This window comes from Setaria viridis, chromosome 9 (assembly GCF_005286985.2).
Source record: "Setaria viridis chromosome 9, Setaria_viridis_v4.0, whole genome shotgun sequence".
Taxonomy (NCBI): domain Eukaryota; kingdom Viridiplantae; phylum Streptophyta; class Magnoliopsida; order Poales; family Poaceae; genus Setaria; species Setaria viridis.
In genome coordinates this window covers 31,809,794-31,881,587 of record NC_048271.2, presented here as the reverse complement: position 1 = coordinate 31,881,587, position 71,794 = coordinate 31,809,794, and the positions used below count along the sequence as shown (strand labels likewise).

At 45.5% G+C, this 71,794-nt stretch overlaps 3 protein-coding genes across 3 annotated transcripts; all 3 read left to right on the top strand.

The window, feature by feature from the left end:
- Positions 1–35,481: 35,481 nt before the first annotated feature.
- LOC117840541 (mitochondrial import inner membrane translocase subunit TIM17-1) lies at positions 35,482–37,713 on the top strand. Its single transcript, XM_034721055.2, has 2 exons — positions 35,482–36,230; positions 37,498–37,713. Exon 1 carries the CDS (start codon positions 35,595–35,597, stop codon positions 36,216–36,218), a length of 624 nt encoding a protein of 207 aa, XP_034576946.1. The 5' UTR covers positions 35,482–35,594; the 3' UTR covers positions 36,219–36,230; positions 37,498–37,713.
- A 7,961-nt stretch (positions 37,714–45,674) lies between these two features.
- Positions 45,675–55,734, top strand: LOC117839519 (caffeoylshikimate esterase). Its single transcript, XM_034719862.2, has 12 exons — positions 45,675–45,769; positions 45,882–46,089; positions 46,558–46,587; positions 47,412–47,538; positions 47,630–47,776; positions 47,920–48,050; positions 48,125–48,262; positions 48,670–48,768; positions 49,449–53,312; positions 54,710–54,869; positions 54,953–55,088; positions 55,174–55,734. Exons 1-9 carry the CDS (start codon positions 45,690–45,692, stop codon positions 49,680–49,682), a joined length of 1,194 nt encoding a protein of 397 aa, XP_034575753.1. The 5' UTR covers positions 45,675–45,689; the 3' UTR covers positions 49,683–53,312; positions 54,710–54,869; positions 54,953–55,088; positions 55,174–55,734.
- Positions 55,735–56,388: 654 nt separating this feature from the next.
- Positions 56,389–65,330, top strand: LOC117839518 (vacuolar protein sorting-associated protein 45 homolog). The gene is made up of 13 exons (XM_034719861.2): positions 56,389–56,784; positions 56,859–57,060; positions 57,151–57,230; positions 57,335–57,562; positions 58,407–58,532; positions 58,612–58,692; positions 58,784–58,925; positions 59,035–59,213; positions 60,481–60,636; positions 64,204–64,311; positions 64,382–64,503; positions 64,731–64,862; positions 64,976–65,330. Exons 1-13 carry the CDS (start codon positions 56,695–56,697, stop codon positions 65,031–65,033), a joined length of 1,704 nt encoding a protein of 567 aa, XP_034575752.1. The 5' UTR covers positions 56,389–56,694; the 3' UTR covers positions 65,034–65,330.
- Positions 65,331–71,794: the final 6,464 nt, after the last annotated feature.

Genomic DNA, 71,794 nt, shown 5'->3' with positions numbered 1-71,794 from the left:
GGTGAAGAAGAGTTTGCAGAAGATGGCCTTATTAATGAACTTGGTCAGGTGCTACGGGATGCACAGAGAGATTGTGAAATTGAGAAGGAATCAGAAAACTTGCAGCGCATGATAGATGATCACGAAAACTTCTTGTACCTAGATTGCAAGCAGGGGCATAAAAAATAAGGTACCACACAGGAAATGCTACAATGGAAGGCAAAAAATGGTGTGTCCAATAAGGCATTTTAGGGGATATTGAAAATTGCAAAGAACATTCTTCCCGAGAATAATGAATTGTCGTCCACAACATACGAAGCTAAATAGGTTGTTTGCCCTCTGCGACTGGAGGTTCAGAAGATACATGCATGCCCAAATGACTGTATCCTCTATCATGATGATGAATACGAGAAATTGGATGCTTGTCCTGTGTGCGGAGCGCTACAGTATAAGATCAAGTGAGATGATCATGGCGATGTTGAGAGGCAGCCTCCCAAGAAGAGAGTTCCCGCGAAGGTGATGTTGTATTTCCCTATAATACCATGTTTGAAGTATTTGTTCACAAACAAGATGAATGCTAAGAGTATGCGATGGCACAAAGAAGAACGTAAGAAAGATGATATGCTGAGACACCCCGCAGATAAGATCCAGTGGAGATAAATTGATATAATATTCGCAGACTTTGAAAGTGATGCCAGGAACATAAGGTTTGATTTAAGTACTGATGGATTCAATCCATTCGATAAGTTGAGTAGTGGTCATAGTACTTGTCATTTGACCCTATGTGTGTTCAATCTTCCTCCTTGGCTGTGCATGAAGCGGAAGTTCATTATGATGCCGGTGCATATCCAAGGCCCAAAACAACCCAGCAACGACATTGGCATGTACCTAAGACCATTGGTTGATGAATTTTTACTGCTATGGAAGGAAGAAGGTGTATGTGTGTGGGATAAGGATAGACAAGAGAGCTTTGACTTACGAGCATTGTTGTTCATGACTGTCAATGATTGGCCTGCGCTGAGTAACCTTTCAGGATAGACAAATAAGGGATATTGGGCCTGCACCTATAGTTTAGATGACACAGACAACATGTATTTGAAACACTATAGGAAGGTCATGTATATGGGCCATCGTCAATTTCTTCCTGCTAACCACCCGTTAAGAAAGAAAGGGATGTATTTCAAAGGGGCATCAGACCATTGTAAAAAACCTGTACACTGTAATGGAAAGCGTGTATTCGACATGATAAAGGATGTAAGGGTAGTCTTTGAAAAGGGTTTTTGGTAGCGAATCTATTCCAAACAATGATAACAGACATTCACCCATGTGGAAGAAGAAGTCTATATTTTGGGAGCTACCTTATTGGAAAATCCTAGATGTTCGCAACGCAATAGACGTGATGCACCTAACGAAGAATCTTTGCGTGAACGTGCTAGGTTTCCTAGGTTGTTATAGGAACTCAAAAGATACATTGGAAGCACGATAGGACCTAAAACGTATGAAGCAACGAGATGACTTACATCCAAAAAGGGGAGATAAATGACAGCACTACTTACGTCCTGCCAGTTACACTCTCAGCAAGGAAGAGATAGCATGTTTGACTACATGAATAGTATCAAGGTCCCATCTGGGTACTCCTCGAATATAAAGGGCATACTAAATATGAAAGAAAAGAAATTCACAAAATCTAAAGGCCCATGACTGCCGCATGTTGATGACCCAGTTGCTTCTGGTTGCAATGAGGGGTATTCTACTAGAGAATGTACGATTGGCACTCGTAAAGCTGTGCGCATTTCTCAATGCGATTTCCTAGAAGGCAATCGATCCAACCAAGCTACAAAATGATGTGGTACAATATCTTGTTAGCTTTGTGTTGCTATTTTCACCATCCTTCTTCCATATTATGATGCACCTCCTGGTTCACCCAGTCAAAGAGATTACTATTCTCAGTCCAGTATTCCTGCACAATATATGGCCTTTTGAGAGATTCATGTTAGTCTAAAAAACTATGTTCTTAATCATGCCCATCCAAAAGGGAGCATTGCCAAGAGATATGGAACAGAGGAGGTCATTGAGTTTTGTGTTGATTTTAGTGACTCAATTAATTCGATTGGGGTTCCAACATCACGCCACGAGGGGAGGCTATGGGGAAAGGGCACCCTTGGAAGGAAATCAAGTTTGAGCAATGATAGTGATTTGCAACAATCATCTTTTGTGGCTTTGTATATCGAGGAACACAAGCAGATTCTATTTTCCCAATACCCAACGAAATCCGATGCCTAGATTATACATCATCACATGGATACTTTTCCCTCTTAGTTGCGTCAACACCTTATGGGTAACTCCACAATTCATGAACAACTCGCTTGGTTAGCTAGGGAACCTTCTAGCACAATCATGAAATTCCAAGGTTACGAGATAAATGGTTATACATTTTACACGAGAGCCTAAGAACAAAAAAGCACCAACCAAAATAGTGGTGTCCATATAGATACCATAGATAGCAACAGGAGCAAGGACTTTTATTATGGTTTAGTGGAGGAGATTTAGGAACTCGAATATGGACCGCTGAACATCTCTCTATTTCGTTGCCAATGGGTGAAGCTGACTGCAGATGGCATAATGAAAGATCAATATGGAATGACAATAGTGGACCTGACCAAGACCGAATACAATGATGAACCATTTGTTCTTGCCAATGATGTGCATCAGGTTTTCTATGTGAAGGACATGTCTAGTAAACCCAAGAAAAAACCATGGGAGCCAAAGCGCCACATAGTTCTTAAAATCGTGAGAGTCAAGGACAAATAATCGTGAGAGTCAAGGACAAATCAGACAAGTCAGGTTATTATGATTAGTTTGATGGCATGCCTCCATTCGCTGTCAAAGTTGACCCAAGCATCATGCTAGCCAAAGAAGAGGCTCCATGCTTATGCCGCGATCATCACTAAGGAACTTTCGTCAAGAAGTTTTTTAACGTTACATTGTAATGCACTAAATATGGTGCACCTTTATATAAAGCTCTATGGCCATCAAAATCTTTAAATTATATTGTAATGCTCTATGGTGAACCATTATTCAATCAATATAAACAATGTTAACTTAACCACACACATCAATTGCATTTTTGAGCATTAAAATTATATAATTGAAGAGTTTGTTGATCAATTGATGCATTAAAATAATTATTTTAGAAACTTAATGAACTAGTGTAGAATTAATGACTCATTCAAACTTATTTTAAATATACTTGCTAATTTAATATATTTTTGCATGTTCAAAATATGTAAATTTTTTATTTTTCTTTAACAACACCACTACAAAACAACTTAAAACATATATAAATTAAAACTACAAAACCAATTGCAGCACCAGTGGGAAACGAAAAGGAAGGACCTTTAGTCCCGGTTGGTAATACCAACCGGAGTAAAATGGTCTTTTTCATCTACCGCGCTTAAAGCCCCCTTTAGTCCCGGTTGGTATTACCAATCGGGACTAAAGGCCCCCATAGTCCCGGGTGGTAATACCAACCGGGACTAAAGGACATTTAGTCCCGGTTGGCAACTCCACCTGGACTAAACGGGGGTATAAATATCTCTGCTCCGCTCCCTTCTTCCTCCTCACTTCACTCTCCCGATCCGTCACCTCTCGTCTGCTCCACCCCGACCATCGCATCTACGCTGGCTCCCATCGACATGCCGCGCCTCCCTGTCCTCCTCCACCACCACCACTCCCTGCGCCTCTCTATCGTCTTTGGCCCCGGCCGCGCTTCTTCTTCGTCCTCCTCCTGGCCCGGCCGCGCCACCCCTGCGCCACCATCACCGGCGCGACCCTAGCCCGACACCCCAGCGCGACCCCTCCACTGCCAGCACCACCACCCTCGACACCGCCCCTCTCTGCAGCGCCGCCGGCCTCTTCCCCGACCGTCGCGCCCGCGGCTCCTTGCCGTCCTCCTCATCGTCACCACATGCCTCTCAGCCGCCGCCGCCTCACGAAGGGGTACGCGCGTGCGGTAGCGCAGGCGCAAGCCCTCAGCTTGTTGACGCAAACCGGGTTTTTTCAATTTAGGAAATAAATTAGCAAATTCAATACAAAATTAGTAGAAATCAGTAGAAATTAGTAGAAATTAGTATTACGTAGTAGAAATTTTTGTAATTTAGAAGATTAGTGGAAATGCTTTGAAAATTATTATACTTTAGTAGAAATTAGTATAATTTAGGATAAATACTTTGTAAATTAGTATAATTTAGTAGAAATTAGTACAATTTAGTAGATTAGTGAAAATGCTTAGGAAATTAGTATAATTTAGTATGTTAGTGGAAATACTTAGGAAATTAGTATAAATGCTTAGGAAATTATAGAAAATTAGTACAATGTATAGTTTCATGTGTATTTATTTCATGTAAAAAATTTTAATTTTTAATTTCATGTAAGTTTCATGTAATAAATTTTACGAGTTTAATTGTATGGTTTTATGTGTATATTTTAAATCATGTGTCAATGAATATATATGATTCTATATATCATAAGTTTTATATGATTTCATGGTTGTTGTATGATTTCATGTATATACATTTACTGTACTACTTGAGACAATCTTTAATTTAATGTATGTATCTATGACTACATGTGTGTATAACTAATGTCATTATTAGTTGAGATGGGAGACTTCGAGGATGAAAGGTATATAATGGAGCAGATTATTGCTGGCGGTAGTGACTCAAACGTTCCAAGAACCTACACCGAGTATGAGGGTAGCCAGGTGGACATATTCCTTAACATGTCTGATGATGGCAATGATGAGCCCGAGCACGGCGTTGATGACAACTATATCAAGAAGGGCCGAACTCAAGATTTTATTGACTGGGCAAAGTTAGGAGATCACTGGAACTCATTTCTGAAATACAAGAGGAGTGAAGGTAGTGCAAACAAGGTTCATGTCAACTCAGGCAATGCCCAGAAAAAGAAGAACCATCATCATCTTGGGCAAGGTGGTTACAGGAGTGCAATTCCCAAAAGGAGGATGATGGAACAAGACCTAATCGATCGAGATATCGTACCAGCGACTATTGACTAGCCTGATCGATCAAAAAATTGGTATTACGCTCATGGAGGCACCCTTAGCCTTGAGGATGGGACGCTTATTTTCAATGAAACAATACATCAGAAAGCCCTCAAGCTTATCAAAAACATTGAAGATTTTAAAGTGGGAAAGTTCAAGCCTGATAGAGAGAACGATGAGCTGACTTTGGTGCTCGGGAATCCCGAACAACTAGGACGTTGTGGAGGCCTCAGGATGGTTTCGTGGAAGTTTGCTTTCTATAGGGACATTGACATGTACAGAAACCGGAAGAAAAGAAAGGAACAAAAAGACGAGAGGTGGTGGTGCATGTTAGAAGCTAAAGTGCATGAACAAGATGTAAGAATGCAGAAAGAAATTAATCATCGAGTGGCCCTGGTAGTTACTGAGATGGCCCAATCTGGAGCACTGCCGGACCCCAATGTCATCATCAGCCCTTCTAAATGCCGAATCAGCTATGCTTCCATAGGGCCCCTGATGAGAACATGCCAAGCTTACCCGTGGTTGCGCAGGACATCCAACGATACCCTGTGGATGACATCACTCAGTGCACCTCATGTGAGCTGTACAGACCATTTGGCAACCTCACTATTAAGGTATACATATATATAATTTATACAATTATCTCAATTGATCCACGCCTCAGAAGTTTAATAACTTTTTTATTTCTCCTATACATGCAGGTGGCGTATAGAAGTGCTTTACCAATCCTGCTAGAGCAGACAAGCCATGGCATGGAGATTCCACCTGGCTACTCCAGCATTGTGGTGGAGCAGATTTGTGATAGTAAATATGAAGGCCTAGAGCTCGACCTCCTAGGAGGTGATGAGGAAAGGACACTACGAGATGCACTTCACAGTATCATTCTATGGTGCAAATGCTACGTCATCATCCCTGGCCCAAGAGGCATCATTTCTTACCATTGATCCCTTGCAGCCACCATCTCCTCAAAACTCAAGACCGTCGTCTCCAGCACATCCACCTCCAGGAATGTCGTCAGCACCAAGACCGTCGCATCCTGCTCGATCACCATCTCCAGCACCATCGAATCCTGGAGGTGCAAGTGACGACGACCAAAATACCCCTCCCCGATCAACGTTTGCAGTGCCGAGACTAAAGTCTAGTGTGAGTAAGGAACCTGCAACACCTCTCAACAAGTCACGACCATCGCCTTCGAAGCCAAAGCAACCAAAGGCGAAAGAACCGAGGAAGAAAACAAAGAAGTCTAAACTTATTAAGAAGCTAGTAGGTGATATGACTCCTGGGGAATTGGAGGAGGCATCACAAGCATATGTAAGGGAGTGGATTGAAAAAAATGCTACAGAAAGAAAAGTGAAGGAGATGGAGCCCAAGCTAGCAGATCCAGCCAAATTAAAGTTTTTTATTGGCATGAAAAAAGGAAGTCAAGAAGATGTTATTATCAAACTACGGTTGTTCGTTAGTTAAGTCTTATCGGAGTAAAAAATAAGGAGAGTCGTCATCTAGTCGTACTGTCCCCCAGCTCAGGCAGCAAGATCAGCAAGCAGATAAAGATGCTCTAGCTATAAAAGTTATGCCTTACAACAACAAATCAAGGTAATTAATTTTATGGAAGACACAGGTCTCTTGCTTGCTGAAGTTCTAGGGCGAGCCAACCCACCACCTCCAGAAAAGACTGTACCTAAATGGCCCTTTGAGTTAGGCAAGCCTCTAGTCAGGTCTGAATCAGTACGGAAGATGTATGAATTCCATTAGTGTTACATGGAGCAGTCGACTAAGGAAAGGGTCATGTTCGCTCTTCTTGTTAAACCGATTGATATTTTCGGTGAAGGTGAGAAACTGTTGTGGTTGGAATTCAAGGATATTTATGAAGTGTACCATCAAGATGCCCTTGATGTCTCTCTCATCAGCGCCTAGGTTCTATAAGTCTGTGTTTATTAGATGTAAATTTTGGCTTAGATCATTATTTTGTGTGTGTGTCTCCCTACTAACTTTGTCTTTCATTTTACGTAGGATGCAAATTTAGAGGTGCTGCCGAGAATCCTACTTCAACGTTGGCTTCATGGATCCAGTGCTTATTAACCAATATCAGATTCGGAATAAACCAAAGGATACATTGCACCGAGTATACAAATTCTTGGAGCAACAGAACTACAAGCAATACATACTACTGCCTTACAACTTTAAGTGTGGGTACCGCCTATTTTTGTTTTCGTTTTTCGTACCTAATGAATGTTAGTTAGTTCTAATATGAACATTTATGTATGCAGTTTTTACTGGATTCTCCTTATAATTATGATTGATCAAAGCAATGTTGTTGTGCTTGATTCGTTGAGGAAACCAAAGGACGAGTACCAAGACATTCAAGACATGCTTAACTTGTAATAATTCTGGACCTTTATCTCTATGCAAAAGTTTGTTTCCTAAATTTTCACCAAACACTGTATCATTCATTATTTTAATTTGCAGTGCATGAAAACAATTCCATAAGCATCACTGTGGTTATTTCAAAGAAAAACTTACATTCAGTATAATATTCCCGGTATGTATATAGTTTGCACATTTTGTACATTCTATAACACGGATATTTCATAACTTATTTTTTTCCACTAAAGTTCTTGAGATAGGAACAAGGGAATAATTTATGTGGATACTACATCTGTGAGCACATGTACCAATTCGTGATGGGCAAGGTGATATCGAACCTTATAACTCTACATAAAATAAACCTATTAATAATTAATCGTTTTTTATTCCTTATATTTGATTTTTGGTGAAACATTCACATATTTCCAAATTATAGATGATGCATATTAGAGAAAAAATCTTAGAGAAGAAGATGCTTTTAGCAATCCAAGAAGCTCTCATAGGATTTCTGGTGGACGAGGTGATAAATCCCAATGGAGAATTTTATTACGATGGACATTTAATAGCCGAACCGAGCAATACCACAACGGGAGGATCCTGAGAATTACGAGGACAAATTATTTTATATATAGTAATTGTATAAATACTAGTTTGATGGGTATATATAAACTACTAAGAATTGTATATATATTAGTTAAAATTAATTTTATGCATATACTATCATGAAATATCTATATGACATGCACACAATACGAGCGTATACGTGTAAGTAGTGTACGCTAAGGATGTATACATATAGGTGTATAAATATAACTGAAGCAACAATTAGCACTAATATGGAAAAGAATTCAAGGTAAAAAGAAAAATACCAACCGGGACTAAGGGCGCCATGTGCATGCGTCTAGATCGCGGCCCTTACAAACCGGGACTAAAGGAGGTCTTTAGTCCCAGGTGAATTACCCGAAACTAAAGAGGTGGACCTTCAGTCCTAGATAGTTAATCCCAGTTGGATATTCGAGAGATATGACTCTCTCCAACCGGGACTACTACTCGGTTTTCCACCAGTGACCAGCTTACCGCCGGCGTGGCAACATAGAGAGAGGAACGATGGCTGGCATCATGGTGGGCTGTGGCAATAGCAGCTCGGGGCCATCCAAGCCGACGAGGTGGGACGCGAGGTCGGCTGAGGTGGAGCTACGGCATCGATGAGAGTGAGGCTGCAACACCACCAAAGGCACTCCTCCCATATTCAAGCTTGAAGTGAGGCTGGAAGAGAGATCGGTGCTGCCACCATCACCATGTGCCGGGCAAACAGAGAGCTGGGCCACTATATACGTGAGCACATGCCAATGTTGGGAGGAGCTGCCGCCAGCGAGCGCGGAGAAGGGGGAGATGCATCCGCCACTAAAGAACCCAGCTGCGCAGGGGCCAACGTGGCTGAATGGCCGGCCTTGCAGCAGGGGGCTCCCATGGGGGCTAGAGATTGGGATGAGGACCAAGATGGGGGACCATGGAGAGGATTAGGATTGGGTCGTGGTCCAACACAAATAAAAATTTGTATTTGTGTGACGACTGACCCCAATTCTCTCGTGTCAATCTTAATCCGAGCCCCTGATCACCTGCCTTAGTTTTCCAAGCCTAAGTGTTCAACCTCCCGACCGGTCCCGACCCCTGAGACCCGACCCCTCTCCGCTGGCCTCCAGTTCCGACCCCGCCGACCCTAACTCACCCGCCGGATCTTTCTGAGTCATCCCCCAACACCTCCCTTCAGTCTGACCGGTGGACCCGCGAGATCTTTTCCCCCGATCTTCCGCGACAGGCGCACTCGAGTTGCATGCCCGCTTCAGAGTTTCCCCGCCGCATGGCTCAACTCCTCTGACATCCGCTGCTCCGCCTCGTTCTTGGCCCGCGACCAAATTATCGTGTCCTTCTCCCCAATCATAGCGGAAGCCCCTCTGCAACCTTTCTGCAGCACCTCGCCGCCCGCGCCCATCATCACATTGCCAGATCCCGGCCGCAGAGCCCGATGTCGCCCGTCTTTTCCGTCACCTCGCCACAGTCACGCCGCCTGGTCTTCGCCACCCGACGATTCCTCCTCCGCCAACCCCGACCACGGCAGCGACAGCTCCTTTTCCCGTCGTGTCAGAAGCCGCCCGACAATCTGTTGCTCCGCGCTCGCCCGCGCGCCCGCAGCCGCTTGTCTTCTCACCTGTGCACCCTCGTTCCTAGCGCCGTTATCTCGGTCACTTCCATCAGCTTCACCGCACGACGATGCTCGCCTCTGCCAAATCTCAACCACCGGCAAACCCGCGCCTGCGCCGCCCTGACGCCAGAGCCCAATGACCGCCGGTGTCATCCCCGAAGTCCTGCTCCACCGCCCTCGTCGCTCAATCGCCGCCCGGGAAGAGCACTCCATTGCTTCTTCCCCCGGCCTTCGCGCCGCTCCCCTTCTCACTCCTGCGCCGCTATAAAAGGGAATGCGCAAGCCCCGCTGGAGTTCCCCTTGCCCTAGCTGCCATTTCTCTTGCTCCCTGTTCGAGCTCACAGCGCCACCACACTAAGTCCCTGAGGAACTCTCCTCTTCGCTCCACACCGCCTTCCCCAATCCACCCAGCCGCTTGCTCCTCCGTACTGCGTAAGAGCTTACTTGTGATCCACAAGAAGCACCACCGCCGCCGGAGCACTGCCGGACCTCGCCGATGTTCAAAGCCTTAGTCCCTCCGCCCAAGTCTGCTTCTTCCTGACCCCAAGCTTTCCTTGTGAGATGAAGGTAAGCTGCCGACCCCTTTTCCACCTCGTTCGACCCTTCTGCTCGTCCGACCCCTTTTTCCGCCTCGCCTGACCCTATCTGTTCTGCCGACCCTTGTCCGCTTCGCTCGACCCCTCTTATCCGCCCGACCCCGGTTCCGTCTCGCCCGACCCTGTCTGATTCCGCCGACCCTTCTCCTCCTCGCCCGAGGACTCGGCTGTATCTTTTTCTTCGAACCGAGGGTGTATGAGTAAAACTCGAGGACCTTTCAGCATTGAGTCTGAGGACCCCTAGCACACCAAATCCTCTAGATTAAGGGTCAGATCATAAGTTCCTTTCCTCCGACCCTTACCTCTTGATCCCCATCAACTCCATTGAACTTTCCCACCCTCCTATATCTTGTCGCAAGTTTCTAGGCTCAGACTTGCAAGTGTTGCTGTTGAAATAAACATCTATGCTAACTCTGGCATTGCATTCGTGTAGAGCTGTGTCTCGCCGACGGCTACTACGAGCTGCACCCAGCGCCAGAAGATGACGGTGTAGCTGAGCTCCTGCCCCCTGAAGCCGAAGCTGCCCCAGAAGTCGAGCAGTTTCCTTCCTTTTTGCTTGAAGGCAAGCCCTAGATGCATGAATTCCCTATGTTTTGCCAACTTGCGCATGCCTTCTTTAAACATGCTTGTGCATTTACGTATAGGAGTTGTTTGGAACCATAGATGCATAACCTAGCTCCCTTGATCTGAACACTAGCTGTTGGACCGAGTAGATGCTTTGCTCAAGTAGGAAGCGGTAAAAGCCGAGTGATTTCCTGTCACTCGCAAGTTTATAGGAGTTGGTTGAGTTCTCTTCTGTTACAACTGTAAGGACGATGGACGGGGCAGGGTTTTTGGGTAACTCTTTGGTGGTCGGTTGATTGCCCCGTCTGTTTATGAAACTTGCTAAGGCCCGACAGTGGTGGTGTTCGTGATCAAGTGTTTGAAGGTACTAATCTCATACCTAGTATGGGATGGGGAAGCCTAGTACCTGATTGAACTAGGGCGTGGCTTATACCCCTGCTGTCTCTGGAACGAGGTTCCCATGGTGCATCATGTGGGTGCAAGTGCGGTCACAGTACGGTAGAGGCCGGGACTGTGGAGCATTGCATGTCAAGGGAAGTTTGGACCTGACACGCGCCTGGGAATTGATGGGGACGGCCGACACAGGAAGCGGCCCTTGTGGTGCGCGGATGTCGTGAGATTAGGTTCGCCATGCATGGTTAAGAAACTCAAATTGATTCGTCTACCTCTCACAGTTTGAGACTGCTTGATCGCTATGTCACCCTGAGTAAATAAGGAATCTGATGATGACATGGTTTTGTTGATGATATATATATTCCTTTGGTTGGTTCTATGATTGCTTAGAATAGGTTGCAAACTTAGACCGGATAATGAACTTAGAACCGGAGCTAAAACTTGAAAGTAGGGTTACACCTAGCGCTTTTGGCAAACAAACCCCTCAGCCAAAAGCCTTGCATGTCTAGAAGAGGTAGTTTAGCGCGCTCCCTGTCGATTAAGTCTTGTTGAGCTTAGTAGCTCAGCCTTGTTGTGGTTTTTCTTTCTCAGGTGAAGTTGCTGCTCCCGAGCCTTCTTCCGCTGGCACTTGGCCGCCCCAGCTCCCTCCGGGTTGGACGGTCGAGTGGGATCCCTCCTCGGACGGCGAGGAGAGGGATCAGTGATGTCCGGTTGGCCTCACCAGGGATGTCCGACCCCGACGTTTTGCTTCCGCTAGTGGTTTTACCTTCTGTTGTTTTTCTTTTGAAACCTTGTAAAACTCTAATGATTTGTTTTTCTGGTCCAACTAAATGGTTAAGTTGTTCCACTCGGTGGACTTGTTGTATTCTCTGGAACCACTCACCTTCGTGTGAGTTTGCTAACTTGATCCTGTTCACGTGGTTAATCGGATGAAATCCGACGGCACTTCGTGTTAACTTGGCTTAGGCATGGGTGTCGCATGTTAGGCGACTTAACCCTGTTTAATCAAGTCAATCCGAAGTGGATCTGCCACAGCTGGTACCAGAGCAGGTTTAGCAATACAGAGAACACAACAAGCCCTAACACTTCTTTGAAAAGATAAAAGTTGCAAGAAACTCTTTGAAAAATCTCGTACAATCGTTAAGGATGACTTTAGTACGAGAGGCCCTAGGGGATTTTGGGGTTGTTTTAGGTGGCTAATATTTTATCTGGTTATCTTGCTAACCCTTCCAGCACTTCGCCACGTTTATCATACGTGTGCCGAGTTTCGCATCACGAGTATGCGAGGGTTGATAGGGAGTTCTATTCAAAGGACCCTATCATCGCGGTTGTTTCGCCCACGTCTATCATACGTGCGCAGGTTCCGTATGTATTCCATACGAAGGTTGGTACGGTTCGATTCCAACGAGCCTATCAACATGGTTGCTCGCCATGTCTATTATACGTGCGCTGATTCCGCATCGCGAGTATGCGAAAGGTTATACGGTTCCATTCAAAGGGAACCTATTTCCATGGTTGAGAGCTGTCCATGCAGCCTTAAACGCATGGGTGCCGTTCCTATAGTGAGCGGTAATGTTTGGGAATGCTTTCGTGGGTGCTTTCATGAAAGGTTCGTGTGGTGGTGTTTTCTGCAGGTACACTAACCGTGTTTGCTTAGGAGACATTGCTAGAATCGACTAGCTATTATAGGGAGAGACGTACTTGTTGCCTTGCCACCGGCACTAACTGCGTAAGACCAAGTTTTGGCAGTTGTTTTGGTTAAGAGCGACGTAGGCCGTGCATGCGACATAAGCTAAAAATCTGTAAAGTCACCCTCCTCAAAAGCAACCTGGCTTGGAGAGCTCTTCTTCGGTTCTAAGGATTTCTAGTTCCTCCAGCTTGTTTTCAGTTAAAAATTTGGATGCTTCTCTGTCCGACCCCTGACCTTTGGAGTCCATCTCACATGGTTTTGGTTTCTTGGTTCCAGATGGCCGCCCCCGGACACGTTCTGTTTGGAACGGATGGCACCTTCCACTCAACGTGTCTACACTTCAAGGGCTTCCCCGCGATTTTGTGGGATACCTTGAAATGGTTCGGGTACCAGTCCCCACCGTTGTATGCGGGACGACTGTAGCTGGAGCAAGGCGTCCAGACGTGCAACGTACAGGTGGTAGTACCTCCTCCTCCTGTGCGGCCCGACTGGCCCTCGTTCGGGATATCAGCCTACGGTCTTGCCCCGGAAGATACCTGGGAGTCCACCGCTCTTCAGCTCCTTACTCGTTTCTGTCAGTTGCACCCACTGGAGGTCACCCTGGACCCCATCGTCCTATTCCCTGCCAGGAACCAGTTGGATCCGGCGTGGCTCAACCGCGTCGGAAATATCGAGGTGCTGGCCACCACCTACTCCATGGTCACCATCTCCACCAACATCAGGTGTATGTCAGCCCTCTATCGGCTGATTGAGCTCCAGGGACGAGCCATGACCATTCTTGCTCGGACCGTCGTGGATGCTCAAGGACACCTCCAGGCAGCCAGAAGAGACCTGGTAGGCCAAACCTATCAGCTTATCCAACGAGGCGTTCAGGTCCATGACATGCAAGACAGAATCTCTGAGCTCGAAGGAGAGGTAGCCGACCTGGTGGACGACATGATCGAGCTATCGGAAGAGAAGATGGAAGTGGAAATGGAGCTGGCGGTTGCCAATGCTCATCTGGACGAGCATCACGCCGAGCTCGATGATATGCACGCCCTCCAGATGCAACTAGAAGCTCAAGAGGACCCCGAGGAGGTTGAGGGAGCGTCCAGTATGGACATTGAAGAAGACGGCGCCCCTTCTCCTACTCATAGTGTTCATTTGTAGATGAAGAGTTGCAAGGAACTCCTTCTTTTGTTGTACTCCTCGGCAGCCTAAATTTTGGAAAGATTTGTAATAGGTTAGCCTTGAGTCGAGTACTCCCTATGTTTGGAACACCTCTGTAAAAAAAGGATCCCAATGAAATCAATTCTTGAGTCTGACCTTTAACACTTTGCAAAGTGTTGGAATGTTAGACTAAGTGAGTTGTGCCGCGACCACACACCTGTTGTCAGTGGGTCTGTTCAAGTTTGGCCGACCCCGGTTCACGAGATCGGATGCGCCCGACCCCTCGAGGCAGTTCTCTGCCTCGCCCGACCTTTCGAGGCAGTCTCCGCCTCGCCCGACCCCTTTTTAGTGTGGATCGTTGCCGACCCCTTTTTCTCGGAAAGATCACCTAGCCCGACCCCGTGGCTTAAGTTCGGCTGTAAGGAAATTCCAGGAGTCTGGGTATGGTATGGTTCGCCCGAAGTCGAGTACACAGCTAAGATAGATACTAACTAACATGATAATGAGAAGAGTGCATCTCCCTTATGAGGACGTGTGTTGCATTATCAGCAAGAGTTGTATCGGAGAATTTAACTTATGCGTTCCATCTGTTGGAGTACTTCTAAGATTATGAATTTAATGGAACGTTAACTCTTGCAGATGGCGCATCGCACTAGATCTGGTTCTGTGCCCGGCAGCAGCGAGCAGAGGTAGGATCTTCCCCCACCCCCGCCCTCATCTCCACTAGAGGCAATTTTAGCGGCTCAGACCGAGCTGCTGAGACACCTGGTATAGGGACAACAACAACAACAGCCACCCCATGGCGGAAGAGCTCAGCAGCAACCTCATGTTGCTCGGTATGAAGACTTTTTGGGGACGCATCCCCCTTTGTTCCAGAAGACACAAGACCCGCTCGACGCCGACGCCTAGGTTCGTACGATTGAATCCAAGTTCGAGCTCCTCACCGCCCCATGCCCCGACCATAACAAGGCCCGATTTGCAGCTCAACAGTTGCGTGGTTCCGCCCGGCTCTGGTGGGACCACCACCATGCTATGTTGCCGACCGGCCATGTGGTCAGCTGGAACGAGTTCAAGACCGCGTTCAGAGCGCATCACATTCCGGAAGGTCTCCTGGAGCGCAAGCTCAACGAGTTCCTGGCTCTTACCCAAGGAACTCGAGATGTCCTGCACTACGCCCAAGCTTTCAACGATCTGTGCCGTTATGCCCGCTATCATGCGGACACAGACGAGAAGAAGCGGGACAGATTCCGCCGAGGACTGAGCTTGGATCTCAGAGAGAGGTTGAACCCCATCAAGGTGGATACCTACAACGAGTTGGTCAATCTGGCCATCTCTCAAGAGGATTGCATGCAGGCTCTCAAAGCCGACCAGAAGAGGAAGGCCTCCGTGGCATTTCCGAGCCAGCCAACTCGAAGGTTCAGGATGGTTCCTCCACAAGCGCCCAGCCGACCCCAGCAGTCGGGAAGGTGGATTGCCCGACCCCCACCAACAGCAGCGCCCCGTTTTCTCGGCTTCCAACCACAGGCGCCCCGGCCGACCCCACCCGCACCACCCTGCCCTGCAACTGGTAACCGCTGCTTCACCTGCGGCAATGAAGGACATTTCACCAAGGACTGCCCCAGAAATCAGAGCCCGCGCCCATGGCAGAGCAATGCAGCGCCCAACCAAGGGAAGAGGCCCAAGGTGCAAGTTCGCCAAGGATGACTGAACTTTACCCACGCAGCAGAGCTTCCCGAAGGTGCGCCGATAATGACGGGTACCTTTCTGATTCACAGCTTTTCAGCTTTGGTTTTGTTTGACTCGGGAGCTTCACATAGTTTTATCGGGAGAAAGACCCGTAACAAGTGTGGGTTACAAGGATGCCAAACCAGAGGGTCCTTTAGAATATCCACCCCGGGTGGAATGATCACATCTGATAGGATAAGTGTCAATGTGCCTATTCAGCTAGGCCAAAACCTTTTTAAGGAGAATCTTATCATCCTTGACCTGGATGGAATAGATATCATTCTTGGAATGGATTGGATGACCCGGCACCAAGTGGTTCTAGACCCAGCCTCCCGAACCCTCCACATCAACTCGCCCTTTTATGGCAGTTCTACCCTGCTGTTGAACCCTCCTAAATCCGCACTTCCTTGTGCGTACCCTCTATCGGAAGCCCGGCTAGAAAGCCTCCCTGTTGTCTGTGAGTACCCGGATGTGTTCCCAGAGGACTTGCCCAGCATGCCGCCCAATAGAGATGTGGAGTTCTCCATAGAGTTGATCCCCGGCACCGCTCCGATATCCAAAAGACCCTATCGGATGCCGCCTGCAGAGTTGGCCGAGTTGAAGACCCAGTTGCATGATCTGTTGGAAAAAGGCTTCATCCGACCCAGCACATCACCTTGGGGTTGCCCCGCCCTGTTTGTGAAGAAGAAGGATGGGAGTCTCCGCATGTGTGTGGACTACCGACCCCTCAATGCGGTGACCGTCAAGAACAAGTACCCACTGCCACGCATCGATGTCTTGTTTGATCAGTTAGCGGGAGCAAAAGTGTTCTCCAAGATCGATCTTCGTTCGGGTTATCACCAAATCAAGATTCGACCATGCGACATCCCCAAAACAGCCTTCTCCACAAGATATGGACTCTACGAGTACCTGGTCATGTCTTTTGGACTCACCAATGCACCCGCCTATTTCATGTATCTCATGAACTCGGTGTTCATGCCCGAGCTGGACAAGTTTGTTGTGGTGTTCATTGATGATATCCTCGTGTACTCGAAGAGCGAAGAAGAACATGCCAACCATCTTCGCGTAGTTCTCCAACGGCTGAGAGATCATCAACTCTATGCCAAGTTCTCCAAGTGTGAGTTCTGGTTAGATAGTGTCAAATTTTTGGGACACACTATCTCCAAGGATGGCATAGCCGTTGACCCCAGCAAGGTACAGGAAGTCATGGACTGGAAGCCTCCCGCCTCAGTGCACCAGATCCGAAGTTTCCTTGGACTGGCAGGCTACTATCGGCGTTTCATACCGGATTTCTCCAAGATAGCTAAGCTGATGACTGAGCTACTGAAGAAAGAGGTCAGATTCATGTGGGACGACAAATGTGAAGAAGCCTTCAAAACCTTAAAGCGCTTGCTGACCACAGCCCCAGTTTTGGCTCAACCCGACCCCTCTAGGCCGTTTGACGTGTACTGTGACGCCTCTAGCACTGGACTTGGGTGTGTTCTTATGCAAGACAACAGAGTCATTGCCTATGCCTCACGGGCGTTACGACCTCATGAGCTGAACTACCCGACCCATGATCTTGAGTTGGAAGCAGTAATTCATGCCTTAAAGATATGGAGACACTATCCGATGGGCACCCACTACAACATCTACACCGACCACAAGAGCCTCAAGTACCTCTTCACTCAAGCTGACCTCAACATGCGCCAAAGGAGATGGTTAGAGTTGATAAAAGACTATGATTTGGAAGTTCACTATCATCCCGGCAAGGCCAATGTGGTGGCCGATGCTCTTAGTCGCAAGACCTTTTGCAACTGCTTGTCGGCAACAACCTTCACCGAGACTTTGTGTCACGAGATGGGAAAACTTAGTCTGGAAATTGTTCCCCATGGAACCCTCGGCCACATAGCTCTTGAGTCTGTTTTGAAGGACTAGATAAGGTCAGCACAGCTAGAGGATGCGGAAGTGAGACGAATCAAACTGAAGATTTCATTGAAGGATGAAGGGTATAAGCAATTCCGACAGGATGAGACTGGGAAGGTATATTATGGAAACCGGCTTGTTGTACCATCCGACCCCAACCTTAAGAAGCAGATCCTAGATGAAGCTCATCTCTCCAAGTTCTCAATCCATCCTGGCAGCAATAAGATGTACCATGATCTCCGTCAAACCTTTTGGTGGAGTGGAATGAAGCCGGAAATTGTCCGATATGTTTCAGAATGCGACACCTGTCAACGTATCAAAGCCAGCCATCTAAAAGTAGCGGGTACCCTGCAGCCCCTACCTATTCCCTCTTGGAAATGGGAAGACATCAGCATGGACTTCATAGTTGGACTGCCCCTTACATCACAGCGACATGACTCCATCTGGGTTATAGTGGACCGCCTGACCAAGTCTGCCCACTTCCTTCTTGTCCGTACCACCCACACGGTCAAGCAGTATGCAGAGCTGTACCTCGACCGCATAGTTTCCCTACACGGTGTGCCTAAGACCATCATCTCTGATCGAGGAATTCAGTTCGTAGCACACTTTTGGGAACAGCTACAAGCATCCATGGGCACCAAACTCATCCGTAGCTCAACCTATCATCCTCAAACCGATGGTCAAACCGAAAGAGTCAATCAGATCCTTGAAGACATGTTGAGAGCTTGTGTCATCCATTATGACAAAAATTGGGACAAGTGCTTGCCCTTGGCAGAATTCTCCTACAACAACAGCTACAAGGCCAGTTTGAAGATGGCACCGTTTGAAGCCTTATATGGCTGGAGATGTCGGACACCATTGAACTGATCCCAAGTAGGAGAAAGACAGATCTATGGCCCTGACTTAGTGGTAGAAGCCGAAGAACAAGTAAAGGTGATTCAAGCAAATCTCAAGGCTGCCCAATCTCGACAAAAGAGTTATTCCGACAGGCGAATAAGGCCCCTGCAGTTTGATATTGGTGATCATGTGTATCTTCGAGTCTCCCCGACCAAAGGAGTGCAACGGTTTGGAGTTAAAGGAAAGTTGGCTCCCCGCTACATTGGCCCTTATGAGATTGTGGAGATCTATGGACCCGTTGCTTACCGGATCCAACTTTCAGAACAGCTATCAGCCATACACGATGTCTTCCATGTGTCTCAACTGAAGAAATGTGTCCAAGTCCCAACCGAGATCTTAGAGCAAGAGCAGCTTCAGATAGAGCCTGACCTAACCTACGCCGAGTACCCAGACAGAGTTCTTGACCAGAAAGAGAGGCATACCCAGCGCCAAATGGTCAGAATGTACAAAATCCTCTGGAGTAACCACACGGAGGATGAAGCAACATGGGAAACAGACGAGTATTTGAACAAGTACTTTCCAGGTTTTCTGTCTCGTGAAGGAGGTAAGGACTGTACACCCTACTCTTACACCTGAATCTCGGGACGAGATTCTTTTTAAGAGGGGTAGGCTGTGACGACTGACCCCAATTCTCTCGCGTCAATCTTAATCCGAGCCCCTGATCACCTGCCTTAGTTTTCCAAGCCTAAGTGTTCAACCTCCTGACCGGTCCCGACCCCTGAGACCCGACCCCTCTCCGCTGGCCTCCAGTTCCGACCCCGCCGACCCCAACTCACCCGCCAGATCTTTCTGAGTCATCCCCCAACACCTCCCTTCAGTCTGACCGGTGGACCCACGAGATCTTTTCCCCCGATCTTCCGCGACAGGCGCACTCGAGTTGCATGCCCGCTTCAGAGTTTCCCCGCCGCGTGGCTCAACTCCTCCGACATCCGCCACTCCACCTCGTTCTTGGCCCGCAACCAAATGGATTCTCGCGCCCTTCTCCCCAATCGCAGCGGAAGCCCCTCTGCAACCTTTCTGCAGCACCTCGCCGCCCACGCCCATCATCACATTACTAGATCCCAGCCGCAGAGCCCGATGTCGCCCGTCTTTTCTATCACCTCGCCACAGTCGCGCCGCCTGGTCTTCGCTACCCGACGATTCCTCCTCCGCCAACCCCGACCACGGCAGCGACAGCTCCTTTTCCCGCCCTGTCAGAAACCGCCCGACAATCTGTTGCTCCGCGCTCGCCCGCGCACCCGCAGCTGCCTGTCTTCTCACCTATGCGCCCTCGTTCCTAGTGTCGTTATCCCAGTCACTTCCATCAGCTTCACCGCACGACGACGCCCGCCTCCGCCAAATCTCAACCACCGGCAAACCCGCGCCTGCGCCGCCTTGACGCCAGAGCCCAATGACCGCCGGCGTCATCCCCGAAGTCCTGCTCCACCGCCCTCGTCGCTCAATCGCCGCCCGGGCAGAGCACTCCATTGCTTCTTCCCCCGGCCTTCGCGTCGCTCCCCTTCTCACTCCCGCGCCGCTATAAAAGGGAATGCGCAAGCCCCGCCAGAGTTCCCCTTGCCCTAGCTGCCATTTCTCTTGCTCCCTGTTCGAGCTCACAGCGCCACCACACTAAGTCCCTGAGGAACTCTCCTCTTCGCTCCACACCGCCTTCCCCAATCCACCCAGCTGCTTGCTCCTCCGTGCTGCGTAAGAGCTTACTTGTGATCCACAAGAAGCACCACCGCCGCCGGAGCACTGCCGGACCTCACCGCTGTTCAAAGCCTTAGTCCCTCCGCCTAACTCTGCTTCTTCCTGACCCCAAGCTTTCCTTGTGAGACGAAGGTAAGCTGCCGACCCCTTTTCCGCCTCGTCCGACCCTTCTGCTCGTCCGACCCCTTTTTCCACCTCGCCCGACCCTGGCTGTTCTGCCGACCCTTGTCCGCTTCGCCCGACCCCTCTTATCCGCCCGACCCCGGTTCCGTCTCGCCCGACCCTGTCTGATTCCGCCGACCCTTCTCTGCCTCGCCCGAGGACTCGGCTATATCTTTTTCTTCGAACCGAGAGTGTATGTGTAAAACTCGGGGACCTTTCGGCATTGAGTCTGAGGACCCCTAGCACACCAAATCCTCTAGATTAAGGGTCAGATCATAAGTTCCTTTCCTCCGACCCTTACCTCTTGATCCCTATCAACTCCATTGAACTTTCCCACCCTCCTGTATCTTGTCGCAAGTTTCTGGGCTCAGACTTGCAAGTGTTGCTGTTGAAATAACCGTCTATGCTAACTTTGGCATTGCATTCGTGTAGAGCTGCGTCTCGCTGACGGCTACTGCGAGCTGCACCCGGCGCCATAAGATGACGGTGTAGCTGAGCTTCTGCCCCCTGAAGCCGAAGCTGCCCCAGAAGTCGAGCAGTTTCCTTCCTTTTCGCTTGAAGGCAAGCCCCGAATGCATGAATTCCCTATGTTTTGCCAACTTGCGCATGCCTTCTTTAAACATGCTTGTGCATTTACGTATAGGAGTTGTTTGGAACCATAGATGCATAACCTAGCTCCCTTGATCTGAACACTAGCTGTTGGACCGAGTAGATGCTTTGCTCAAGTAGGAAGCGGTAAAAGCCGAGTGATTTCCTGTCACTCGCGAGTTTATAGGAGTTGGTTGAGTTCTCTTCTGTTACAACTGTAAGGACGATGGACGGGGCAGGGTTTTTGGTTAACTCTTTGGTGATCGGTTGATCGTCCCGTCTGTTTATAAAATTTGCTAAGGCCCGACAGTGGTGGTGTTCGTGATCAAGTGTTTGAAGGTACTAATCTCATACCTAGTATGGGATGGGGAAGCCTAGTACCTGATTGAACTAGGGCGTGGCTTATACCCTTGCTGTCCCTGGAACGAGGTTCCCATGGTGCATCATGTGGGTGCAAGTGCGGTCACAGTACGGTAGAGGCCGGGACTGTGGAGCATTGCATGCCAAGGGAAGTTTGGACCTGACACGCGCCTGGGAATTGATGGGGACGGTCGACACAGGAAGCGGCCCTTGTAGTGCGCGGATGTCGTGAGATTAGGTTCGCCATGCATGGTTAAGAAACTCGAATCACAGTTTGAGACTGCTTGATCGCTATGTCACCCTGAGTAAATAAGGAATCTGATGATGACATGGTTTTGTTGATGATATATATATACCTTTGGTTGGTTCTATGATTGCTTAGAATAGGTTGCAAACTTAAACCGGATAATGAACTTAGAACCGGAGCTAAAACTTGAAAGTAGGGTTACACCTAGCGCTTTTGGCAAACAAACCCCTCAGCCAAAAGCCTTGCATGTCTAGAAGAGGTAGTTTAGCGCGCTCCCTGTCGGTTAAGTCTTGTTGAGCTTAGTAGCTCAGCCTTGTTGTGGCTTTTCTTTTTCAGGTGAAGTTGCTGCTCCCGAGCCTTCTTCCGCTGGCACTTAGCCGCCCCAGCTCCCTCCGGGTTGGACGTTCGAGTGGGATCCCTCCTCGGACGGTGAGGAGAGGGATTAGTGATGTCCCGGTTGGCCTCACCAGGGATGTCCAACCCCGACGTTTTGCTTCCGCTAGTGGTTTTACCTTCTGTTGTTTTTCTTTTGAAACCTTGTAAAACTCTGATGATTTGTTTTTCTGGTCCAACTAAATGGTTAAGTTGTTCCACTTGGTGGACTTATTGTATTCTCTGAAACCACTCACCTTCGTGTGAGTTTGCTAACTCGATCCTGTTCACGTGGTTAATCGGATGAAATCCGACGGGACTTCGTGTTAACTTGGCTTAGGCATGGGTGTCGCATGTTAGGCGACTTAACCCTGTTTAATCAAGTCAATCCGAAGTGGATCCGCCACAATTTGGAGAGAGAAAAGAGACTACTCTATCCTTGCTTATTTGTGAGGTGGCTTGTCTTGTAAATAAGGGGGGTGTTTGGTTTCCATGGACTAAAACCTTTTGGACTAAAATTTGCACTTTTTAGTCCCTAAACATCCAAACAGGTGGACTAAAATTTGGACTAAAGGCTTTAGTCCTCTAGTTCACAAAACTAGACTAAATTGGACTAAAGTGTCTTGGGGACACCCCTACCCCTCATTACTCCCCGCCGCATCCTCCCACCCACCCGGCGCTGCCCTCCCGCCCGGCTCCCTCCCGCCGCCTCCCCCCACCAGCCTCCCTCCTGTCCGCCGCCATTGCCGCCCGCCCGCCTCCCTCCCTCACACCGCAGCCCTCCCTCCCCCAGTTGCAGTGGCCAGTAATCACATCACTGGCCCTTGGGGACCAAACAGCAGCGATGAGGAAGGGTGCCATGGTTGGCGCCACCCTGGGTCCTGAGCGGCGGCCCTCCTCGTATCCACGCCTCCCCGGGGCCACCCCTCTCCCTGGTCCATCGCGTCACCCTTGGGCGAGCACCGGTGCTACGGCGGCGGGTAGGTTGTGGTTGGGGACGGGGTCTGCGGCGTGTCCCGGTGGCGGTGGTGGCAGGGGCTGGGAACTGTGCTCTACTGTGAATCTATGATCTGCTGACTGCTCTGCTTTGCTCTTCTTGCTGAGTCTAGCGCTAGCAGGAGCTAGAAATGCTAAAACAGGGGAAAAAGGGTACCATGGGTAGGGAAGAAGGGTAAATGGGTCTTTGTTCAACAACATTTATGGAACCAAACAGAGGTGGGACTAAAGTTTAGTCCATGGACTAAAGGAATCAAACAGGGCTAAGCTTATTGGCCTTGCTCTTATATTGTTAGGCCAGTTTTGACGTGTGTTCCAAGCGGGTGCTTCGAGGAGAGAGAAGACAAATAGACAATTGCACCGGTGCCAAACGATTAGAGCAGTGGTGTTAAGCTAGAAATCCATAGCACCTGTTGCTCAAGTTAGGACCCATATGCTAAGGTTAAAAAATATTTACTTCATCACATGAAGACCACTCAGGAGCTCAACTGATGTCCATAGAATTAATTAGGCTGCCACATAAGAAAAAAATCTGATGTGGCAAGAGCATTAAAGAGGAGAGAGAAGGAAAAACGAAGCATGGAGGATCAGCTCTTTCTATGAATGTGGAGCTTTTATTGTTCTATCTTTTCCTTGCAGCTGATCGGGTTAGGCTAATCCTAGTGGGAGTTTCATAGAGGTTTCATGCACATTAAATACGGTGACACATCAGCATATGTGATGACATGGCATGGTAGTTATGAAGTGAGAGAGGGAAGGAGTTTCATCAGGATGAAACTATGTATACATTGTTTCCAAGACTATAAAACCTACTGAAACTTTCATTAGGGGCTATAGAGTTTCATTTCATCTAACCATAGCCAATCACATGCCTCACAATTAAATGTTATGGGCATCCTATGAAATCGTGAAATGAAACTGTGCACTGGGACTCCCTGTTTCATTCATGAGAATACACCTCATGGGATGATGTGGCATCCTTGGAAATAGTGCAATGAAACCTAGCACTGGGACTAGCCTTAGTAGTCATGCCATTTGGTTGTTGTGCTCTGGCGTTGTTAATTGCTAGATCAACTGCTAACAAAATTAGTACATAAAGTTTACGTTGTAATGAGTTTGAGCATATTTTTCTATGCATTCCAAATGGACGGTCATCTGCATTGCAATTCCATATTAGACATAGTCCTGTTTACGTGTATACCGTGTATTGTTGTCAACATGTATATTGTGTAGTGATGGCTACACAATAAATTTGCCATACCCGATCCATGTTCATGCATAAAACACCACGGGAAACAGAGAAGATGCCAGGGGCACTCGGCGAAGGCCTAAAAACACTCGGCAAAGAGTTTGTTGAGTGTAACACTCGGCATCTGACACTCGGCAAAGATTTTAACGGCAAACAGAACTTTGCCAAGTGTCAAATGTCGGGCACTCGGCAAACGACTCTGCCGAGTGTCAGTCGACACTCGGTAAAAAAAAACATCGGCGAAGACAGAGTAACGGCGCGGCACGGTGACAGGGGCTTTGCCGAGTGCTTCATACAAAAGAACTCAGTAAAGGCCAGCAAATTTGCTGAGTGCCGCGTTCAAACACTCGGCGAACTCCAGCAAGTTTGCCGAGTGCCACGTCAAAACACTCGGCAAAGTCTAGCAAGTTTGCCGAGTGCCGCCTGGACACACTCGGCAAAGTGTCGCGTACAGACCTGGTTTTATTGCCTCTTTGCCGAGTGTATAAGCTGAAACACTCGGCAAAACTATGACACTTGGCGAAACAGTAACAGAAAATGACAGAAATAGCCGCTTTGCCGAGTGTATAAACCAAAACCCTCGGCAAAGGGGCCCTTTGCCGAGTGTAACACTCGGCAAAGTGGCAAAACCCCCCGTTTTTACTACTTTCTTACGTATAAAGGACCCCTCTCAAACAAAAATCATAGGCATGTATATTACATCACAGGCATATAATAAGCATCACAGACATATATTTTAGGTCACATGCACACAAATCACTAAGTACATGTTCTAGTTTCAACAAACCACAATTCCACAAGTATATGTTCGAGATTAAACAAGTAGTTCACAAACAATGCACAAGTCAGTGAGGTGGCGTCCCTGCGAACCGCTACGACAAATCTGGGTCTTGAGCTTGGGAATTGGAAGCCATCGATTGATTCTGCACATAAAAGAAGACGTGTGAGACAAGATTGATATCATTTGAGCTAAATAAGTCATCTTTGAGCTAACTAAGTCATTTGAGGTAACTAAGTCATGTTTGAGCTAACTAAGTCAAGTATTGAAACTAAAGTTCAAGTGACTCACAGGAGTATGTGTGGGTGGCTGAGGTGGAGGGAATATAATCGGTGGCTATGGTAGTGCTGTACCCATACTCGTAGCAGTAGCAATATTTTGCATGTATTGAAACATTTGTTCCATCCTCAACCGATTTTCTTCGTCCATCCTCTGCTGCTCAGCCTCCATCCTCTGCCAAACCATCTGCTCCACCCTCACCTCCATCTCCTGTTGTTGCTTCTCCACTTGGGCCTTCAATTTTTCATCGCAATATTACAATGCAAAGGTAAAGTACGTAACAACTAACGAACGATGAATGAAATAGAAAGAACGTGAAGAGCCTCCATCTAAAACTGTGCAGTGGTTGGCCGTAGGCGTATCGCTGGGCTCGAGTCCGTGCTCCTTGCTCAGATTGGAAGAGAGTAGGAGTAGAGGCCGTGTCGATTACGCTATCGCCAATCCAATACCGGCCATGCGTCTTCCCTCCACCCACCCTCATCACCACTTCTCCATCTAGATCCTGGGTGCTCGGATCGTAATCTAGCCCATGAATCTCCCTTGCCATCGCTGTGTAGGAGGTGATGCGGCTGTGGATGCTAGGATTGTTGTATGCCTCGGGTGGGTCATCCAGGTTCACATCGATGTTGGCCGTTGCCTTGCCCTTTTTGGACAGAATCCATCCCTTGAACTGGGAGCAAGGCTGGCCATCATGTGAGGACGACTGCGGCAAAAATACAAAATCATTAGAAATTTTGCTGAATTGAGTGTTAGACAAAAGAAATGAATTCGCGTATCCATTTTTCCCTATACTCATCAAGGCTCAAGCTGCCCTGATGGTGTGATGCACCTCGCATCATCAAACACTGACGGCAACCAAGGTGGTTCTCCAACCACCCGGGCTCCACCCACACATCCACTATCCTTTCCTAGCACTGCATGTGCGCCCGGCACCACCACGCAAGCACCTACATCATCAAGTGTGACATGTGAAAAAAGAAATTAAGCCTCATTATTGTCAGATAAAGTAAGTATCAACGTTCTATATTTACCATCATGAATTGGTCCTTGGTCAGGTTCATTGTCCTTGCCTCATCTTTTTTGACCTTCATATTTCTGTGTTGAGCGTAGAATTCGATGATGGCCTGGATGCGCGACTCGTAGTGCATATCCTTCACAAGCTTCTTGGCGACCTCATCACAGACAGCGTTCGCCCGGGTTTCGAAACCCTCCTGGCATCTGTAGAAGTCTTGCATATATATATATATATATATATAGAGAGAGAGAGAGAGAGGTGTATATAGTTGTTATTTCAAGATTGTACAATACAGGTGATGTATTGAGCAATACTTACCCACAGCTTGCCCTTTACCCGCAACGCCTTGTTTGGGAATGACCTATTTTCACGGTCAGCAAAGTCATCGGCAGTGATGTAGTGGTCCCACGTGTAGGCCGGCTCCACCCGTCCACCGCGCTCGACCAAGCCAAGGAAGTGTATCCTGCACAACAGGCCAAGGATGTCGTTGACCTTGCGGTTGTGATCACCCCCACTGAGCTTAATCCAACTCCTGCACAAGTGATCAATTATTAGTTTACATTATAATTTTCAACACATCAAACGAAAAATTATTGAGAACATCTAAAGTCACGTACCGCTTCCCACTGGGTTGAATCAGCAGGTGTCTATGGAAAGGTATTGGTCGAGTTGGGAGGGACGACGGACCTCGCAACCAGATCTGGGTCTGCGAACCCCCTGCCTCCCCCTCCTCCCCCTCCTGCTCCTCCTTCTCCTGCTCCTCCTGCTCCTCTTCCTCGTCACCAGAGCCGTGCGTGGAAGGTATCTCCTCCTCAGATGGCGACTCTATTTCAGGCGATGGGTGCCTCGGCCCTTTACCCTTCCCTCGACCCCTGCCTCGAGTCTGGACCTCTTCCTTAACCTCTGCCCCACCCCTGCCTCAACCCCTGCGTCCACCCTTCCCTCGACCTCTTCCTGAAGAAAACCCTGAAGAAGACCCTAAAGCTTTACCTGTAACTTTTTGATACAAAGCCGCGACCTTCCTCATACCGCCCACCATTGCTCAATCACCTGCAATTAAAAGGAGTAAATCAATCAGCATAATATAAACAAAACATATTTAGAAACATATGCAAAATAAACTAAACATTTTTGAAACAATAACATGGTATGACAAATAAAAAATTGTGCATGTATTAGAAGTAATCATCATGATCGGGATTAGCTGGATCATAAGTCTCACCATCACTATCACATGTGCCGATATAATCATGCCCGTGCTCCGAAGGAGGAATGTCGTCATCACTATCATAGCCTAACTGTAATCGCTGAAGTAAAATCTAAGTCCTTCGCATTTTGAACCTCGTCTCCAGCATCCTCGTCAGCAACCCTTTCATTATCTACTTCCATTCCAATCCCTTCGGTTAACTCTATCACAAAACTCCCTTCGAGCCCATCTTCTTGGAAGAACTCTCCGTCATACGTGTTGAGGTCTATGTTGTAATCTTCATTATTTGATACAGGTAATTTACTATGTGGTGATACGTTGTACACAACATCCCAACCCTTAAGACGGTCCTCAGTTTGACACGGGTATGACAGGTAATAAACTTGCATGGCCTATTGAGCCACAATATACACATCATCTCCTGGTAAGACAGATGATTGTCGGATTTCGACTAGCCCAAGATTAGGGGTCCATCTCACAACTGATATATCAAACCAATGACATTTGAATATGACTGGCTTAAAAGGTTTGCAACCATGAAACTTGAGTTCGTATATTTCTTCAATTATTCCGTAGTACTAAACACCATCCAAGCCTAACGTGAAAACTCTAGTATTTGTGGTTCTCCGATTGGGCCGACTTTGCTCGTGTCTTGTTGTGTGAAAGCGATATCCATTCACGTCATAATCGGTAAACAACCTGACCCTATAGTCACAACCATCAGCAACATGTCTCAACTCGACACTCATAGACGCATCAGTTTGGCCCTGCAAGTTCAAGCAGGGTCATTCGTTATATTATTCGCATGTACGAGCAAATTGTAATATCATACTAAGTACGAGCTAAAATGGATTGTACCTTCTGTTTGAACCAAAAAATAAAATCGGGTCTTCCATTTCCCGCACCCTCTCTGAGAAGAGTATCAGTTTGTTGCGGGGTAGGTTGCCTTGATTTACGCCAAAATTGACGATGAAATTCCCTAAACCAACGAGAAAAACATGAACAGTTGCACACAGAATAGTGACTACTTGAGAATAATGTTGTTGAGAACTTACAGCATATACGGCTCCACTTCGGATAGATTGCTCAACACGTACAACATGATAATGCGCCACTCTTCATGTTTCAAGGTCTTGGGGGTCGCACCACTTGCACTTCCGAGTTGCCCTCGAAAAATGCTAAGGCTCGATTCATTTTCGCCAACATTGTAACGCGGGGGTGGATTGTGCACGCTAGGAAGGTTGTTAGCATAATATTTTGTTGTGAAGTTTGAGACCTCCTCCAAAATATATGCCTCTGCAATGGATGTTTCAATTTTGCATTTATTTTTACATTTAGTTCGCAGAACCTTTTGATATCTCTCAATTGAATAGCACCAACGGCCCTGCACAGGCCCCTCCCCATTCTTGCTTCATACGGGAGGTGAAGAATCATATGCTGCATCGGATTGAAGAATCCGGGTGGAAAGATTTTCTCCAACTTACAGAGTAGCACAGGCGCCGTTCTTTCCATTTCTGCAACCATTGTATGAGATAACCCTTTGGCACAAAGCTGGCGGAAGAAATTGCTCAACTCCGCTAGCACCTGCCAGACATGCTCAGGTACATATCCTCGAACCATCACCGGAAATAGGCGCTCAAGCCACATGTGGTAATCATGACTCTTCATGTCATTGATTCGCATAGTAGTTAAGTTCACTCCCCTCTTCAAATTCACTGCATACCCATCAGGGAACATTAATGTTTGGAACCATTCTAGTACCTCCCTCCTCTGAGCTCTCGTCAGAACGAAATCAGCCTTAGGCTTCCTCCACGACTTGCCGGATCTAGGAGGCGCCATGTCTAACTTTCTTCTGTTGCATATCCTTGCTTTATCTACTCTAGCCTTAACATTATCTTTTGTCTTGTCAGGAATGTCCATAATTGTCCAAAAAATTGCCTCGGCGATATTCTTTTTAGTGTGCATTACATCTATGTTATGCGGAAGAAGAAGGTCATGAAAATAGGGGAGATTCCACAAGCATGACTTCTGAGTCCAAGCATGTTGCTCGCCATATCCCACAAAACCACCTTCATTGTTATTAACCTCGAGAGCGTCTAACTGAGCATGAATCGCGGCTCTATCATCATCTGCGGTGTGAGATATTCAACTATGACATCTCTCGTAAAGTTTTTAATGTCTTGTCTGAATGGATGGTCAGGAGGGAGGAATTGTCCATGTTTGCGAATGAAGAATATTTGCCACCCTTCGTCAACCAAATGAACTTCAGAGAAGCCTTGCAAACTGGGCATGGGAACCTCCCGTGAATACACCACCCGTAGAAAATCTCATATGCCAGCAAGTCATGCAGGGAGTACTGGTACCAAACATGCATCTTAAAGTTTGTCTTTGTAGCTCGGTCGTAAGTCCATACCCCTTCCTCCCAAGCACGGACCAAATCATCAATCAGAGGCTCCATGTACACACTTATATTATTCCCCGGGTGCTCTGGAATTATCAACGATAAAAATATATTCTGTCGTTGAAAAAGGACTCCAGGGGGAGATTCAGGGGGATAACGAATATGGGCCAACAGGTATACGTGGCAGCCGCCATTCCATATGGATTGAACCCATCAGTTGCTAGTGTAACACGTACATTACAAGCCTCTAGATATTTCTCACGATAAATCACATCAAATTTTGTCCAGGCTCCACCATCGGATGGGTTTACCAGCTTCTCAGGATTGTATCGACGTCCATTTTTGTGTCATGTCATCTATTTCGCGGATTCCTCTATCATGTAAAGCCGTTGGATCCTTGGTATGAAAGGAAGGTACCGTAGGATCTTCACGGGGATTGCGAGCTACCTCTTCTGACCATCACCAGAGTCTACTCCAGAAACCTAGACGACTCGCACTTCACACAGTACTTAGCTTCTGCATACTCTTTCTGAAATAAGATGCATCCCTTTGGGCAAGCATGTATCTACTCGTATGGCATCTTAAGCGTACGAAGGATTTTATGTGCCTCATACATGCTCTTTGGCAACATGTGATCATCCGGGAGCAGGCTGCCAAAAACAGTCAGCATAACATCGAAGGCGTCTCGACTCAAGCTAAACTGGGACTTCACGGCCATTAGGCGTGCAATGGCATCCAGTTGAGAAACCTTGGTATGATTGTGCAGGGGTTGTTGTGCCACAGACAACATGTTGTAATATGCCTTTGCGGTAGCCTCTGGCTCCTCCTCCCTACGTGTCTCATCGAACTGTGCTTCATCATAGTCATTTAACATGTCTCCCATCCCGGCATCATCATCATATTCCTCGATGCGTTGTTTTAACACTTCGTCTCTCCCACGATTGGCTTCACCATGGTACATCCACCTGGTGTAGTATGACGTAAATCCGTTCTTCACAAGATGTTTGCCCATTTCTAGCTTGGTTTTTCGACGCATGTTTGCACATCTACTGCACGGACACCAAGTGACACTAGCTCCTTTGACCCTAGCAAACGCCCATTCCAAGAATGCACGGTCTTTTCAATCCATTCATCGGTCAATGAATCCTGACTAGAGCGGCCCGTGTACATCCACTCACGGTCATCCATCCTCTAGCATAACAGCGAGTAATATAAAAAAATCACGTTGTACCTACATGTTCCTATACTGTCTAATAGGTAAAGATAGGTCCTAATCCCACCCGAGGATGTGTAGGTGTGGTTAGTTTCCATAGCCTACTCTGATCCAAGACAGAATTTCGGCAGCACCTCCTCGCTGTTCTCCAAATACACATCCAGGATCGGAGATTGTGTATCCGGAGAACAATAGGAAGGTGCTGCCAAAACTCTGTCACGGATCGGAGTAGAGCATGGAAACTAACTGCACCTACACATCCTCGGGCTGTCCAAAAAATGTGGACAATTCAAACCAGATACTGTTGGGGTGAAATATTAACGACCTCCTAATGCCCATTAAAGCAACAAATCATGAAGGCCCAGGCCCACCTATGGTAACAAAGACTGCCGTCGGCCCAACATGGGAGGGGAGCGCCCCGCTCCGCCTCACCCGACCTAGTGCCCCGGGGTCGGACGCTCCTGACCCCTTGATGGCCAGACTCCGCCTCGCCCAACCCGCGATCCCAGGGTCGGGAGCGCCCAACCCCTCGCCGCAAGACTCCGCCTCACCCGACCCAGGGCGTAGGGGGTCGGACTCATCCGGGCCCACAAGACAAGTATCCACCTCGGGCGCACACTGGAAGGTAAGAGTGCAAATCTCGTGGGCCCCCTACCGATCTCGCCATAAATGTGTCGCGGCTCTGGCATGCAGAAAGGCGCCCGCGCCCCCGACGTGACCCACCACAAGTACCCGAGCACAACTACACAGCACAGGCTACAGTGGCCGCAGCTCTCCCTGATTCGCTACAGGGCACTCATGACCTGCGCCGCCTGGCACAGGAACAAGCCCCGACCGTTCTCGCGCCCCGCGCATCCGGCGATGGGGACGCGACGTCCGTGTCCCGCGGGCCATCAGCAAGATAACAGGATCAGCCATCTCCCCCCGACGTGCACATCACCATGACCGAACACCATCATCATGTTTAGCGGCAACGGTCACTGGGGAGATCGTCGACAGGATCCGGGGGCAGCCACCCTCCCTCGGTGGACGCGCTGATAGGACCTGAGGGCCGGAGCAGGAGGCGGCGACCCTGGGACTTGATGCTTCTCCTTGTATTTTACTTTGCTTAGCTTATCTCTTTTACTTCTCCTCACACCCGATCTCACCTGTAACCCCGATGTCCTCCTTGTACTATAAAAGGAGAACCAGGGGCCTGAGATAGGGGGACTCTCAAGCCAACAGAACACACACATTCACCATTAGAGCATTAGTGCACACCCAAGAGACTTGGGACCGGTTCCCTCTCTCGCCCGTTTGTAGCCCCTACTACAGACCCCGCGTGGGCAACACGAACAGCTCCTCATACTGGACGTAGAGCTTTCCCTTGCCTGAACCAGTCTAAACCCTGTATCTCCCATGCCACCATTTGAAGCTTTACGTGCATAAAAGAAATTTACTAGTCTAAGTCTTGATCTGCTAATCTTGACAACGACAGATACGGTTATAGATATGCAAATATTTGCATATTTGCAACCGTATCTCTTTCGAACGGGAGACACCTAACTAGGTTACGTGACGACCGACAACCACATCCTCATTTCTGAAAAAAAAATCCTACCACCTCGCTAGACATCCTACCACCTCTCTATTTTCTAATTTTCTAATTTCATGCCTCTAATCTCTGAAAAAAAATCCTACCACATCCTACCACCTCTCTATTCTTTTCAACATTTTCTAATTTCTAATATCAATCACCTACTGTAATTTTTTCTAATTTCAACATTTTCCTACCTTGGAGGCCGCCGGCCGCGAGCAGGGAGGGGCGGGAACCAGCAGAGGGCGGGCGCTGGCCGTGGGTCGGGACAGTGGAGCAGGGGCGGCCGGGGAGGCCGCCGGCCGCGAGCAGGGGAGGGGTTGCCGGGCCGGGGCAGGAACCGGTAGGGGACGGGCGCCGGCCACAGGCCAGGGTAGTAGAGCAGGGGCGGCCGGGGAGCCGGCCGGGGAGGCCGCCGGTCGCAGGCAGGGGAGGGGCGGCCGGGCCGGGGCACGAATTGGCAGGGGGTGGGCACCGGCCGCGGGCCGGCACAGCGGAGCAGGGGCGACTGGGGAGCCGGGCGGGAGCTGGCCGAGGAGGCCGCCGGCCGCGGGCAGGGGAGGGGCGGCCGGGCCGGCGCTGGTGGCGGGCCGCAGGGGCAGCCAGGCGGGCGGTCGCAGGGAGCAGGGCGGCGGCCGAGGGGAGCCGGGGGCAGGCCGCTGGAGGCGCGGGCGGCGGGTACAGGGCAGGGCGATGGCCGGTGCTGCAGCAGCGGGTACGGGGTAGGGCGGCGGCGAGTGAAGGGAGCCGGAGGTGTGCAAACTGCTCTGAGGGAGTGAGGTGAGTGCTCTGAGGGAGTGAGGTGAGTGTGCAGTGCGCTGTGGATAGGATTCAGAGTTTGCCGAGTGCCCGGATCAAGTACACTCAGCAAACACTTTTTTTATATATTTTTTTAACCAATTCAAAACTATATATGCGCTGTTGTGGGCCCATACACTAAGTTTGCCGAGTGTAGTCTTCGAAACACTCGGCAAACCGTAAAACACCCAGCACAGTTCTTTCATATTTCATGTACAAATACCTTCCCTTACGTGCTTTACTAAATTTTTTTCGATGTACTTCGAAAAATATGGTCAAATTCACTTAACAATACATATTTGATTTATCTAGGAATATTGTTCCATTATTTTAGGCAGTTATAGTTCAAATTTAATTTATCTCAATTTAAATTCTATAATTGAAGTTAATACATTAAAATTATCAAAAGGATACGAAAAATTCGCAAAATTTGAAAGGAACCAATCTATGTTGTCCATTGCCTATACAAAAAGTTTTGAAGTCCAACTCTAATCCGACCATTACTTTGACTCCAAATCTTAACAGATCATTCTGAACTTCTAGACTCTTCTCTCGAGATGCTCCGGTTTGTAAGAGTCGTACGTGACAAAAGGTGTGAAATCTTCTCAATTTTTTTTCCAAAGTCTGCATGTATGACATCATGAGATCTCGACAAATCTCGTGATTTTCAGAGTTCGTTTGTTTTTTCTAGAATTTAAAAACCATTGGACCACACGTTCGTGGTCGTATTTTCTGACTAAGATGTTTGAAATTTCTTTTCATTTTCTAGGTAAGGTCCCAGAGTGGACTCAGTAACATGAATAGGATTTTTCCACTGAACTTATTCCATTATTTCAAACACTTGCAGTTCAAATTTGCCCGTAACCGAAAAAAATCCTATTTGTGCTATAAATTTATTAAATATAGCAAACTGATCCACAAATATACCAAATTTGAACATGTAGTATCACATGTTGTGTGTGGAGAGTGGAAAAAGTTTGGAGAGCAGGGAAGAAAAAAATATTATTTTGGCGAGTGTCTACAGAAAACACTCGGCAAACATAAACTTTGCCGAATGCCTTAGTTCCAACACTCGGCAAAGTACAAACGTCCGGCACGCGGCTACCGCACGCGCTAGACACGTGTCAGAGATTTGCCGAGTGCGGCTTACTGACACCCGGCAACACTGTACTTTGCCGAGTGCCAAGGGACGGACACTCGGCAAACCTATAATTTGCCGAGTGCCGCTAACAGGCACTCAACAAACTGCAAACGTCCGGCACGCTTTGTAACAGCTGTCGCGCGTGGTCACGTGTTAGAGATTTGCCGAGTGTGTTCTGTTTGCCGAGTGTTGTTGTCATTTTTGCCGAGTGTTTCATTCATGACACTCGGCAAACAAGTCGTTTGCCGAGTGTATTTTGAATGCCGAGTGTATATATGGATACACTCGGCAAACATGTCCTTTGCCGAGTGCCCGATAGATTGCACTTGGCAAAGATAAAAAACACTCGGCATTTTCACGGTTTCCGGTAGTGAAGGTAATTAATCTTTTTCTTCATGGAAACTAGACACTATGCATTGGGGAGGTAGTGTCTACATGTACATTTATTTCTCTCTCCTCTAGACATCACCTATAAACATCATGGGTTGGGACTGCCCTTGTAGTTTCCAGTTCAGGTCATCTCCAAACTACAGGTGTAACATCGTGGGTTGGGACTGCCCTTGTAGTTTCTAGTTCAGGTGGTCTCCAAACTACAGGTGTTTCATAATTTCTTTGTTCCAAGCGACATGAAGACCGACAAACTGCCGGAGACGAAGACCGTTTCGGACGTTTCTTTCTGTATAAATAGGGTTGTACTATGCTGTTATATTGTTATAATTGAAATACTCAAATACAGTTCCATTAGGTAGAGGCTTGACAAACGTGATCAAGCCTAACTATGTATGCTTCTCTGTTTCAAATCAACAATGAAAAGAAAAGGAAAGAGCTGTGGGCCCGGCCCAACACCGATCGCTACAAGAGCAGACCACCGACCGACCCGGCCGTCTTCGTCTTCCCATCGCCTTCGTCAACTTGTCTTCCAAGCCGCGCCGGCCTTGGTCGATTCCCCCCTCGCGCGCCGGCGGATACGACGGCCTACTCGCCGATCGACACACGATGAGCTACGGCACCGTCGACCACCACCGGAACCCATGCCCTGACCGCATCCTGGAAGATGTCGGCATAGGCTTCGGGATGGGCGCGCTAGGCGGCTCCGCGTACCACTTCGTCAGGGGCCTCTACAACTCCCCCGGCGGCCACCGCCTCGCGGGCGGCGCCACGGCCATCCGCATGAATGCCCCGCGCGTGGGGGGAAGCTTCGCCGTCTGGGGCGGCCTCTTCAACACCTTCGACTGCGCCATGGTCTGCGCGCGCGGGAAGGAGGACCCGTGGAACTCCATCGCCGCCGGCGCCTGCACGGGAGGCCTGCTCGCGCTGCGCCGGGGCCTCCGAGCCTCCGCGAGGTCCGCGGCAGGCGGCGCCGCGTTGCTCGCGCTCATCGAGGGCGCCGGCATCATGTTGAACCGCCCGTTGGCCCTTCAGCCGCCGCAGCCTGAGTACTTGCCGCCGCCGGAAATCCCTGTTGATGGCCTGACGCCGGTCGCGGATCAGGAGCTCCCGGGCCCTGCTGGGTTCTTTGGCGGTCTGTTTGGGAGGAAGCAGCACGACCACAAGGTTGCTGTCAAGTCGGAGCTGCTGGAGTTAGATTTACCCAGCGATGCCGTTCCCTCCTTCGAGTAAGAGTGCAAAAAGGTAAGATTTTAGATCGTCTATTTTCGTCATATAAACTGCTGCCTGAGATTTGGTGGTTTCTGTTTTCTCGATCAATCGGTATCATTAGGATCAATGTGTGGCAGTCCTACGCTAAGACCAGCGGATCGATACAGCATAGTTTGTTCCGTATATGAACTTCTCTACTGTGTGTAAGAAATCACTCTTTAAAGAGTTGTCAAATGATAAGCACCTCAATCTGGAATAATCTTACCGGAAAAGACGAAACTGGTGTGCACATACCCTAAACTACTTCTGGATGCAGCCATCCAAACATAGCTTTTGTTGTTCATAAGAATGAATGAATTATGAAAAATCTAGGCTGGAAAATGATACATACATGATAATAATGCATTTTATTAATCAAGCTACAGCGCGTATATGGTCATGTACTGGAAGCTGTCTGAAGGATCAGTACGTATACTACACTTCTACTAATTGTTATGCTTCGGTCAGAGATAATATTTGTACATTCTGTTTGGGTGTTTTTCAGTTTGTCATTAGAGTTCTGATCTTTTAATTGGATCCACAAATGATGCATTCCTGACATGCCTGCTATAATGTGGTTTCGAAATTCCTCTCCCATTGGTGTGCATGCTATTTTGTCCTGTGAACTATGGGGGCGTTTGGCAACTCCCTCATAAACTTTAGTACCTGTCACATCGAATGTTTGGATACTAATTAGGAGTATTAAATATAGTCTAATTACAAAACTAATTACACAGATGGAGTCTAATTCGCGAGACGAATCTATTAAGCCTAATTAGTCCATGATTTGACAATGTGGTGCTACAGTAACCATTTGCTAATGATGGATTAATTAGGCTTAATAGATTCGTCTCGCGAATTAGTATAGGGGTTCTGCAGTTAGTTTTATAATTAACTCATGTTTAGTCCTCCTAATTAGCGTCCGAACATCCGATGTGACCTCTCCTAAAATTTAGAACCTCGCATCCAAACACCCCCTATATATATATATATATATATATGCTTCTGATTGCTAACTTGGTGTTCATATATGGTTACAAAGTATTCAATCATGTACGCCATTAAAGATCTGATTGCTAACTTTATGTGTGAGTAAACCAATGCAAGCTGCAATGTGCAATAATGGTTGCTTAATTTCAGGGGTGATACTCTGAAAGAAGACTTGCATCCTTTTGTTGTGCGCATACATCCTTCACCTCTTAATATCTGATTGTCCTTTTGCGTGTGATGACCTGATATCCTTTTTTTTCTTGTTGTGTAGGTCAGATCGTTCAGTGCTTGCGAGGGGCACCATCAGAAGCATGAAATGACTTGTTATGACAGTAGTCTGTAGAATAAGATCAAGTTTATGCTGAGTTCCGAGACACATTTTTGTCTGAGCAATTAACTAAAGGTTTCGACCCCGGGTCTCTATTTAACTGCAACTTGATGTGTTTTTATTACAAATATAGTTATGTGAAAGTGGTTCAATTCTAAAGCAGGCACTGCTACAAAACAGTTTCAGGGCATGTTGAAACGGTATTTGCAGGTGGGTGCATTACCTACTCCTGCTTTTCGCAGCTAAAAATAGCAGTTTGTAGGAGAGGGTAGCCATCCGCCCCCTCTAAACAATTTTCAGGGACGGGTGAGGGAGTGATCTGCCTCCGAAAATCCCATTTGCAAGGGTGGGTGACAGCATGACCCGCCTTGCAAATACGACCCGCCCTTTAGTAACCGGTAAAAAACAAGAAAGAGAGAGAGAAAAGAAAAAAGAACAAAAAGAGAAATCGCAGCCAGGTCGAGCCGGACGATCGCAACGTTACGCGTCTGCCGCCCCGGCTGCGGCTGGGGTCGAGCCGGATGGCCGCACCGTCCCTACCGCTGAGCTCGCGCTAGCCATCCTCGCCGCTCGGGCTGGAGCTACCCGCGACGTTGGGGCCGCGCCGGTCAGCCTTGCCGCCATCGTACAGGGCTATAGGGCACTGAACCTGAGGTCGCCCTTTCAAGAGGTGTGAATCCGCGCTGGCACAGATCAAGGGCAAAGCCAGAAACTCACTTTTTTCATTGCGTGTGGGGGTGGGGGAGGGGGGATAACTGTGACAATTTTTTTCAAAATTTGATTGAATTCAAATTTTTTATGGAAAACTACAAGGAATAGGGAGGCCTGGCCCTTGCCCGCCCACCTCCCTCCGCAACTAGAAAATGATACATACATGATAATAATGCATTTTATTAATCAAGCTACAGCGCGTATATGGTCATGTACTGGAAGCTGTCTGAAGGATCAGTACGTATACTACACTTCTACTAATTGTTATGCTTCGGTCAGAGATAATATTTGTACATTCTGTTTGGGTGTTTTTCAGTTTGTCATTAGAGTTCTGATCTTTTAATTGGATCCACAAATGATGCATTCCTGACATGCCTGCTATAATGTGGTTTCGAAATTCCTCTCCCATTGGTGTGCATGCTATTTTGTCCTGTGAACTATGGGGGCGTTTGGCAACTCCCTCATAAACTTTAGTACCTGTCACATCGAATGTTTGGATACTAATTAGGAGTATTAAATATAGTCTAATTACAAAACTAATTACACAGATGGAGTCTAATTCGCGAGACGAATCTATTAAGCCTAATTAGTCCATGATTTGACAATGTGGTGCTACAGTAACCATTTGCTAATGATGGATTAATTAGGCTTAATAGATTCGTCTCGCGAATTAGTATAGGGGTTCTGCAGTTAGTTTTATAATTAACTCATGTTTAGTCCTCCTAATTAGCGTCCGAACATCCGATGTGACCTCTCCTAAAGTTTAGAACCTCGCATCCAAACACCCCCTATATATATATATATATATATGCTTCTGATTGCTAACTTGGTGTTCATATATGGTTACAAAGTATTCAATCATGTACGCCATTAAAGATCTGATTGCTAACTTTATGTGTGAGTAAACCAATGCAAGCTGCACTGTGCAATAATGGTTGCTTAATTTCAGGGGTGATACTCTGAAAGAAGACTTGCATCCTTTTGTTGTGCGCATACATCCTTCACCTCTTAATATCTGATTGTCCTTTTGCGTGTGATGACCTGATATCCTTTGTTTTCTTGTTGTGTAGGTCAGATCGTTCAGTGCTTGCGAGGGGCACCATCAGAAGCATGAAATGACTTGTTATGACAGTAGTCTGTAGAATAAGATCAAGTTTATGCTGAGTTCCGAGACACATTTTTGTCTGAGCAATTAACTAAAGGTTTCGACCCCGGGTCTCTATTTAACTGCAACTTGATGTGTTTTTATTACAAATATAGTTATGTGAAAGTGGTTCAATTCTAAAGCAGGCACTGCTACAAAACAGTTTCAGGGCATGTTGAAACGGTATTTGCAGGTGGGTGCATTACCTACTCCTGCTTTTCGCAGCTAAAAATAGCAGTTTGTAGGAGAGGGTAGCCATCCGCACCCTCTAAACAATTTTCAGGGACGGGTGAGGGAGTGATCTGCCTCCGAAAATCCCATTTGCAAGGGTGGGTGACAGCATGACCCGCCTTGCAAATACGACCCGCCCTTTAGTAACCGGTAAAAAACAAGAAAGAGAGAGAGAAAAGAAAAAAGAACAAAAAGAGAAATCGCAGCCAGGTCGAGCCGGACGATCGCAACGTTACGCGTCTGCCGCCCTGGCTGCGGCTGGGGTCGAGCCGGATGGCCGCACCGTCCCTACCGCTGAGCTCGCGCTAGCCATCCTCGCCGCACGGGCTGGAGCTACCCGCGACGTTGGGGCCGCGCCGGTCGGCCTTGCCGCCATCGTACAGGGCTATAGGGCACCGAACCTGAGGTCGCCCTTTCAAGAGGTGTGAATCCGCGCTGGCACAGATCAAGGGCAAAGCCAGAAACTCACTTTTTTCATTGCGTGTGGGGGTGGGGGAGGGGGGATAACTGTGACAATTTTTTTCAAAATTTGATTGAATTCAAATTTTTTATGGAAAACTACAAGGAATAGGGAGGCCTGGCCCTTGCCCGCCCACCTCCCTCCGCAACTAGAAAATGATACATACATGATAATAATGCATTTTATTAATCAAGCTACAGCGCGTATATGGTCATGTACTGGAAGCTGTCTGAAGGATCAGTACGTATACTACACTTCTACTAATTGTTATGCTTCGGTCAGAGATAATATTTGTACATTCTGTTTGGGTGTTTTTCAGTTTGTCATTAGAGTTCTGATCTTTTAATTGGATCCACAAATGATGCATTCCTGACATGCCTGCTATAATGTGGTTTCGAAATTCCTCTCCCATTGGTGTGCATGCTATTTTGTCCTGTGAACTATGGGGGCGTTTGGCAACTCCCTCATAAACTTTAGTACCTGTCACATCGAATGTTTGGATACTAATTAGGAGTATTAAATATAGTCTAATTACAAAACTAATTACACAGATGGAGTCTAATTCGCGAGACGAATCTATTAAGCCTAATTAGTCCATGATTTGACAATGTGGTGCTACAGTAACCATTTGCTAATGATGGATTAATTAGGCTTAATAGATTCGTCTCGCGAATTAGTATAGGGGTTCTGCAGTTAGTTTTATAATTAACTCATGTTTAGTCCTCCTAATTAGCGTCCGAACATCCGATGTGACCTCTCCTAAAGTTTAGAACCTCGCATCCAAACACCCCCTATATATATATATATATATATATGCTTCTGATTGCTAACTTGGTGTTCATATATGGTTACAAAGTATTCAATCATGTACGCCATTAAAGATCTGATTGCTAACTTTATGTGTGAGTAAACCAATGCAAGCTGCAATGTGCAATAATGGTTGCTTAATTTCAGGGGTGATACTCTGAAAGAAGACTTGCATCCTTTTGTTGTGCGCATACATCCTTCACCTCTTAATATCTGATTGTCCTTTTGCGTGTGATGACCTGATATCCTTTGTTTTCTTGTTGTGTAGGTCAGATCGTTCAGTGCTTGCGAGGGGCACCATCAGAAGCATGAAATGACTTGTTATGACAGTAGTCTGTAGAATAAGATCAAGTTTATGCTGAGTTCCGAGACACATTTTTGTCTGAGCAATTAACTAAAGGTTTCGACCCCGGGTCTCTATTTAACTGCAACTTGATGTGTTTTTATTACAAATATAGTTATGTGAAAGTGGTTCAATTCTAAAGCAGGCACTGCTACAAAACAGTTTCAGGGCATGTTGAAACGGTATTTGCAGGTGGGTGCATTACCTACTCCTGCTTTTCGCAGCTAAAAATTTGCTGTTTGTAGGAGAGGGTAGCCATCCGCACCCTCTAAACAATTTTCAGGGACGGGTGAGGGAGTGATCTGCCTCCGAAAATCCCATTTGCAAGGGTGGGTGACAGCATGACCCGCCTTGCAAATACGACCCGCCCTTTAGTAACCGGTAAAAAACAAGAAAGAGAGAGAGAAAAGAAAAAAGAACAAAAAGAGAAATCGCAGCCAGGTCGAGCCGGACGATCGCAACGTTACGCGTCTGCCGCCCCGGCTGCGGCTGGGGTCGAGCCGGATGGCCGCACCGTCCCTACCGCTGAGCTCGCGCTAGCCATCCTCGCCGCTCGGGCTGGAGCTACCCGCGACGTTGGGGCCGCGCCGGTCGGCCGTGCCGCCATCGTACAGGGCTATAGGGCACCGAACCTGAGGTCGCCCTTTCAAGAGGTGTGAATCCGCGCTGGCACAGATCAAGGGCAAAGCCAGAAACTCACTTTTTTCATTGCGTGTGGGGGTGGGGGAGGGGGGATAACTGTGACAATTTTTTTCAAAATTTGATTGAATTCAAAATTTTTATGGAAAACTACAAGGAATAGGGAGGCCTGGCCCTTGCCCGCCCACCTCCCTCCGCAACTAGTGCAGATGATGGGCGAAAAACTTATGCAACCTCATCCTCGTGGCGTCCTACACGTATAACTACCGGCTAGTTTGGTGGAGCTTCCACCGGCTCCGGCTCCTCTACTGGCGCGCTACTATAGCAATCAGAGGAGCCAGAGTCGGAGGAGCCACAAAAACTGCCCCACCGGCTCCTCCTTGATATGTGAGAGGGAGGAAGAAGAGAGAGAGAAATGGATCTTGTGAACAGTAAAACGAAGGAGGAGTCGGATCCATTTGAAGCCGCACCAAACTGACCCTACGTACACGCATACCTGCGACAAGAAAGAACGCACGTCCGCGTGACCTCTGGAGCCGGCACGAAGCCGATAGATGTGCTCAAGGATGCCGTCCAGTAGGGAACCTTTGCTGCAGCTTGCCACAGGCGCGTTCTTGCCTCCTTTAAGCTAGAGGCATTCCGTCGAACAGGTGCTAGGCTCAACGTTGCAGGGACAAGATATCTTCAAACAATACGAGTGGTGAAGTGAAAGAAGGAAGCGTCACCACCCCGGTTGGCCGCATTACCTCTTCGCGGGTGGCTCCAGCCTTGTACACAAACTACACAAGGAGGCGAGTTCCAAAAGGGGGAAAAGACATCACAAGTATCTCTGTCTTGAAGATATTATTGTCTCACAAAAGTCACGGACCTCGGGTTCAGCTGGGTCCTCTAGCAGTCTGGCTAGTGGCTACGAAGTTATATATTTTAGAGTTTGTATGCTTCCAAATATTTTCAATTTAGGAGGTATTTAGCAGCACTTCATTCAAAAAAACAGCTCCACTCCACTAACTCTACAAAACTCCCTGCCAAACACGTCCAACTCCACCGACTTTAGCTCTAGAAAAAATGTGGAGTTAGGGGCTACATCCACGTTTTTTGGAGTACCTCAAGGGGTGCTCCAAAAACACTCGTTTTAGATCTTCTCGTGGAGTTGTGGGTTATTTACCACCGTTGCTACTCATTACACAATTCGCGAAACAAAAGAATCGCTCACCTCCTCCCATCACCCCCTCCCTCCGGTCCCCTGCAGCGCCATGGCCGGCCCGTGCCGCCCCCGCCCGCCGGCGCCACGCTGGCCGCACCGCCTAAGCCAGCCGTGGCATCGCCACCCCCGTCCGTCGCCACGCCACCCCTGCTCGCATCAGCCGCACGACCGTTCCCCTGCCTCCGGCCGTCGCGCAACCCAATGATGCGCCTGCCGCTACCAACTCGGGCCGCACTGGCCAAGCCGCAGTCGCGCTGGCCGTTCCTCCGGTGGTCGTCGAGGAGGGAGCGCGAGGATAGGACAGTGCGGAGTCCGACAGCGCGGGGCATGGGTCGCGCGAACCAGAGGCAGTCGAGATGGCCGATGAGGTGCGGGCGCGCGGTGAGGAGGAGCGCGTCAGTATTGACATGGGGCAGCTGGACGTAGGTGGAGTGGAGGCCGTCGGAAAGGTTGAGGAGGAAGCCGTTGGAGGGGACAAGGAGGGAGTCGGAGGTGGAGGAGGTGAGGGCCGGGACAACGGCGGTGACCTGGAGCACCGGGCTCCCCGGTGCTCACTGGTGATGCGCTCGTCGGTGTACATGGACTGCAGGAGCTTGAGCAGAACACCTGGTGCGAGTGTCGCCATGGCTCTCTGCTCCTGGAACTTGGACCTGGAGTTGGGGAGGTGGAAGAATCGAATGGAAGGGATTTTGAGGTGGCGAGATTTGGGAGCATAGTGGCCTGCCTATGTGCCTGAGCAAGAGAGGTCGTCGCGCCTGCCTGCGTCGATTTTTTTGCCTCCAACTTTGTTGGTGTTTGAGTTGTGATTCGTTCTCATCTTTATTTTCGATTGATGATTGATGAGCAAGATTGTTCTACATTTTGCAGGATAATTTCTCATAATACATGTAGCACTGTCTAAAATTGAGAAGAGAAGAGAGAGGAAGAGGAAGAGGAGAGGACAAAATAGAAGAGTATGACATGTGGACCCATTCGCAAAGGACAAAATAGACTATTCCTAGCAAGTCCTTACGTTTCTGGAGCTGGAGCACTGCAATTAGCCAAACAGGTACCACAACTCCATGTTTTCTTGAAGTTGGTGAAGTGGAGCTACTAAAAGATGAAGTTGGTGGAGTGGAGCTGTTTTTTTAGAGCGGAGTGCTACGAAACACCTCCTAGAATGTACTCATGAAACATGTATTTATTGGACTTCCAGTAGAAAACGGTAAATTATAACTTTTGGAGTCAAATTATAACTTTTAGAGTCGTATGCTTCAAAATAAGTCCAATTTACAATGTAATAATAAAACATGCCTTTATTGAAATTTTGGTAGGAAAAAAAAGTAAATATGTAATTCATGAAATACCCATTTATTTTGAAATTTCTGTACTAGAAGAAGTGGTGGGTTGATTTTCTATTATGGTTGGCTGGCTGTTGGGCACCGTCGTACAAGCATGCAGCGCCAATGCCACACCAGCCTTTATGACGCGTCATGCAGCTCCAGCCATGGCAACACCGCTGCTTCCTAATAAGGTAACATAGGTCTGGAGACGGATAGCCACCTGTCATCCATTGTATACAAGTATTTTGTGCCAAGAAATGTCTAGTAGAATTTATTGGATGTCATACCCTATGGTCATTGAAATTTTTTATTAAAATTTTTGGATTAATTAAAATATTTTCAGATTGAGGAACGTAGCACTGCTATTTCACAAAATCTTTTAGTTTTTCGTGGAGCTACATTTTGTAACTCTTTTAATAACCTTTCGGTTTTATCCCCCACATGATGCACAGCTTCCAAATCTTAGTCAAAACTAAAATAGTTGCCTTGACAATAAAATTTGCAAACAAATTTTATAGAAGAGAGCTATAAGCATATGGATAATTAGTATAAACATAGATTTGGGCTCCTATAATTTATGATTCCCCAAACAAATCACACATCTTGCACCTATCAATATTCAGCCCGCCATAATATGGAGTGCCACGGTAGGACGTTTGGATATCACTGGAAATTTGAGCTAAACCCTTTATCTAAATCCACCAGCAAAATCTCAATCTGATTTTTTAGTTCACTTCAGAATCTGTGAGCTAAACGGAGAATGTTTAATACCTTTGATTTTATTTTGAAAAGCTTTATTACCTTTGAATTGCTGGAAAAGGGATTACTAGAGCTAGGTGAGCAACTCCAAGAGTACCCCAAAAAGTTCTTCCTCAAAACTATATATTGAGGATTCTCGTAAAAAAATTTCCTCCAAAAACATATCAATCCATAGCAGATCGCTAATAAATTGCCTCTAATATTTCAAAATAGGCTACGTCATCGTATTGGGCCCATCAGAAGGGACGCGCGGGCGTGCAGGAATCAGGATTAGGGGAGGAATACCAACGCTAAAATATACGCAGTGGCACGTTGTTTTTTAGCGTCGTTAAAAAATTAGGGAAGGTTTGGGTGAACTGTTGGAGTTTGTTTTTTCTCTTTTTCTCTAAAAAAATATTAAGGGTAAAATTAGCAATATTTTGGAGTTGCCCCGAGTCCACCTCCGTGACGGAAACACGCAAAGAAAAGGATAAAGTTGACAACTCATTTCCTTTTCACAAAAAAAAAAAGGCCAAATGGCGTCAAAACCGCGAGCCTTCGCCAGAGTCTTCCTCCCCGCGCTGCCGCCGCCGCCCTTCCCGTCTTCCCGCGGTAGGTGGGTCGCCGGTTCCTCGCCTCCCCCCTTCCCCCACCTCCTCCTCCTCCTCCTCCTCCTCCTCCTCCTCCTCCCGCTGCGGATCTACTTCCATCCACTCGTTCCGTCTCAGCCGGCCGACGACGCGGGGCGCGGGCGCGGCGGCGATGTCGTCGTCGTCGTGGGCTCCGGCGCAGGCCCCGAGGAAGTGGGAGGGTCTGGTGGACGAGGCGCTGGAGCGGGAGGTGCTGGAGGTGTGCCTGGACCAGGCCCCCGAGCGCCGCCGCGTCCGCGAGGCGTTCAAAGACGTGCAGCTCAACATCGACCATTGCCTCTTCAAGGTCAACCCCCCACATCCCTACTCTGCAGATATGCTTAGAGCCACGTGTAACGATGCCCTGTCTCTTTACTTCGAAAACAGATGTCCTTTCTTTTTCGATTGTATACTTGTCAGTGACGTGTTGTCATGTGATTTGTTAGGCAAGATAATACAAGTGCTGATTCCATTAATTATGTTTACTTGCTCAGCGCTTAGTGTAGAAAGCTGCAATAGAAACGTGTTTGCAGACAATATATTTCTGGCCTTTTTCATCAAAAGATTACCCTATAATCAAAACGTCTCATACCAATTGGCAGGAGGTGTTGGTATTACATTACATATCTTTAGTTCCTTTTTTGAATCTTCTCTATTGCAGCTTTTAGTCACTCATCTCACTTCAAATGATGACATAGAACTAGATGGTAAACACGCTTTTTGATTTTGCATGCCATGTATGATCTCTCTCACTTGCATTCGTTTCATGTTGCAGGGACAATATAATGGCATTGGAACAAAAGAGGTACTATTCCTTAAGCTAACATTTTCTTTATAATAAGGAGGTCCCTGAACTTAACTGTTGTAATTCGAAATTTTTGTCATCTTTTTGCATACAAGATTATTTTGTGCCATATAGAGTCGATTCTCCTTTTTCCCATTGGGCATGCTCTACTTATGAGTGACACTCAAATGGTTTCGCTCGATATAAGTTAGTAGGCATATTTATTTCACTAATTTGAGCAAATGATGACCTTGCAGAAATATTAGATAGTTTCAATATTTGTTTATGAAAAAATTACTGCAAGGCAATATAATGTTGAAGTTCTTAGGGTGTATCCAAACTTACATTAGTTTCTCCTTTGCTTCAGTAGATTTTTACGATATGTGATGAACCTTCAGGAGTTGGCTATTTTACAGATAACTTTTGCTGTGTCTGCTAGATGATTTAAGATGGTAATTTCAAATGCAAAACATGCTTGCTCAATGGTATTCCCAACTTTGCAAGCATGATGACACACCATTTGGATCTCTTTTTAAAAGTTTATTCCAGCTTGTTGATTACTCCATCCGTCCCAAAAAGAATGCTACTCTCGCTTCCCGAGAAGTCAATCAATTTTAAATTTGACCAAATTTATACAAAATAGTACTAACATTTATGGTACAAAATAAATGTCAATGGATTAATTATTTAATGTTCATACTAAATCTATTTGGAGACGTGAATGTTAGTACTTTTTTATATAAATTTGGTCAAACTTGAAACTATTTGACTTCTCGAGAAGCGAGAGTTGCATTCTTTTTGGGACGGAGGGAGTAATTATCAATCATCTTTTTTTTCTTTTACAGACATATGAGCGTAACTCTAGAGGCTTGGAGATATTCTCGAAATGTTGGTTTCCAGAGAACCAACGCATGAAAGCAATTGTTTGTTTCTGCCATGGTTATGGAGACACCTGCACCTTCTTCCTTGATGGTTAGCTTTTCCTCTATGATGCTAGTAATGCTGTGGTTTCTCTGTTTTGTTGATATTTTTTTGCATGTTTTTAATGGTTTCTTTATTTTAGGGGTTGCTAGGAAGATTGCTTCAGCTGGATATGGAGTATTTGCACTTGACTACCCTGGCTTTGGCCTTTCGGAAGGACTTCATGGATATATTCCAAGTTTTGATACTCTAGTTGATGATGTAGCTGAACACTTTGCTAAGGTCAAAGGTACACTGTCATTGTGATCTTGCTAGTTTCTGGTGCTGTTTCTTTCACAGGAATTTCAGAAACGGTTGGGTACTTTTGTGAAAAAAATTCTTAACTCAAGATTACCATTTGAGTGTAAACATGCTATTGTTTCTTCTTGTTAGGAAATCCTGAACATAGAGGTCTGCCAAGCTTCCTATTTGGTCAATCTATGGGTGGAGCAGTTGCATTGAAGGTTCACTTCAAGCAACCAAATGAATGGAATGGTGCAATACTAGTTGCACCCATGTGCAAGGTAGTTCTATCTTTGTAGAATGTTATTTATATAAGTTAATGCCTAACCACTTAATCACAACATCATTTCAATAGATTGCAGATGATGTGGTTCCACCTTGGCCTGTTCGGCAAGTTTTAATTTTTATGGCCAAACTTCTGCCAAAAGAAAAGCTTGTTCCTCAAAAAGATTTGGCCGAGTTGGCATTCAAAGAGAAGAAGAAACAAGAGCAGGTCAGTATCTGTCATGCTGAATTCTTTGAAACTAGTATTTGACTCTTTCATTCAATTCTAGTATTTCCTTCTTTTCTTCCATTTTGACTGCCTTGTGTATTCTTTGATAGGACGTATTTTTCCAGATAATAACATGCAAAAAAACAATAGGATCCCTAAACCCTATTGCTTCAGACTCTACCTCAAATGAATAGGCATTCTCAGCGTTTTTAGTAATCAATATAACAAATGATTTGTGACTGTACGATTTGCTACTGCTTCTACTTTTGTCTTACAGCAATCCTAGAGAACATACGGATATGCATTTGCAGGCACTGTTAGTGTTTTTTTGTTCTTGTAAAACAGAAATCAGTTTATTTATATGTGTTGCGATTGGAGTGTACTTATTAGTTCACTGACCAATGCAGTGTTCTTTCAATGTGATCGCGTACAAGGACAAACCACGTCTCCGAACAGCTCTGGAGATGCTGAATACAACACAAGAGATAGAAAGACGTCTGGAAGAAGTATGTGGCTCATGTTTGGTTTGCTCCAGTTACTTGAGTTATACATGTCATGCATGCTATATATTCTCTGCCACCGATTCGATGGTTTCATTTCATGTTCAAACTTCAAAGTGTTACTTTCAACGGTCACTCATGTGCTTTTTTTTAAGTATAGTAACCACCAAGTTTTTATGACTGCACGGATCCAATGACGTTCTATATTCAGTGATAAAGGAAATGCCTTGTTTCTATTCATGCTGATCTTTTAGCTTTATATGGTGGTGTGCTGCACAAAATCTGGCATGCAGTGGAGAAAAAAAAGGGTACGACTAAGGGAAGACAAAGGAAAGAAAACCCTAACTCTAGTTTGGCTCTGTACCAAGTTATGCGAATGGTGCTTGTCCTGAACAATAGCCACAAGGGGGCAATATATAAATGGTACAAGAGCAGAGAAATAGGAATACAAAAAGGATTCTAATACCCTTAACAAAATTCATGCTTTTGGCATAACATTACGGAAACAGATAGGTGTAATCAGATAAGACACTTGCCTTTATAAGATTTGAATGTAAGTAAGTGTGCTGTTTTGGAGGACAATTTTAACAACTTTTGTTAGAATATGGAATTGTGGATGGTCTATTTATGCATACTATTGCTGTTTAAGATTTTTTGATGGCTGACGCCTGCTTCATCTTCCACAGGTTTCACTGCCCATGATCATATTACACGGTGAGGCTGATTTGGTTACCGACCCAGACGTGAGTAAAGCTCTGTATGAGAAAGCAAAGAGCCAAGACAAGAAGCTGTGCCTCTACAAAGGTGCATACCATGCTATCTTGGAAGGTGAGCCGGACAATACAATTTTCCAAGTTCTCGATGATATTATCTCTTGGCTGGATCAGCATTCCACAAAGGAACAAGGTTCATCGCCATGAAGCGTGCAGTGCCATCCGTCAGGATTAGGTAAATTTGTGTATCATTGCTGTACCCCTTCCTGTCAGGGATACCATACCCAACTGTTTGAATCCCACTTTTGCGGTAACCCTGTAAAATTCTTACTTCTGATTATTAAGTTGTCCATCTTGTATCTGAACGTTGTACATAACTGATGCACGTGTATTTTATTTACCACATGAATTGTTTAAGAGAAATTTCGGTTGTAAAACGCCCTTTTTTGTTCATTAATTTCATTAGACCTCGGATTTTGTGGTATTTATATGTTAGAGTAAAGTGCATGATCCCGTCCAGCTGTCCAGCTGTGTCACTTAGATCCCTGTACTTTCAAAATGCACATCTGACTACCTAAACTTGGGCACTTGGGCTCGGGTGTCGTTTAGGTCCCTATGCTCTCATAATGCAAATCTAACCACCTAAACTTGGCTTTGGGTGTTATCTAGGTCCATATACTCTCTAAAGTTATTGCATCTCAATTAAATTGATACAAACTTTTTATATAAGTATAATTTAATTATAATCAAATAAAGTGAATTTTAGTTCAACGTGTGTGGAGAATATTGATGTGCTGGATCCAGAAAGATTGATGATCTTTTACTTTGGAGGCAATATCTTAACTTGCTAGGTGCGCATGACAAGTGTGCTATGTTATTCTTGGAAGATTGTTAAAATTTGAATAACTCAATTTGAATAAGGTCACGTGAGCTTATTCAAGATAGATTATAATTAAATTATAATTTACTAAACTAAAATTAGGGGTTTATAAGATAGATTACTAGATGAATATTACGAAGAAACTGAAGAGGTAATAAAACAAGTTAGGGGCTTAATTGAAAGCATAAAATTTGATTTATTAGTGGGATGACACTGCATTTCTAGAGATAAAATTTGATCTAATTAGTGGGATGACACTGCATTTCTAGAGTTTGAGTTTAAGGACTTATACGACACCAAAGCCAAGTTTAGAGAGTAAAATTTGCATTTAAAGAGTACATGGACATAAATGACATCTGAGTCCAAATTCCGGAAGCTAGATATGCTTTTGAGAGTACGGGGTCTAAATGACAGCTTAGACACAACGTTTTTAAATGATACAGCTGGACAAGTTTAAAAATCACCTATGCACTTTGCGGATATTTGCGGATAGGAGCCCCCTTTGTTTGGCCAGGTGGACCGAAGTAAGTGGTGGTCAACATGGGTCGACGAGATGGACATGGACTAAGTCCCTAATTGACAGTGTACTAAAATAAAATAAATGCTTCCTTCCTTCCCCATCAAAATTTTGAACTCCCGTAATTGACACCCACTTTGAATTTCATTCCTAAAATGACACTCCGGTCCATTCTGTTAGCACGTGTCATGAAACACCGCTCCACTCATGTCAGGTTTTCTTTCGTTGGAAATGATTCCAGCTAGACCATTAGTGATTTTAGTGATTGTGTGTCAACACTAACCTATGTGACTTAACAATATTTGCGAGTATACAAGTTTAGTCACATAAATGCAAGGTAATGGATTTGGGTGATCAAACACATCAAACAAAGGTCAAGAGGACATGTACAAGACCCTAAGAGATATTAAATCAACCCAAAATATCGTAAAAGAGAAGTCGGGATAAAGACACATGAAGAAATGAAGCAAAACGGTGAAGATTTATCATAGTCGTAATATCAGAGTATCAATTGGTGATCACAATCACAATATTAGAGTATAAGTTAGTGATCATAGGATGATACAAAGATGGCCATGAAGGGAGCATAGGATGAATCGGTGATTAGCTTGGTTTGAAATTAACATGCATCACAGGATGATACGGTGATGTCCACGAAAGGAGCATATGATGAATCGGTGACCAGCAAGGCTTGAAATCAATACACATCATAGCTAGGATGATACGGTGATCATAGTCGTAATCATAAGATGAATCGGTGTTTGCAAGTAATTGAAGCACACTAGGACTTGCCTTTTCACAAGCGCAATCGAGGCGGAGCTTTTGCGCTAGCACTCCAGTATCCCGTGCCGAGCTACCATTTCACGTTGTGTGGCCCTCCCGGAGGTGAGGAAGGAGTTGGAGTTTGCACGCTCCCAAATGGGATGAGAGCCGTGTCATGTTGCCTGCCGCCGAGGAAGATGTGTCCCACATCGCGCGTCCAAAGTCGTTTTGCTAGATCCAAGCCACACGACGCTAGAGGTCAGCGAGAGCCCATCGATGGCGACGCGCAGCAGGGAGGTGTTCTAGACCCTGATGAGCATGAACTCCTTCACCATGCCCGATGCAGCTGACGTTGTCTAGGTGGCGGCGCGAGGACGAGGACTCAGTGAGAGCGAGGGATCCTCCTCCACTAGAAGTAGCACCTCATCGACCGCGACGAGTAGGCGCCTGTTGGTGTAGCTCGCATCTACGTTCCAGACTCCGGAGTCGGCGTGAGCCAAGGGGGAGCGGGTCCACTGGAGTTGGCTTTCGGAAGCCCGTAAGCTACTTGGCTTCCGGTGTTTGAGATTCGTGCGCGCATCCTCATCCATTGGATCGCTCCCATCTCCTCAGCCCTAGCACTCCCGTCCTCTTGCCCCGCTGGACGCCACACCATCCCGTGCGCTACCCGCCTCGTGACGCCGTCTTGCCCCGGCGGTTGCCCCATCACTATCGTCTAGAGGCTCTCCCGTGCCGTGACCACAGGTTCCCTGCTGTTATCGTCCCGCCACCACGAGCTACTCCGCGGCCGCCACCCTCGCCCGTCTTCCCGCGGCCGCTACTCCATGTGGGTCAGCCCCGCCACCCTCCGTCGGCTCCGTGCGCCTGCAACCATCCTTGGCAGGCATGCTGGCCCGTAGCCGTCCCCGGCAGGCGCGCCGCTCATAGGCACTGACCGGCCCCACGTGCTGCCCACATGTTGAAGAACAGAAAAGAAAATATAGCTTCAAAATGTTTATCCTTCTTTAGAAAAATGTTGAATCCATCTGATCGATATGCTGGAGTAAGCAAGAAAAAATATTGAATGTATTATTTTTTGAGAGAATTTCTTATTTGGCCTTCACAGATGACTCAATCCCTTATTTGACCCTAAAAAATGAACTATGCCTTATTTGACCTCCGGTTGCAACTTTTGTGCCCAATATAGCCCTGCTGTTATGTCTGTTAGACATTTCCGTTAGGTTTTGCAGTATGTCTCAGGAAACAATGAATTGCTGGACAAAAATACCCTTCTACTTGCAGCCGGCCAAAAAAAAAAAAACTCCTGCACGGCACCCCCTCCTCGCGCCGCATCGTCACTCGATGCCCGCGGCCGCTCGTCACCTCTCCGATTCCCCCTCCCGCCCCCAAACCCTAGATCGCGGGCGGTTCCCATCTGAGCAGTGGCTCCTGCGGCGGATCTCCGGCGACGGCGCGGAGGCTCCATGCGCGGCGCTGGGCAGGCCGCGGCTCCCATGGCCAGGGTAGCCGCCGGGCTTGGGCCATGCGCAGGGGAGCCGCTGGGCTCGGCTCCACCAAGGCGACGGGGTGCGCCCGAGGAAACTGGTGGGCTCGGCCATGCCGGGATGCGCCCAGGGGAGGAGCGGGGCAAGGGTTGTGCGGAGGGCCTGCTCCAACCCCCTGATGCATGGCCTGAAGGGTGAGTTCCCCATCTGAGTTGCTATTTCTCTCTGTTGTCTTGTTTATCATAGAAATAGGAGATGCAGTAGTATTGCTCATGATGCTAGGATGTTGTTTTCACACTGGATGGACCCAGAATCTAGTTATCTACTAAAAATTAAACTTCTTGGCAATCCTGAGAAAGCTAGAAGGGATGTCGACTGCTTTTGCTTAGAGAAAGTTATTGATTCTGACACAACAAATTTGAAGGACTTTGTTGAATCCATCGTAGAGCAGTACCCTCCTCGTTATAAGGAAATTGCACATGTTCAGTACTACGATGCTGATTTGGGAACCTTCCCATTAGTTACAACAGACCAAGAGTTGATGTCAATGTTTGAGAAACACATTATGACAAAGGTAGTGCACCTGTTCATTGCATATGTTCATTGCATATGCCGAGCTCTCCAAACCATATCAGCTTATCACTGAGTGGCAAGGCTATGCTAGTAGTGTACCTGTTCAGCCTGAGCAATGCAAGCCTAGCAGCACACAACCAGATGATGAAAGTTATTTACAAAACCCATTACCTGAGAATGAACATGTTGGTGTGGATGAGGAGGCTATATACTTGAGCAATGAACCTGTACTTGCTTTAGATGTTGCTGTTTGTTGTGAGAAAGAAAAGGGACTTAATGCTGATGGCCCAGAAGATGATGAGGTTGAAGTGGACAATGACGAGGTTGAAGAGAACAATGATGAGGTTGAAGAGGATGAGATTGGTGAGGTACACTATGACAAAGATGACCCTGCAATGACAGTAGGCTCAAAATATCCCAACATGGAAGTATTTAAGGTGGCACTATCTCAGCATGCAATCAAACATGAATTTGAATTTAACACTATGAAGAGTGCACCGTATAGGTTCACGGCATATTGTGCAAAGAAAAGGGAAGATAAATGTCCCTGGAGGCTACATGCTTCAACAATGGAAGACATGAGCACTGTAATGGTAATTATCTTACTATATTGGTTCACGGCATTTGTTTTTTTCCTTTGATTTTTTTACTGTATTGTCTTATCAAATTGCATCTTTTCAATTTTGTAGGTGAAAAAGAACCAATGTGCTCATACTTGCTCTAGCACTAGAAGTGGCTGAAGTGACTGCATTGGGAGGCAGTGGCTTCAGGTTTGTGGTGAACTTGCATGATAGGACATGTTCTTGTAGAGCATGGCAAGTTTCTGGAATTCCATGCAAGCATGCTATAGCATTCATCACATCACTCAGCAATGCACCTCTAGAGAACTATGTCGACTTATTTTACTCAACAGACAAATTTAGAGCAGTATATGGTCAACTAATCCCTGCTATGGCTGATAAGTCACAGTGGCCTAAATTGTCCCATGATTTTTTCATGTATCCACCACTACTAAAAGCCACAGCTGGTAGGAGTCAAAATGAGAGGTACAAGAGCTGTAGTGAGAAGAAAAGGACAAAAGGGCAGCACCAATGCCCTATTTGTAAGGGCTATGGGCATCATTGGCACAATTGCAAGAATGGTAACCCAGAGGACATTGCAGCTATGATGGAACTGAGGTGAAAATTGTCTATTTTTACTCTTGATTTCTTAGTCTTTGTAACCAAATGTACTTAATTTTATTTTCTTAATGCTCATGTAGAGGATCACCAAAGAAGAAAAGAAAGACCACCAAAGCATCAACTCAGGAAAGCATTGTCCCTTGGAATGGTGAAGCGCCTGCATCCTCTGTCTTTTCCACCAAGGTTGGCTACCTTAGATTCTGGAGGCTCAGTAAGGTGATGGCTTGTTCTGATATGTAATAATATAATGCTCTTAGTATTCCTTATTCTGAAATTCTGTTTTGTTGTTATGCATGCACAGGTGCAGGTCAGCCGGTAGCACCAATCAGCCCGAACCCATGACCATTGAGTTCCCTACGTCTAGTGCTTCGAATCATCCACCAGTGGCTACAACCAAGGGTACAAAGAAGCAGACTAAACAGAAGGATAAGCCCAAGCCCAAAGGGAAGAAACAAGCCAAAAAGAAAGCAAAGCAGACAACTGTGTTGTTTGACAGTCCTGCAATGGGCACAAGAAGCAAAAAGGTTGATCCATGCAGCCCTGCCATGAGCACAAGGAGTCGAAGAAGGCTTAGTCTGTAATTTATGGTCATTTACCTTGTTTTGACCAAGTCTGCAGAGCTTTTGTGCACTAATGAACCTGCTGGATGGGAACTTCAGAATCAGTGTTGCTACTGTATGTGTGTGTGTGAAATTGAGAACCTGTCATGTTAGAAACTGCTACTGTATGTGTGTGTGAACTTGAGAACCGGTGTATTCTCTAGTTATCACCATGTGTTGTTATGTGAACTTGCTGTATGCATGTTTGCGACAAACCTAGATGTGCTGATATTTTTATATATGTGAACATGCTGATCCAGTTACATTGCTGCCAAAAAATATCAAATGGTGGGGATCTCAATAAACTGTCATTCGTATATCTCAAATAAATTATATATACAATAAATATCCAAAATTTACTCAGGGGTAAATCTGTCTTTGTACAGGCCAATTAACAGCAAGGCCATGTTAGGCACAAAAGTTGCAACTGGAGGTCAAATAGTCCATGTTTTAGGGCCAAATAAGGGATTGGGTATTATTTGAAGGTCAAAGGAATTCTCTCTATTTTTTTACAAAATACTGAACTATAATTTACAAAATGTTAAATTTAGTATTTTTTGATGTTGATCTAATTTTTATGAAATGTTGAGCTTAGTTTGTTGTAATGTTGATTTATACTTTTTGTTAGACCTAATGGGCTGAAGCTTAATCAGCTTCCGCCAGTTATATAGGAGCCCCAGTGCTCCGTGATGGCGAGCCGTCCCTTCCCGTGCGTCCTCGACGCGACCACGAAGCCGAACGATGGCTTCCCAACGGCAAATTAAGCAATCTCTAACAAAATTGAGAGCACATGAGAAAAGAAAAGGCCATGGGCAATCGATTTTACTAGTTTTTAGTACGAATTGTAGAATGGCGGTGATGAAATTGGCCGGCGGCGGTGGTTGCCTGAGCTGCTTCCGGCGGCCGGCCTGTGTTTCTCGTAACTGATAAGCATGAGAGCAGTCAACAAATTGTAACCGTTGGATGGACTGTGGGCGTTGGATACAGGGGCGCTAAGTTACATCGTGACTTGCTGAACTGAATCCGCCTCCACCTCCACCGGATCCCGCCGCCGCCGGTGCTCCTCCGCCCCCGCGCAGCTCCCTCCACCGGACCCCGGCACTGCCCCGAGCTCCTCCATCCGCCCGCTGCCAGCTCCCTCCACCGGATTCCACTGCCGCCTGAGCTCCTCCGCCGAGCGCAAAATTTATACCAAATTCGAAGAACCAGCCGCCGCAGCAACAATGGTGCTGATCCCTCTCGTCCGCGACTACATCGACCGCATGCTCCACGACATCCCGGGAATGAAGGTCCTCGTCCTCGACCCCCAAACCGTACGTGCCCCCCTTCCCCGGAAACCCTAGCTTCGGCTCCTCCCCTTTCTCGATCTTACCAGATCTGTGCTCAGGTCGGGATGGTGAGCGTGGTGTACAGCCAGTCGGATCTGCTGCGGAAGGAGGTGTTCCTCGTGGAGACGATGGACAATGCCTCCAGCTCCAGGGAGTCCATGGCGCACCTCAAGGCCGTCTACTTCCTCCGACCCTCTGCTGACAACGTCCAGAAGCTCCGCAGGCACCTCGCCATGCCGCGCTTCGCCGAGTACCACCTCTGTGCGTGACCAATCACTGATTTGCTATGGAATTTGGTGCAGTGGGATTTTCCTTATTCATTTGGTTCTTTTACGGTTTGTGCCTTCGCAGTCTTCTCCAATATATTGAAGATTCCGCAGATTCAGATACTAGCTGATTCTGATGAGCAGGAGGTTGTTCAGCAAGTTCAGGTTAGTGGTGTTGAATACGTTTCATTTGCTTATTGCAATGGCTATTGCAAATGCTTGAGATGGAGGATTACATTTGCATATGTATTCTTATTCTGTTTCTGCAGGAGTTCTATGCTGATTTTTGTGCGATTGACCCATACCATTTCACTCTCAACATACAAAATAACCACATGTACATGCTTCCAACAGTGGTCGACCCTCCAGGCATGCAGAGTTTTTGTGATCGAGCTGTTGATGGCATTGCTTCTGTCTTCTTGGCTCTCAAGCGCCGCCCTGTCATTAGATATCAGAGGACATCAGATGTTGCAAAAAGGATCGCACAAGAAACTGCGGTGGGTCAATTGTAACTGTGAAACATTGCTACTGAAGTCCTGAAACTAGACGAATTTGAAAATAATGTTTCAATATGTTGTGTTCATAGGTCACAGCCCTTTAGATTTTTGTTACTGCACATCTTACGGTGTTAACTCACACAGGCCTAGTTTACGCTTGCTATACCAGGCTTCAGAATCTAGTCATCATGACTCATGAGCATTTATGTTAATTCTAGTAAGGCTTTTCTACTATGGTTCTACAAAAGATGCTTTCAACTAATTATTATAATCAAAACTAGAGAAACATAATTTGTTTCTAAAAACTCTTTTTCCTGTTGATGTGCTTGTGGATTGTGATCTGTTCTCATTATAAATTGTTTATAACACTTGAGTTATTATCCCAACGTATTGCTTTGGAATTGGAAGAACATATATCTTTGACCATTTGAGCAAACATAAGAATGCTACAGAGACATGGAAGTGTATAGTTACCTTCTGTCATCTAAAAGGGCAGAATAGTATATATATAAACATTAAAGTTGGCATTTGGAGTTACATTTTTGTTGTTTGGGTGCTTTTTGAGTGCCATTATGAATTTCTACATGTTACATTCATCAATGTGAGTATTGCAGAAGTGTTCGTTTCTTTACTCACTTCACAAACACCATCACTATCCGCTTCTTGTCTTGCAAAAAGTTCAATTTGTAGTAGAGGAACACCAAAGTATCTTCTGTAAGCCTCTTCATTTTTTTTCTTGTGACAAAAGGCAATAATGGTTGCAACTGTAACATTTATTTGGAATGACAACTCATATGGAACTTGTTCTGATTATTCTGAAGCACTTATAATTTTGATCATGCAGAGATTGATGTATGAGCAGGAGAGTGGCCTGTTTGATTTTAGACGAACAGAAAACTCTTCGTTGTTGTTGGTGATTGACAGGAGGGATGATCCTGTTACGCCTCTACTTAACCAATGGACATACCAGGTAACCTGAAACAACTTGATCTGTTTTTCCCTGTTCAAATGTACTTTTCTTAATTTGCAAGAAATCTTATGAATTGCAGGCAATGGTTCATGAGCTTATTGGAATCGAGAACAACAAAGTGGATCTTAGGGGATTTGCCAATGTACCTAAAGACCAGCAGGTTAATATATGTTGAATTTCTCCTATGTAATATGATGAAACAATTGCTAAGTATTTTTGAATGTTAATCCATTTCAAATATACTTAAATAGGAGGTCGTTCTATCATCGGTTCAAGATGATTTTTTTAGAGCTAACATGTTTGAGAACTTTGGGGACCTTGGTATGAACATCAAAAGAATGGTAGATGACTTTCAGCATCTTTCGAAGAGCAGCCTTAATCTTCAGAGTATAGGTAATTTTAGACTTCATTTTGGGTTATATACTGTGAAATAAAAAAACATTGGAAAGTATTTTAATATGCCAATAGCATTTTGCAAAATTTAATGCGTTGGTGGTTTTAGGTGACATGGCAAAATTTGTGAGCAACTATCCTGAATATCGAAAGACACATGGAAATGTAACAAAACATGTCGCCTTGGTGAGCGAGATGAGCAGAATCGTGGAGGAAAGGAAGCTTATGCTAGTTTCACAGACAGAGCAAGAGCTAGCATGTACGAGTGGACAAGCAGCAGCCTTTGAGGTATCCATTTTGATGCTTGTGAATTATATCATGACATCATTGACAATTGACAACTTGCCCTTATATAATATGTGCATTTTCTCGCCTTGGACATAGTTATCAAAATTTGAGCTTGTGCTGATAAACTGATATGGGTTTTCCATTTTATGTAATATATTTAGCTTGGGTTGACAATTATATTCCATGTAATCACTAAGTATATTGTTATTTTGAAATTATCATTTATTCGTTGTAACATATCTCTGCAAGGTTCCAAGTATTGATAAGCTCACCTGCATCTTGCTTTCCTGGCAGTTAAACCCACTATATGTAATTCTAGATTCCCTGTGGGCACTTTGTCCTTGGACCAGTCAATGTGGCACTGAGTTGGCGCCACCAAGGCTTGGTGTAGACGTGTAATATAGCAAGTCTTGGCCTCTGTCCTTTTAAATTTCACATTCAACCATGATTCTAAATGAAGTATTTTTCCCTGTCCACTTAAAATATGCCAAATCAATCCAAATGGCCATAACGAAACCCCACAGACATAGACTATCGTATTGATCCTCACCAGACTGTCTATTCCACATCAGGCTGATAAGTCAAAGGGCAAAGTTGCTCCTGATAAAAACAAGAACCATGTAAAATTTGTGGGTGTAGGTTAGTCCTGCTTATTGCCCTTTCCTTTTTCTCTCTTGTTTTTGTTGGTCCAAAGAACTTAGAAAACTGTGATCTACGATCTTTTCCAGTTTATTGAACTAATTATACACTTGTGACTCTTTGTTACTCACATGCACAAAAAAAGCTTGTATCTGCTGATGGTGATGAGGTTATGCCTACGAGTCCAAGGTGGCATTGTAGGTCTGGGTTCCTTTTCTTCTAATAATAAGTGATGAGTTTATGCCTGCATATCCAAGGTGCATTGAGGGTCTGGGTCTATGTCAGTACAGAAATACCAACTAAAATTGTTCTCTTTTTGTTGCGAACCATATCCAAAATTGTTCAGAACTCATCTTCATGCTTTTAGGATTGGATTTCTAATTTAATGCAACCACAGGCTTCAAAAAATTGGTTGCAAGCTTTCTGAGTTCATTAGCTTGAGTTGATTTTCCGTCAAAGTAAGAATACTTTATCTTACAACTGTTGACCTCTCTTATTGACTTGCTTGTCAAGATTAAATATTATATTTATGATTCATAACCCATTTGTCTTATCAAGTTTAATAAGAAATGTGCTTGTTATTTTATGTTTGTTGATTACAGATGTTTACCTGTTTGATTTTCTTCAGGCTGTCACTTCCTTGCTAAACAGTGAAAGTGTATCTGATATTGACCGCTTACGACTAGTAATGCTCTATGCTTTGCGGTATGAAAAAGAGAGTTCTGTTCAGCTGATGCAGCTTTTCAACAAACTGGCTTCTTGTTCTGCCAAATACAAGTCTGGGGTATGTAAATTTCACTAGCTCTGTGATAGATCATGTATTTCTCTTAAGTCTCTACTCTCTACACATGGTATTTTGGCCGTGTCGCTGTTAATTGCCTTTCTGGTTTATTTTTTCACCTTTTTATGGAGGAAGCTGGTTTTGAATCATAAAGGAAAAAATCCATTTTACTCCCCTCACCTATTTACTTTGTCCACTAACCCCCTAAGCAAAATTTAGGCTCGCTTTACTCCCCCGAACTATTCATTTGATCCAATCTACCCCCTAATTATATTTCTCTTTTTTGTTTCTTCGCGTACAAGTTGAGTTCTAATTTCAGATTTTGCTAGTTGACTTATAACATGGTACTCTACGTTAGAAAAATACATTAGCATTTTTCATGAATACTTTTCATACAGTTTTGTATATCTAAGATCAATTTTGTATTAAATATTCTAACCTATGAAAATAACCTCGAAAAAAATCTTAGTATAATTTTTTAACATAAGGCATCATGTTTTGTATCTGCTCACAAAATTTGAACTCAAAATTCAACTCATACATGGAGAAACAAAAAATAGAAATCTAATTAGGGGGTAGATTGGACCAAATGAAATAGTTTAGGGGAGTAAAGTGAGCCTAAATTTTGTTCAGGGGGTTAAGTGGACAAAGTGGATAGGTGAGGGGAGTAAAATGGACTTTTTCCAATCATAAATGTTCCATGTGCACTATTGACATAACTGAAATGTTTTTTTCTGTTTATAGCAATAATGTACATTTGATAGAAAACTCCATTTGTGGACTATGGAGTCAGTTATAATTTGGATTCTGAAATACATCCTTATTCCCTGTGATACATTCATAGTACTGACCGGGTTTTGGATCAGTCTACATGTAAAGATCCATTCTGTTTCCTTTGGCTCGTAACCAGGGTTCAGTTTCACTTGGTAACTTGGCAGTTACCTTTCTGAACAGATTGCACCTGCAAATCTTTAAGTGATTGGGACTAGATATTTTTTTTAAGGTGAAACTGTGGGGGAGTTCCCCACAGCATATCATTGCATAACAAAAAGAGATATTTACAGGTTTAGGGATATACTTACAAAAGAGAGGGGCGGGGGGGGGGGGGGGGGGGGGGGGGGGGGGTGCCGTGGAGGGTGGATTACAACAGTGCTAAACCATTGCATCACTACTGGTCTAAAAGCGTCACTAACTCTATGGAGCTGTAGAGTTATCTGCTGTTTGAACCTTACGCTCCAAATGGCTAGGGATGGCACATCACCTTCAAAGATCTTCCCATTCCTCGTATTCCATATTTCCCAAGCAGCTGTGATGAAGATTTCCAGGAAGAAAGGAAGTTGTGTAGATGCGCGTCAGGCGCAACAGGTCATGGATGTCAGATGCATCTTGCCGTTGTATCCCAAGTTTTTGCCAACATGACTGTGCAAAACTGCAGTAAAAAACAGATGATGAAGATCTTCAACACATTGGCTGCTGCACAAAACACAGTTCATTTCCGGCTGAACATTAAGATTTCTCCGTGAAGCATGAACTTTGTGTTCAATCTGTCCACCATAATGAGCCAGGCAAAGAATTTCAGTCATGATAAACATTTTGATTTGAAGACCAAGGCGTAGAGTTTCCTTGATGAATATGTTTGATTTTCCCAAATGAAGCACCATTGGTCAGCTGCGCCACTTGAGTGTGGCATCATCTGCAGATGATCCTGTAAGGAATGGTATTCTTCCAGGGTTTCTTTTGATAGGGGTACATGGAAAACTGAGTCTAGGCTTTCTGACTCCATGATTTGCTTGACGGAGGCTTGCGTCTTGCGAGCAAAAGAATATAGTCTGGGGAATTGGGATGCTAGAATACCGTCAGACCATAGATCTTCCCTGGACAGGACTGTAGACACATCCCCAATTGTGCATCGTGCAATACTTCTATAGATTGTGTTTAGCCGAAGAATGTCCTTCCACCAGAAGGATCCTACCTCTCTGGTAGCATGAGGGACTTTGTTACTATAATGCGTTGACCAGATTAATCAAACCCAAGGTACATCCATCTTGCTATAGAAATTGTGTAGCTGCTTAAGCAATAGAGCATCATTCTGCAATATCAGGTTAAGAACACCTAAGCCACCCTTGATCTTTGGTTTAAGAACCATTGGCCATGCTTGCCAAGTTACCTCCTTTCTTGGCTTGATCATTGCCCCTCCAAATACATTGCTTCCTTAACCTGTCAATGTTCTCAATCACTCCAATAGGGAGCTTGATTGTACACATGGCATATGTTGTTATCGGAGTTATAACTGAATTAACCATCTCTAATCTTCCTGAGTACGAGAGAAAGGATGAACATGCAGATAACCTTCGTTCAATCCTGTCCATGATTGGTGTCAAATCTTCGAGATTGGGCCTAGATATTAAAAGGGAATGTCATCAAATTAGCCATTTGAAAAACTGTGGAAGGCTATGGTAACAAGAATTGAAGAATTTGGATGGGAAAATAAGAAAAAGCTGATATAAAAGCCACTGGAAACTGGCTGATTACACCTTGTTTCTGTCCTATCAGTCTAGGCCTGTTCATTTAGCCCCCCTTTGGCAAGGCTTCTTCACCGGCATCCGGTGAAGCCCTGCCAAAGGGGTATCTTCAAGACAGCTTCATCATTGAAGCTGTGGGAAAGCTGCAAAACGGTTTGCACTGAACGATTGAAACCAAAAAATTAGGCTTCCCCTAGCTCAGGCAGTGCTAGTCGACAGCTTGTCGGGGAAGGGCAACGGTGGTCCACACGCCAGGGAAGGGAGGCTGCTGCCCAGCGGAGATGCGGAACATTGCACACGGTAGCACGACCTGGGGCAGACCAACAGCAGCGTGGCTGTGCGGGGCGTGGTGCCTGCGGATCAGGAAAAGACGAGAAAGATGAGAGAGCAAGAGAAAAGACGAGACAGAGAGGAAGAATGAGAGAACGGTTGGGGAAGACCGGATAAGAGAGGATAACGGCCATGGAAAGGAGAAATAAGAAAGAAAAAAAAGGAATGGAATAGAAAATTGAACGTGAAAAATAAATAGAAAGAATAAATAAAAAGAAAAAGGGTACTATGGACATTTCACCTCCTCTACCTATTGTAAAAAGCCAGATGAAGCTGTTTTACGAAACATTTTGCCAAGAGGACAAGCCGAAGCTATAAAAGCCGCTTCATTAAAGGAGCCAGAGCAAGAGCCATTTTATCAAGAGCCAGAGCTGTTGTGCCAAACGGGCCCTGAAGGAGAACTGGTTAATATGACCCTGCCTGTGGTCATGACTAACTTATAAATTGGCACAGGACAGAACCAAAGAGCTGTGCGCATGTATTGAGATGTCATGGTAGTTTTGTAGGCAGACTGTGCAACTGTCCCTGATTTGAATTTAAGTGGGCGTTTGAACACTACAATTGTATTTTATATTATACATGTACAAAGAACACCAGTTACTGGGGTCTCATTTAGTTGACTACCTATTTGCTTTGTATTGGAGTTAAAAAGATGCCATGCATTTGTTTCTGCCTAGTGCTTCACAAGTCTAATGAATATTACAATTTTTATGTGCAGCTTGTTCAATTCCTCCTTAAGCAGGCAGGTGTTGATAAGAGAACAGGTGACTTGTATGGGAACCGCGATCTATTAAATATTGCTCGCAACATGGCTCGTGGGCTTAAGGTTTGTACAAAAGTTCTACAAATGAATGTACATGAAACATGGCTTCTTCTGATGTGCTTATTGGTTGCAGGGAGTTGAAAATGTCTACACCCAACACCAGCCTCTTCTCTTCCAAACGATGGAAGGAATTGTGAAAGGGCGATTGCGAGATGTGGACTATCCACTTGTTGGCAACCAGTTCCAGCAGGGCAGGTTAGTCTGAGAAGGGTTGTGTTGTGTGAAATTTAATTAGAGGACTTCGATTTTTGGCATGAACGAGAAACTCTTCACTCCCTTTGAAATGAAGCCAAATCATTTCTAGGGACATTTCAAATCAATAACTTTTAGTTTCTGTCCCCCTTTGTTTTGTCAACTAAGGTTATTTATTTTGAAATTTGATTCTTTACTGAAATGATTGCTAAGATCGTTGCATTCCACAGGCCTCAAGATGTGGTCATATTCATTGTTGGAGGTACAACTTATGAGGAAGCAAGATCAGTAGCCCTTTATAATGCAGCAAATCCTGGAGTTCGTTTCTTCCTTGGAGGTTCGGTGGTTCTGAATTCAAAGAGGTATCAACTGTGAACCAACATTTTCTTTTCAACTCATGATTATTTGGAGGTGGATTTGCAAGGTTTGGAAAACTTGCTGTTTATGCATGATTTTCTCAAATGTTCTACTGCAGATTTCTTGAAGATCTGGGGGAGGCGCAAAGGATATCAAAATCGAGCACTATAATATGAGCTAAATGGTGCATCTTCTGTTTGAAGAGTACCAGAGTATGATAACTGACAGTGTTGACTCCACTTCTGCATAGAATCAAATTTGTGTGGTAAATTTTGTAACATAGCTCTAGGTGCATAGTTCATCGCCATATACAAAATAAGCAGATGGTTTTTCCTGTTTTTTTCCCTCTTTTTATGCAGTTGAAGCAATTATTTGTTCATGTCGATACCAATGTTGATTTTGATTGTACTATTTAGGTTTTATACGGAACTCAAAGGTCGTGTATGTAAAAAAGTTCAGTTCCTTGGATTTCAGTTTCTCTCCATTTTACCTTTGATGAAATTGTGTGAGGTGCTTTGTCTATGCAGTTGAGCTGGACATCTATGGGATTCCAAAGAGATTGTCTCGACTGGAAGTGGATCCTTTCATACAGTGTAGCAACTAGCAAAGCACTGAGCGCCTTCCTTCGTTCATCCTGAGTCAGCAGTTGAGATCGCTTTGGTTTTGCATTGCTATGCTTTATTGTTTTTGCCATCTTAGGGCAAAGCCATGTTGGTCCACGATGTGACTGCGTGCTTCTCCATTTCAATGCTGCTCGCTGGCTTCCCAATCTAGCTAGCTAGTGGCCCCAGCAGTACTCGCTGTCGGGTATTTTGAGTTCACTGTTTCGCAGAAGCGAAGACTTAACCATTGAATGCATGATCTTGGTCGTTTTCGGCTCATGATATGTGGATCTTAACTGTTTTTGGCTCCTGATCTTTTGGTCATGGACTTGGGTTCGAGCCTTTAACAGTGTGTTTGTGTTTTTAGCTCATTGCTTCCAAAACGATTCAGCATTTGTTTTTTTTTCCATTTTGCACGCCCAGTATGGTCCATCACACATGCAGCTTCAGGTCTTCCGCAACCTCATAGCATATCACTATGTTTGGGAATTGGTTATGGGGTATAAGTAAAGAAATGAAACCACTAGTCCTGCTTAGGAGCGGCTGCTGATCATTATGGCTTTGCAGGAATGATTGTGTCTTTGGAAAAAATTTAATCCTTCTCCTTTGCAGGTTATCTTCTCAGTTATCCATTGGCTTCGTTCATAGATTATATTAGAGAAACCAACTTCACATGGCTTACTTGTAGTAGCGTCGTAGCACTTGGCTATGTGGCCAAGGAGTGTTTTTATCCAGCCACACCGGTGGTAGTCTAGTCTAAGGATTGATGATTGCTAGCCATTAGCTCGCTGATTCTGTGTTTTTTCTTCCTTTCTTTTGGCTGTGTGTATCCTGGTAACGCAGAAGCTGAGAAAATGGTTCAAGGGATTTGTATTAGCTTGATGTAAAAACCTTGGATTTGATAAAATTTTCCTTATTGAAAAAAACCTCATTACTTCCAATATAGTGCTCGTCGATAATGTAATGTCTGTAGTGAGTTATTTTCTGGTGCCCTAGGCCGAGAGAAAAAATGAGACCATAGCTATATGTTACCAGCATTTTTTATTTTAATTTAAACATGTTTCTTAGCACATTATTGACCTTTCAAAAATTTTGGATTTTCACGATGGCTAAATTCTTTTCCAAAATTGATTTTCCCTTAGGTTATCATCAAATCATGATTTGGGCTGAGGATATTCATAAGAACATTTACTACTCGTTATGGGCTTTATGATTATACTGTGATATCTTTCGATCTCACCAATGCACCGGCTGGCTTACTTCACGTACCTTATGAACTGTGTTTTTGAAGAGCCCAATGTGTTTGTCATACTCTTTAAGGAAGACATTGATCTTGTTCAAGATGGAGGAATAGCATGCGGAGCATGTTCGCATTGTTCTTCAGAACCTGAGTGATCATGGTCTCCATGTCAAGTTTAACAAGTGTAAGTTTTGGCTTAGAGAAGTTTCTTTTCTTAAACATGTCACTACACAAGATGGAGTGGTCATGGACCCGAGCAAGGTGCAAGCTATGCTAAATTGGGGTTAACCACAAAATACAATCGACATCTATAGTTTCTGCCTATGCGGTTGGGTCGTCAGACGTCTACCTTTCTCAAATAACATGTCTAGTGAATATGGTCAAACCACATGGTCGAGTGGTCGGATCGGTGACAAGTCCCTTTTCTTAAAATCTCAAGATAGATTTTCCAAGGTGAAGAATTTGTAACCCGAAACTTAATTACTTAATTATGTGCAAAGCATGTCATCATGAGTATCATTGAGCATCTATGCATGTTTAGTTAAGCTAGGCACCAAAATATATGACCAAGCCATGTTTTCAGGAAGGGTGGTCATGTCACACCGCACCTCACAGCGATCGTGACTGCCACATTAGCATGTGTTGACTCAAGTCAACCACAACTTGGTGGGTGCAGGGACCGTGACGCCCTAAGATGAGGTGAATTGGGTATTCTAAAAACTAATGCTCTAAACACATATAAAAACCCATTCCAGTTCTGTCAACTAGATTTTTCTGTGTGTTGCTATCTCTACCGCAAAAGAGTTTTGCACCCTAGGTTCCAATCCTATAAATTACACATGGCGATTCTAGAAAAGGTAAATATGGAATGTAAAGTGCAATATGAAATGTGGAAGGTAGCCAGGATGGTTGGTTCTTATTTAATCTTGGTTAATGAAATATGCAATGTGGGATGGTAATATTTTAGCAACATGGAACCCCTAGGTGACTCAGGCAAATGAGAAACAATGTTTGATGTTGTTGTGCAATGTTTAAGCTGGTGTTGGTTGAGTTGAGCTTAAGGACTAATCGGTGGAATCGATGGAGAGAGTATCTCCAAGTTTGTAAGAGCCATTGGTGGAAACGCAAGGGAAGGGAATAGTACCTATGGCGTTGGGCAAGAGGGGGGAGGGGTTGTTCTCGGGGTTCGCCATGTGTTGAAACCTTAGCTCATCAATCTTTGGACTGGAAGACTCTTTGGAACAGCCTCGTAGTGATTCCCGCCAACTCACCTCAGAAGTGTTTAAGAGTCCATACAACCCAGCAAAAAGGGAAATCACAACTCATTTGTAAAGTTGTACCACCTCTGCAGAGTGTTAAAACTGTTATAACAGCCGTGCTCACGGTCCACAGCGACCTGAACTCATGGTTAGCTGGTTTGGGTGGATCACAAAACGATATCTGTGGTTCGGGTTTAGTTATTAAAGGGCTAACCTTAAATTGATTTTTGTTGGGAAGCATTACATTAACAATCTTTCTAGGTGCTTAATTAAAACTTTTCCAACTAAACTTGAGCTTCGCAGTCCACCAAATAAATCCTTCCTTGCTCTAAGCCTGCATGTTATGCATATAATTCCTTCCGCTTGCAAAGTACATGTCTCCAGGTGTACTCATCGTTTCCCCTTTCAACCCCTGATGTCTGCCTCAAATGCTGCTAAGATAGAGGAGGCCATGAAGATATAGAAGCCCGTGAAGACCTGGAGTTCTAGGCTAGCGTGCCCCCGGTCAAGTGTTTGTGGAAGATGGTGCCTAGTCCGTTGCGATAGAATAAACGAAGTGTAATCTTTTGCTTTAGACCCTTTGGTCATTGTGTAATTATTAACGCTTTGTATTGATATTGTTGTGATCTCACTAGTGATGTCACTTTATGTATGAAAACTTGATCCTGGGCATGCATAAAGGTAATGTTCAGTTTTCCTTAAAACTAGGCGTGACACTCCATGGCTCTGCAAGCCCTCATGCTTGGGGGCTGGGCATCAAGAAGAAGTCGGCGTGCCTCTGTGACTCCGCTAGCCTTCACGCACGGGGGCTGGGCGCCAAAAGATGGTTGGCGTAAAAGAACTTGACACGCCTCCTGAGACATGATTGAAATTCTTTTTTCTTGACCCTTGTGTAAGGAAAATGGCCCTAGGCCATAATGATTTCAATGATTAATGACAACATAGTCATTAGGACTAATATGTTTGCAAGATGAACCTTTGTAGGTATTTTATAGGTTCCAAGGATGAATGACAAAACCATCAAATGATAAGAAAAAGAAAGACTTAGAAGAATTCTATGACATCCAAATGGTAGTAAAAATCCAGACAGTCTTATTCTAAGGCTCTCAAATGATGGTAATGAAGCCGAGACAAAGACACGTGAAGACTTGAAGTGAATCCTATTGGAAATGTGTAACAACACATTTCACTGATCTATTCGGTGACCATTGGAAAGGTGCATCGAATCAGTTAGTGACCATAGAAGCAGCAGGGCCAAGACAACGTGCACTGTTACCACCAACGCATTCGGTGATAACAGTAAAGCAGCACCGAATCAGTCAATGCCGTTAGCTCGGCTCGTGATCGGCTCAAATTCGGCTCGAGTGGAATTGGAGAAGTATTATACCCTCACTTATTGATACGGTGGGTATAGAAGCTAGAGCATGTTGACAGCTGTTAGCGCGCCAATTTGAACCACAAGCACACGGATCAATTGTAGATTTTCCCTTAGAATATTCCTGTAAAGTTTATCAATCCGTGAAAAAGTCACATGATCTATACTAACTAAGCATCAGGAAACATGATTTTCTAGTTGCAAGATGATTGTGAATAATCATGAATAGACATGAGTAGATAAGAAGCATGAGCAGATATGAACAAGGGGTAACTCATCTAGAGCAAAGCCTAGACTATGCATATGTTGTAGTTCTAGTTAGATGGCAAGCAAACACATGGTTCTCATTCAAAACATCTTTAAACCACCACCTCCAATCTGACTTTCGAAAATCCCCCCTTACACAACATCAGATCCTATCATGATCCTGCCTATCAGTGCAAGCAGTCTAAGGGCATGAACATAAAGCACATGTCTAGCTGTTATGATAGATCAGGCATGCAATTCTAGTCACCATGACTATAAGAACATCCTTTGTAATCTGCTACGTAAATAGATTGGAACAAGCAAACTCATAACAGGAGAAATCATAAAAGGAGACATATAGATCGCTATTGAATCGGAACCAATCTATTACTTCACCATGAATGATTGTTCATCACAAGATCTCCACCGAGGCCATACCCGCGACTTGTGAATCCTAGCTCCAGAACTCCGGTGTGGATCTTCCTCGTAGGGTGATCACGTCGGCTAGAGCCTAGCCTAAGCTAGCTTCCGAATAACTACACGGCCCTCCGCTCTCTATAGATTGTTGTCCCTTAAGTTCCTTAGCTCCTTCTGCTTTGAATCTGAACTCTCCCCTCTTGGGGGCGCATAGGGGGTCATATTTATATCCTTGGGAAGCCTTGGGGCGTGCTCCACCTTCCCTTGCATGAGCTCCTTGCTTGAGAGTTAAGCAACCATGATTTCCAGAAAATCTGACTCGCCAGAATTTCCTTTTACGCGGCCCTTCCTTTCTAAAATCATATCTCCCACATCCGGACTGCAAATAGGGCACATCCAGTGCCTAAATTGTGTAGCACGAAAAGATCTTCAAATTTGGTATTCATTTCTTCCCTGGAAACAAAGTTAAGCTTCCCAAAATAGCATCCCAAGATAATCTATCTGATTTCGGACTTCTCTGCGCAGCAGGTATTTTGGGGGCCATACCTCCTAGCTCCATAATCTAAATTATGCCTTCCAAATGTTCAAATCGAAGCTCTTGACGATGGCCAGAACTTTGGTAGTCAAACATTTTTCATTAGAGGTTGTTTAGGTCTCCGAATCTGCACTGAAAGATCATGCTGTCTTGGGCTATGCGAATATCTCTAGGGTTGATTTGATCTCGTGGATAACTTTCCAGAACTCAAATTTCTTCATGCTTAAGTCTCCTCCGATGTTCAGGAACCTTATTTTCACTTGCATGTGGGTCTGGTTCGACGATAACATTGGGATAACGATGGATCTTGATAACTTTCCAAAGTGTCGCTTGCCTTCATCTTGATCCCGAAGTCAACTTGCCATATCTTGTGAAACTTAGCCTCTAAGTTGTCTTGGAGGAGTCCTCGCCAAAGATGAGCATGAATGGGGCCCTAGGGACCCTAGGCCGATTGGCCTAGGCTCCATAGGCCGATTGGCATAGGCCCTTTTTGGGGCCTCTGGCCTTCGTCTTTCTCTGGATCCTTGCTTGTCCCGAGCCTCATCCATTTATGCTCCAATTTAGTCCAATTTCCTGTGAAAATAGAATGTCCTCCAAAATACAATGCATATGCGAATACAACCTGATTATTGAGTATGATCAATAGTTATGATATCAATTAATACTAATATTGAAGATAAATAGGGGTAAAAGTGTGTTAATAACGAGCATCAACAGATCATCGAATCAGTCAATGTGTGTGAAGGCAACGACTCGAGTGGTGTCACTGATCCATATGGTGACTTTCAATACTAGGCATCGAATCAGTCGGTGACCTTGGACTCAGGCATCAGCGGCTCAACGGCTACCTTGAGGGAGACCACCGACTCATTCGGTGGTGCACAAGAGGGGGTACCAAATCAGTTGGTGACCACGGTTTCTATGACCGTTGGAGCAACGGCTAGATTTTGGGGTTGGCTCTATTTATACCCAAATGCCTGACCATTTGAAGTGTGTTAGAACTTGGAGAAGCTATAGGCTTGGTTCTCACATACACACAAGTGCTCTAGCCACCAAAGTGCTTAAGAGAACATTAAGGCAACTAGCGTAAGGCTTAGGTCTTGATTAGTGCTAGTTTAGGCCTATTAGCATATTGCTTTAGGGTTTAGCCTAGAGTTAGGAGAGATTTGCACACCTCTTTTCTATCGGTTCTTGCGCGCACAAAGAGTTGTAAATCCGGAGCTTGTAAGTTTTGCGAGACCCTCCAACTGTGTTTCTAGAGTG

Coding starts and splice junctions, on each gene's coding strand:
- LOC117839519 (XM_034719862.2), top strand. CDS start 45,690: ATGGCGTCAAAACCGCGAGCCTTCGCCAGAGTCTTCCTCCCCGCGCTG. Junction 45,770..45,881: donor TTCCCGTCTTCCCGCGGTAG/GTGGGTCGCCGG, acceptor GTTCCGTCTCAG/CCGGCCGACGACGCGGGGCG. Junction 48,769..49,448: donor TAGAAAGACGTCTGGAAGAA/GTATGTGGCTCA, acceptor CATCTTCCACAG/GTTTCACTGCCCATGATCAT.
- LOC117839518 (XM_034719861.2), top strand. CDS start 56,695: ATGGTGCTGATCCCTCTCGTCCGCGACTACATCGACCGCATGCTCCAC. Junction 58,533..58,611: donor TTAACCAATGGACATACCAG/GTAACCTGAAAC, acceptor TATGAATTGCAG/GCAATGGTTCATGAGCTTAT. Junction 58,926..59,034: donor CCTTAATCTTCAGAGTATAG/GTAATTTTAGAC, acceptor TGGTGGTTTTAG/GTGACATGGCAAAATTTGTG.
- LOC117840541 (XM_034721055.2), top strand. CDS start 35,595: ATGAGCTACGGCACCGTCGACCACCACCGGAACCCATGCCCTGACCGC.